The 72,089-nt window shown below is 44.3% G+C and overlaps 2 protein-coding genes across 3 annotated transcripts in view; both read right to left on the reverse strand.

The window, feature by feature from the left end:
• Window positions 1-13,892: 13,892 nt before the first annotated feature.
• Window positions 13,893-39,088, reverse strand: LOC119179968 (uncharacterized). The gene is made up of 9 exons (XM_075869351.1): window positions 38,983-39,088; window positions 35,880-35,929; window positions 31,283-31,321; window positions 26,397-26,432; window positions 24,475-24,568; window positions 20,165-20,334; window positions 16,518-16,565; window positions 14,807-14,842; window positions 13,893-14,530 (listed from the first exon to the last, which is right to left on the reverse strand). The coding sequence occupies exons 1-9, from the start codon at window positions 39,086-39,088 to the stop codon at window positions 14,354-14,356; spliced, it is 756 nt and encodes a 251-aa protein (XP_075725466.1). The 3' UTR covers window positions 13,893-14,353.
• Window positions 39,089-67,617: 28,529 nt separating this feature from the next.
• Window positions 67,618-72,089, reverse strand: part of LOC119180136 (uncharacterized) — a 19,133-nt gene continuing 14,661 nt past the window's right edge. For both annotated transcript variants that reach the window (XM_075869357.1, XM_075869358.1), the window contains exons 4-5: window positions 70,873-70,981; window positions 67,618-67,801 (exon numbers count right to left, since the gene is read on the reverse strand). In XM_075869357.1, the coding sequence (XP_075725472.1) occupies window positions 67,687-67,801; window positions 70,873-70,981 (224 nt within the window). In that variant the 3' untranslated portion in view covers window positions 67,618-67,686. The remainder of the gene's footprint in view (window positions 67,802-70,872; window positions 70,982-72,089) is intronic.

The raw sequence follows: 72,089 nt of genomic DNA on the forward strand, positions 1-72,089 counted from the left end.
ACGCAGTGCCTGGTTCCTAGCTAATGTCAACATCTGTTGCATCATTAAGGGATAGGGGTGCTTTCTTGCGTCGGTGGATAGTTCTGAAACACACATCGTCAAAAGCCTTCTTAGTAGGACTCGACTGCAGTCTTATGCCCTAAATTTGTGACATCATGAAGTGTCGAGTGTGGTTCATTGCCTTGGAAACATTTTGGCTGCCGACAACGTTCAAAGGCCCTCTGCACAGGTTTTATTTGCAATCCTATGATCGATATCTGTGACATCAAAAAGTTTTGGGTGTCGTTTTGTCACTTAAGAGAATATTTCGACGACTGAATGTTCAAAAGTCTTCCATAGAGGGTTCAATTGGAATGTTAGGATTGATATCTGCGATTTCATAAAGTGTTGGGTGTGATTTGTGTGCTTGGAAAATGTTCTGACATAGAGAAAGCCTGATGTCTTTCATACAGGATTCAGTTTCAGTACTTTGAGCAATATGTGTCACATGACGAAGTGTCAGGCACAGTTAGTTGCATTAGAGCATATTTCGACTAAAGACTATGCCCAAAAGCATTCTATGCAGTGCTTGGTTCCTGTCTTATGACCAATATCTGTTGCATCATTAGGAGCCAGGTATGCTTTCTTGCATTAGAAGATATTTTGATACACACATCACCAAAAGCCTTCCATACATGATTCACTTGTAATCTCATAAACCATATCTGTGACACCTTAAGTATTGGGTGCAGTTTGTTGCTTTAGAGAATATTTCAACTACAGAGAACGTCAAGTGTCCCATAAAAGATTCAGTTACAGTATTATGACTAATATTTGTCGTATCACGAAGTGTCGGGCACGAATAATTGTGTCAAAGTGTATTTCACATAGAAAATGCACAGAAGAATTCCACGCAGTTCCTGTCTTAAGACCAATATATGTTGCATCATTAAAAGCCAGGTGTGGAATCTTGCATTAGAGCAAACTTCCATCGCAGACAACATATGAAAGCCCACATAGGGCACTATTGTAGTCTTATTGCCTAAGTCTGACACATCACAAAGTCCTGGGTGTGATTATTAAGTTAATGAGTGCTGTAAGTAATGACGTGTAGATGTACTGAATGTACTAGACTATTCAAAATAATATTAATCAATTTGATAGTGTAGGTATAGTAACCTGTTGATTTTTACAGCTTGGTTTTTATAAACCTGAGTTCTAAAGATAATTAGGGGTGGCCGCCTATTACTCACCGAAGAGAGGGGAGTGCAATGTCCGCTCTATAGATTATTATAATAGCGAGAGGGGCGCTAAGGCAGCCCCTACATTCACATAATAAAAAGAGGCGGCGCACTGCGGTGATCATACCCCTCCCCTTAAGGAGAACCCTGTGCATGCTTATGATAGACGCACAGTATTCTAGACTTGACTTTTTGTTCACGGGAGCGGCGCACGCACCGATGTAGATTTTTGGTGCATACCGCTGTAGTTAATTTGCTCACTGCGATGTGAATTACTTTTAAAATAGTCAAAACTAAGGCGGGTGAAGCTCTATCAATAATTTAACGCGCTATCGTATCTTCGGCCATATACGAACTCGCTCCAGTTCAGAACGTGGCGTTCTGTGCTGAACTCGGGTAGTTTTAAGCCAAAGGATCAAGCAACACTGTGCATCGGCCTTGGACGCGTGAGCCTCACCGCGGCCGACGCGTGCCTGTGGTTGCGCGTCCTTTTCCTCCACAGGCGCAACTAGATGCTTTTGACGCGTAGGCGTGAGGATACGCGTGCCAGTGGTTGGCCCTCAATCCGAGCAAAGTACGCGTAGAAGATTGGGAGATGTTTTAGACTGCAACCAAAAGTTTTGAAGAAACCGACTTGGTTCCTTCCTCAGGGGTGACTGTGAAGGCTACGTAGCAGCGGCGTCTTCGAAGCACTCGCGGGGTGAAAAATGACCCCCCCCCCCCCCGTTTCTCCCTCTCGTTTTGCCGCGGATCACAGCCATTGTGAATACACTGGGGGAGGGTGCCGAGAGAGACACTCGAGTGGTTGGTGTTGGGGGCTGTCCTCTGTATGTGCCACGACTCGAGTAACAACCTTCTCCTCCAGTTCGGCTTGCTTTCAAGGATGGCCGTCACTTCGAAATTTATCTGGCGATCTAACGTCTCAGCATGTTCGGCGACTGCACTGCGTTCTTTGTAGAACTTCCGCACATTGTTGGCGTGTTGCTTCAGTCGCTGCGGTAGGTTTTTCGTCTCACCGATATATGACGAGGGGCACTCAGCGCACGGAATTTTTTAAACGACACCGGGGGCCCTGTCTATTGTTGGCTGGTCTTTCGGGCGGGGGAGGAGGCGGCCCAGCGTACACGAAGGCACGTGCGTGATCCTTCTTGAAGATCCGCGCCAACATCTCGCTTGTTCCCTGAACGTATGGAACCGTTACGCGTTTCGGGAACTGCCAATTAAGGTCGATTGGCGTTTTCGTATCCTCTGTTGCTCTGCGCGGCGGGTGGCTGCTTGAATGAAGTTTTTTGGGTATCCGTTTTTCTTAAGTCCGCAATTACGCGGGCCCAAGATTGGAGCGGGCACCGCTATGTGATGTGGCGACGTGCGCTCATTGCGCCATCTTCCTGGTAATACCAAAAACACCACAGCGGTTAGTAGCAGATACAAATAGCTTTCTGTTTAACCATGCGCTAACCACTGAGCCGGAATGGCTCAATGGTTAACGCCTCACTTTCATGACGCAGATATATGACATTTGATTCCGCGTGCCGGAGTGCTTTTTTTCTAGATTTTTTTCTTGCGTTGTCATGTATATGGATACGTATATATATACGGTGCATGACATTGACGCCGACGGCAAAACCCAGCCGAGAGTGTCCATATAATAAAAAAATCTTGAAGGGCAAAAAATACGGCTCATAGCAGGAAGACACTGAGCTGCCAGTACTTGATATCAATCATTTTGGTGGTTGCCACGACGCTGGAAGTGTTTCCAGCCATGAGGTTGACGGCCGGCCTTACACAGTTCAATACACTTTTCACTTAACATAGCCATGCTGAAGAATTCTTGTTTCATTAGCATTTTGCTTAAGGTTTGTTGGAATTCGTGAGCGTTATACTTATAATTTAATTCTGTATAGTGTGAGATTCATTAGCGATATTTTAACTAGACTCTTTGAAAAGCACGCGCAAATTTTGAAAAGCACGCGCAAACCATTTGCAGAATTGTTTGAACCTAGATTAGGCGTGGAATATTTGGACAGCCAGTTGACAGGAACATTCAGTGTGCCGCATAAATAAGTCGCCCAACTGCAGTGTGCTATGCACCTTTGATACGCTTTACTGGAGTGTGATGAGAAAATAAATTAGGCAAAGAGAAGTTTTTTTCCGACAAGTCACAGCAAAAGGTGCAGTGCTACTTGCGTTCGTTACGTTCTGAACTTCTTGTAAATGTTTCCTCCAAAGGAATCGGTACTAACGGCTACCTGTACTTGTGCGCTGATGAGTGGTGTTCGAGAAGTACCTGACAGAGAGAGCAACAGATTGTCAACTTCTAACAATGCACCGGAAATATCCGTCTGGGGTGAATTGAGGGCACTGGCATCACATATGGTCGATGCTCTCTGTTCTGCCGCAGACCGCTTGGTTCACCTAAAGGATCATTGTCCACACAAAAAACGTCGGACAAACAGGCACACGTGCCACTGCCGCTTACTGATGTTGAATGTCAGCGACGTTGTATTCATGCCCTATCAAGAGTAATCAGTGTATAGTTTCCAAGTTTCTGGCTTACGATTTTAACAACTGCAACCTCATAAATATTTCTGCCTGAAAAAAGCATTAGCGTACGCATGCCACTCGGCAGCCTGCACGATTCTTTCTTTTCGAAAGCTACTGCGTGAACACTCCAAGCGCCTTTTTGCCATCTATTATAGGGAGAATATCAATACTGTGAATTTTCACTCTTGAAGCGCGTACTATTCCTTCTAACCTCACTATGACATCTAAACTGCGTCACAGTTACACAGTGCCAATTTTATGTTTACAATGTATGAGAAGTCAAGCAAAAACGCGTTCTCATTCCTGGAGCGTGAGGAATTATGACCTTTTAAAAGTAGCTGCCTATACAGCGCGCCATGGAAACGTTACTCCCCTATTTCTCGCGGCGCAGGAAATGTCGTATAAAATGTTCTTCCAACCATTCCATTTCCTTTCAGTGCCAGCGAACTCACTTTCTGACAATGCTGCTACTATTGCAGCTATTTATTAGACTTAGGGTAATTTCTTTCAGTTTAGATGCCATTTTTAGTGTATATGTCGAAGTTTAAAGTACTCAGTGAAATTTGATATAAGATATAGCTTTATTATACGTGGTCATGTGCATACTTTTCATTGCAGTGCATAAATTTACAATGCTTTTACCGACGTCCTTCCCCCAGTAGAAAACTTCCAGAAACTCAACGATTAGGAAAATTTGTGATGTGAGAAAACTTTTTAATATATGAAAGTAGACTTGCTTGCACTGTGAGAAAAATGAGGAAATAAAATGCCTCTAAATAGTAACAAAACTTTTTAAAACAGCATAACACGCTCTTTAATTTTCTTCGAGTGCTCATAATTGAAATATTTGTACTGGATCAATTTAATGACTGCAGAGCAGAGACTGATTTGAGATAATATGATAGATTGTGACCTCCGTAAATCAAGACAGGTAAGTATGCCTTCAGGATTCAAATTTATTGAATAGCTTAGCCCTAGAAGTTGTCTAAAGAAACTACGATGCCCCCCTCTGAATCTTTGATGCTCTAGAAACATAAAAATATACGTCTTTTAGCGCGTTGTATACGTGAATATGAAGCAATGTGAAGGTACAACTATTGCAAAATGAAAGCAACACTTGTTTATTTACAAAGACAGCTTACAAGGTGACATATGTTAAGGACAAGACTGATTTGTTTAACATAATTTTAGCACCCCTAAAACGGTCCACTAGACATATACACAACTCCTCTCTTTCACCAACATTTGCCAAAACCAAATATCACACGAACAATTTTTTTTTCGCACACCTTGAGAGAATAAAATTCCTTTCCTCTTCATGTCACGCAATCTTGGAACTTTACAAAATAGTTAGAAAACTGTTTATGAAAATTCAGTGTATATTTTAGCAGTGTTTCACAGTTTTATTGATATTCTGTCTTGTCTTGATATTCTGCGCAGTGCCCTGCTATTGTGGGAACACTTTTTAATTTTTGCGTATGTTTTCATCTGTGTCAATAGTTGAGCAATGCAACCATTACGTACTTTTATGTCTTATAGTATTAGGCGTTTAGTGATGTCTTATACCATAAGCTGTATAACTTTCATATACAATTTGTTTTTGCATAGTAAGTGTCTTGGCAATACTTTTTCATTGTAATGCACTTCTGGCATTGGCCAGAGTTTTAGCCTGAAGTATCGACGAATAAAAAAATGGTTATAAATAACAAAAGCAGTGGTAATAAAGGTATTGGTGCTGCAAATATTCTGAAGTACTGTTTGTTTGCAGTCGTTGAAGGAATGTATTTGGTCGCCTTAATTTTTTATGCTCAATTTATATTGAAAGTAACATCACGTGACCACACAGTTTGAACGCCATAAAAAGTTCGCAATGGACAAGAGAGTTCTGCAACCTAATACAGCAACACTGTCGGACGTTCTGTTGTAACACATGTATGTACGAAGTAGCGCGACGGGTTGCACACGGGAAGCTGCTTATACGTAATTATACGTCCGGTAAAGGACCTGTTCGTCATGCAGAAAAACACACATTCCATTTTTTAAGCACAGCGCCAACGTTTTGTCTAGGACTCATCTCCGTGACCAGGGCATTTAGTGCGGAAGTAAAGACGGGCCAAGGTCTGGAAGCATGGTATCAAATATCTAGAATGTTGACAAGAAAAGTAATGACAAAACGACGGCAAACCCCACAAGAAGAATTAGGAGGAATTGAAACTGCGGAATCGTCCACGGGAACAGCATAACAAATGTTATCGAAGTTTTATTTAGATCGATTAGCTAAGTGATAATATGCTTGCGGGTGTTCAATAATTATGCATGCTTCAAGACAAATTCAAATGGTAAGGAAACTCATTACGAAAAATGAACGAAGTACAAAGACGAGTCGTGTGCTGACGTCGACGAAGACAGTGTGCGTGCTACCGTGCTATTTGCTCTTTTAACCAATCTCTGCATGCAGGAACAGCGCGACGAAAGATGGCGGGCGCGTTTCCTCTCCACTTCAGCAGCAATCGTTGACTGACCTCACACGCTTTCAGTAGCAGAAAGAACATACGACGCGTGAGGTGGATGCTATCACTTTGGACTTTATACGGAACATTACGGCTAGGACAGAAGCGCGTGCGCTGTTTTCGTGCTGTTTTCATATGAACGCGATAGGAATATTCCACATGGAGCGGCCATTGTTTTCGGCAATAAACATTTTCCGCAGTACTTGGGTTATACGGAACCAAAATGCGTGCTTTCTACCGCGCCCATAGTGTTTATGTTTGCTGAAAGTGTTGACTGTCTTGCTGAAATAAATAATTGTTTATTAATAATAGTGGCGGAAAGTCTTACGTACAATAGTTTTTGTTCTTTTTACCAGAATTCTTTCCTTTTGTTCCTGTTTTATAGGCAGCACCACCTTTTCAGCGCTGTTGTTATCAAAAGAAACATGACGTTCGTGATCTGAATGGGTTAGTGTATGGCCGTGAGAGCACTGTTTAGCTCTCCAAGAAAAACAAACTCGTATTAAGACCAAGGATAGTTTTAGGGGCGAAGCTTTTTATTGCGGCACCTGTTCATCCCTCATAGCCGTCGTAGTATGTAACAAGTATAACATTTTGACCTCCAAGGCGGTGCCGGTGAGGGATTTCTTCTGTGTGTTGTTAAACACTAAAAAATAGTGCTAAATGTACGTGCCAATGGCTGCTAATCGGAAATGAGAGACAGAAGCATTCGGCTTTTAGTTAGCGCACATGCTGCGATCCGCATTAGCAGCCATTGGCATGTACAATGAGCACTATCTGACAAGAAAGGGTTGCTACATTATACTCGCTGGGTGTAGCCTCCTTGGTTTTAGAAAGGTTTAGGGAGCGTTGAGCCGCAGTGCCATGAGTACAATGAACTAGTATATACCAAGAATGAACTCGAGGTGATTAAAGGTGTGAAGTAGATACAAAGCGCAAGCCGTAAGAAAGTAAAAGCCGAATTCTCCTGTCTCTCATTTCCCATTAGCAGCCATTGGCATGCACATTGAGCGCTATCTGACAGGAAAAGGCTGCTACGCTATACTCACTGGGCGTAACCTCCTTGGTTTTAGAAAGGTGGTTTAGCGAGCGTTGGGCTGCAGTGCCATAAATACAGTGAACTAGTATATACCATGAACTCGTGGTGGTTAAAGGTGGGAAGTAGACCCGAAGCGCAAGCCGTAAGAAAGTGTGTGTGTACCACTTCTCGTTTAGTGCTTGGAATGTCCGGTGGATGGCAGTGCTTCTATATGGGGAATATATGAGAAAAGATGCGAGATGGTGGTACTTATAGTGTTGAATAGTTGGACGAACGGACACACAGACAGACGCATGGATGGACGAATGAATGAACGCAGGGGTGGATGCATGGACGAACGCAGAGACGGACGTACGGACGGGCGGATGGACGCATGGACGTTCACACAGACGGACGCATAGACGGACGGAAGCAAGAACGAAAGGGCGGACGAATGCTTCGCCCTACTCTCCATCATGCACTCCGTGGCTATGCTGCCAATATTTTTTTAATCCCCTTTGGTAATGACCCTGAAATGTTCACTAAACAATGAAAACGTCTCGGCCATTCGCACTTTTTGTGTTTTCAATAGTTTTTAAAACTAGTTAACGATGCGAGTGAGCAAGCAAAACAAAAATTAGCTGCGAGCTGCTGTACTACTTGCGGAGCAACACGACAGTGGGGAAATCCCGCTTGTATAGCCATTGCTCCAACGTCGAGAAAAGTTGTCACCGAGCATAGTAACATCCTGATACCCCAAATGTGTCACCAAATGGCAACACAAGCATGGCGTGTCGTCAATCGCGTGCCATCAAAGGTGCAGCAGAATTTCGGTGGCGCTGCAAATAAACATTGTCACAGAATCCCAACACCAAGACGAGCTTGCAGCACTTTATTCTAGGCCTTTATTATCCCTACTGAAATAAATGTTACATAAAAACCTACTTCAATGCATGATTTTGGAATAGGTCGTTTCGTGGAAAAAGAAGAAAATCGGCACACTGATTAGAAGGCAATAATTTCAATATATGCTCGTTATTTAAGTTACAAGACGATTAGTTTTGAAAGAATACTTTGAAGTAGGAGTGTGCCCAATGCGATAAACGTTCTTTTCTCGCAAAGCACAATGTATGGAAATAAAGCATTGCATGCACTCGGAAATATATTTAGGAAGAAATATACAGAGAGCTACGCATAATACATATGAATGTGTACACCTGTTACTGACATATGGACACCTGCTACCCAAATTGATTAGGAAAACACGCCGTACCATTCAACTATTAGATGGAAAACATTAAGCTGAACCTTGTGGCCTAATGATCATAACGATGACTTTTGACATACCTAACGATAATTTTTGAATATTTTAAACATGTACACGATGGTTATGTAATTACCTTGTTATCGGGCGATTTCGCGTGTCAACACAATGATACTTCGTAGTTGCGGCCTTGTGACAGTCTAATGCAACATTGCTTACGTGATACTCTATTGGAAATTTTTATGTGGTTGCACTTGACAAGTTTATTAAGCTGAGGTTGAAGGTGAAGCAGCGCTGTATAAAAGCTTAAGAAAATATCGACTGCTTGGAGTGTGAGAACTTAAGACGTCCACAGGCATACCTAGGCACAAGAAACAGTGTAGTGAAGCATTAATTATAAAACATTTCTATAGACGAAAGCGTGCCATCAGGCCTTTTAGGCGTTATGAGAAGGAACTGAACTATCCTTCAATAAATGCGATTGTTATGCGCTATTTCAAAAATATTTATACACTGAGGTGTAGAACTGTTTATTTAAATTTTCTATAAAGTCCTTTTGTTTGGTGTTTGAGGATGTAATGTATTTTCCAGTAGCAAGACGACAAAAGATCGAAGCTTGCACTATACCTGGAAAGACTTAAAACCGCAAAACTGGATCATTCTAGAGACTACTGTGTTTCCCTCGATAGTTTTTCTAGATCTTATTTCTCTTTATCCTCTAGATCTTAACGCGTCGCCTTAGCTCTCTTAGCTTTCTAGATCTTAACGCGTCGCCTTGCGTTCAACAACTTATCACCTCCGAGACGGGCACGGAGGGCGCGCGCGCTACGTTCTCCAAGATAAAAGCCAGATAGCACTCAAGTCTCATATGTGACTTGACTTGATGCGCTCGTTCACCTCCGCTGCACGCTCGAGGCATTCTAACGCAGCGCCTCCAGAATGCTACTCACCGATTTTCTTGTGCAGAACATCAAATAAGCGTTTTGTTTACCCTCTCCAAAGTCAAGACTATCGCCTTTCGACGGCATTTGCAGTGTAACATACAGAGGGGGGCCAATTTTTTAAGTTTCATTTGCACAAGTACGAACGCTGAATTTTTAGCAACATTGGTGGGCGCTGTGAATGGGGTTGGCCGTTTGGGTTATCGGCTGGTGCCGTTTAGAGTACCAGGTACCAATAAGGGTGGACAAGCAGACAAATGCACCGATATATAGACATACATACATACATACATACATACATACATACTTACAGACAGACAGACAGACAGACAGACAGACAGACAGACAGACAGACAGAGAGACAGACAGACAGACAGACAGGTAAACAGACACACAACTTTATCGAGGTCCCGATGGACTGGCCAGAAAGGACCCACTGGGGCTCTCGGCTAGCCGGTGGCTGCGCCCATGTAAAAATCGGGAGGCCATCTATCTACGCTTTTTCACGGGCCCTCTGGACAGCCGTTGGCTGGAGTTTTAGTGCAGTGCTTGCGATGGCGTTTTGAAGTCCTGTTCACAGGTGCATGGCGTGTCCCGTAACTTGGAACGTTGCCAGAGCATATGCGCTAGAGTGCTAAATGCCTCTCCGCAATCTATTTTTATATATTTCATTCAGTGCGTTTTAGGCTACATTAACGAATTAATTTAAGCCCAAATGATCTGTTCTGATCTATAAGAGCCAAACGAAAATTTTATTCATGGCTTCTCTGGCAACTGATTGGATCATCAGAAAGCAGTTGCATATGGGAATGACGGAGGCGCCGAAGGGCCTTGACCTTGCACTCAGTACCTGCCTCTTAGGAAGGAAACTGTGACTGGAGGTAAGCTGTTGAGCTATTATTTAGGGGGGGGGGGTGTGGACAGGCATGTGTGCACCCCCCCCCCTTAATGATGCCCTTTTTACGGTGTCAGAAGTTAGGCCTGTTCTGTTTAATCTTAATGGTAGATCCCCTGCTGCTCCGGACAGGATCAGAAATAGGCTCCTATGTAACCTTGAAGATAAGGTCATTGAGTTTCGTACAACAGTGATTAATCACGTGTGGGTCACTGGGCAAGTCCCAATCGAGTGGCGCACTGCCACGGTTATCGTAACCCTAAGACAGGTAAGCTTCCTCATGTAGACAACCTGTGTCCGATTTCACTAACGTCGTGTCTGGCCAAGGTTGCAGAACATGCTATTCAGAATCGGGTCACAGAGTAAGTAGAATAACATGAGCTCTTGAGACACAATCTCGTATGGTTCTGGCGAGCGCTCTCCACCCAGGATACCCTTCTGCCCGTTCAGCGGGCTATTCTGGATAATTATTTATACGCGTGAAGTCAAGGGTATCTTGGCGTTGGGCCTTGCTAAAGCGTTTGATACGGTTGCTCATGAACACATTTTGAGAAAATCATATTGTATGAGTGCGCTTTATCAATTCTCGCAATATTCCTTTGCGGCGCGGAGAGCACGTCACAGGTTTGGCTCAGTTTTGAGTGATGATTATGATTTGGAGAGACTTGGCCACGCGGCAAGGATAGGTGTTGTCCCCGTGCTCTTCAATATTGCTCTACACAAGCTGTCGGAACTGCCAGCGGGAGTGCCTGGCTTTGGGCATGCTATTTATGCAGACGATAATACCGTGTGGTGTAAGGGTAGCTCTCTGGTCACGCTTGAAGAGTTCCTGCAGGAGGCACTGGATGTCACGAAACGCTTTCTTGAGGGTACGGGCCCCGCGCTTTCCCCGAAGAAGTCGCAGCTTTCACTCTTTCGGAAGGCGGGCCAGAGTATGCCTTTGGATTCCTCACTGGTGAAGCTGTGGTCTCGAAAAGGAGCAGTATATAGCTATAGGTACAAGAGTGGATTCCATGCAGATCCTGGGTCCGTGAACTGACGCACGAGGCTCTAACGGAGGCGCCATTGAGCGACTAGGGGGGGGGGGGAGGTCAGGCAAACAAGATCTTGCGGCTAATTTCTCGGATTATAAATAAGCGTGGTGGTTTGAGAGAGGATCTACTCCTACGAGTTTTTTGATGAGTTATTTATTGGTCAGATTAATTACACAAGTAGATATTTGCAATAGACTGGGACAGAAAAGAAAAGGGTTAATGAGCTCACCAGGGTTGGGTTCGAGAGGATTCTGGGAATTTCAGAGCAACAACACGGTTGATGAGTTAATTGAAGGGGACTTTGCGGCTCAGGTGGCACGTCTGTTCAACACTAAGGCTGGTTTGAGGATTTTGAATGACGCTGGCATTGCGGCTTCTAGGGTAGCGGTGTTTAAAGGAGTGAAGTTAACACGCGACGAGTGGGATGATATCTCGGTGAATCCTATTCCGCGCAACGTTTAACCGGTTCACCTTGCAGGCCACGATGTGGCTCGAGCTCTGGTTATTCTTCGAAAAGTACGTAGTGATACTAAAGCGGTGCTTTTTGTGGACGCTGCGCTGTACAATACGTGGTGGGACATTATGGTGTCAGTCTTCGACGGTAAAAGGCAGCTGGCGTTCCGAGCCTCGGTCGGTACAGACCAGGTGACAGTTGTGAAGGAGGTCGCCATTGCGTTAGCTCTTCAGGCAGCAGTGGAGCCTTGTAGAATTTACTCGGAGTCAAGATCGGCCGTTCGGACCTCCTCAGGAGGTTTGATTTAGCAGCAGGCGGCTAGACTCATTTGGAGTGGTCGCAGACAGGCGAGATGGGTTGGTGGTCATAATGTTTTTTTTTTCGTTTCCAGCGCACGTTGAGGGCATTATTTGGGTCAATTCGAATGCTAGCGCTCACACCCATGCACGTAAACACACGGACTGTGTTGGGGATGGTGACGCGTCTGGAGGGGGTGCGGGCATCGACCTCAAAAAAGATCTTTTCACGATGTTGCATGAGATTACGTCTAGCTACAAGCTGAGTCGAAGATGTTTCCTCTTCCTTATTCTAGGCTGAATAAAGCCTAAAGAATCAATTCTCGATGCCTACAGACGGATACATATCTGTGCCCACGAACGTATCGTAGGATAGAGCGGCCCTTTCATGAAGGATTTCCTTGTTGTGGCCTCGAGAGTTGCTCGCTAGCTCACATGCTCCGGCAGGGCCTTGCGAATGTGGGCGCTGATTTGTGGGACGAACACTTGTAGCGGCAAAGGTGACATAGCCTGGACTTGAATCCACAACTACTGGTTGTCCGGAGGGCCCTGGTCATCGCGGAAGGTCTTCAGCTTCCTGTGCCTACCTGGGTGGAGCCGCCAACTGGTTGAAAAGGGTCCAAGAATTCGTTTTAATAGTACCTGTGATGTTTAAATGAAGTTGTAGTGGAGTATGTATGTATTGGACTACGTAGATTTTGGCCACATCACCACATTACGATTCGACGTATTTTGGTGACAGACTGAGAAAGTGTGTTTGTCAAAGATGCTTAGATTTTCGCAAGTAGGATCATAAAATTCGAACACTGCAACGCCGATATTTTGTTTCTATTGATGAAAAACTTATAATACTTAGAGTATGTGCAAAAATAATCATTCACGTGGCCACACAAAAAGGTAAAAAATACCAGGGTTCTATAAAAGTATGCTAGGCTTCGAAGCGCTTTATCTATGAATAATTTATTCTGAGAGCTGCAGGGTAAGCGCTCAAGTTTCAGTTCTTCGAGCAGTTTGAGACATAGATGTCCACTTCTCGTGTTTGTAAATCAGCTTTGTAAAGTTGAATGCAAATGAATCATTTGCGCATTGCTTGCTTATCGTCAGAAGCTTCATTACTAAGAGTAAAAAAATAATAAACATAACGTATAGGTGGCTCGGGGGGGGGGGGGGTAGGAGCAGCCTCTTGTTCAGAGCCCTGTGTTTACCAGTCTGGCCTTATAGACGGGCTGAGTCAGCCATGTGTTTTGGTAATGCGACCGTACAACCCGCAACACACAAAGAACGTAAGAACATTGACAAAGGGTGCACCTTTTATAATGTCATTTATTTCACACGTCCTCCTTGATGTAGATGTAAGATGAATCGAAATGCGCGCTCAGTGGAAGAAAAAATAACAAAACTTGTTGCATCTTTCGTCGATAACTTGTAAAAGAAACCGAAGAGATTTTAAAGCTAGCTCTCGATGTCCCCTAACTGAAAAGAATGCAAATACTGAAGCAGGGTTTTCTCTTATTTCTCGGGGGGTGTCAAATGCAAGCCGTATATCTTAACAAATAGCTTTTCATTTTTGGGGCTACAGATAAAGGCCTGTCATATAGAGTTCAAAATGCTTACGGTAATTAAAAATATTCTTAACAGAGAGCAGTTAGAACTCATTGCTGTGACTTGTGAATGCGAGTGGACCGCAATAAATACAGTTTGCATCCGAGAAAACAGATCATGAAGAAGGAAAGTCGGGTAAATTAACCAATCCTGGATGACCGGTTTGCTAATCTACACGTGGTAACGAGATGAAGAAGAATGAAAGAGGGATATGAAAAGGAGAAAAACATAGCGGATAATACAGTATACATACAAACAAGCTTTGAGTCACAGCGCACCACTATAGTGTGGCACGTGACATCCCTGTCAAAGTCGCTAGTCGTAGCTGACGCAATAAATTTCGCAATTATTGAGCATAAGACCTGTTCTGACCTTCGCCGACGACAAAAATGTTCTTTCGTACAAAAAACTTACCAGGGTTGCAGTAACATACATCACCAAAATATAAGAAACACAACGCAGCCCAATGACTAATTTCGGTAATTGTCACCTAATTCTGCGAAGTTTGCACGGCTATAGGCGCTGCATATACAGCTTCAAATATACAAATAGGTGCATTAATCAAGCGCTGTCTTCTAACAGCTTACAACAGAGCATTCGATGCGTAGCAGTCCTTGTACAGAGCAGATCAAGGGCGTAAGAGTGGAGACACCTCGGCTGCCGAGGAGAGAATGTAATGAGCCCACAAAGCCGCAGCCTAGCTGTTCTATGACTTCTGTTGGTGCGGTGTTGAGAGTGTAGCGAACGAGGCACTGAAATATACGAATGCGGTTAGATAAGCAATAAATCAAAACTATTCACGCGAAGCAGAACTTGTAGAAAGCATAAAAGTCATAGACGTACGCTACCAAAGAGGCAGTGTTTAAGAACTTGTCAGTTAAACGTATAGAGCTCTAGAGCATAGGGCTCACTATCGCTGTCTCAACAATTCTACTGCAAAGAGAACGCTGTACATCGAGCTGTAAATTACACACTGACTGTTGGACTGTCAAAAACACAACTTGCATGCTGTATTTATTTATACTTACAGCCAAAACTCTCAGGAATCCGGTGGCGGCCGGTTCCTGTAAGAAAGGTAAGCCAAGTTGCAGCCAGTCACCTTGTCAAAATATGGATTTATCAAACCATAATAAAGAACACCTCTTGTGCAGAGAGCCGAAAACAATTGGTCCTTTTGCAACTTATACCACCCTGGCTTCACAAGGTGAAGCCCAATGTGAGTACACAGGTGTTTTTTAAAGTTTTCATATTCGAGCCCTGTAAAAATATGGTTGCAGTGGCTGAGAAACAAGTCGGCACCTTCTTGTTTGACGGTGGAACTTAAAAGGGAAATAAACGAGTTCGCACTCATTGTACCAGCGCAACTTGACACTAAAAATAGTCGTGATCTATAGCTACTTAACATTCACATTTTGATGGGCAAAGATAAGCGTTTAAGTAGAACTTTCCAGTTCAATATCTATTCGTGATGCTTGCGTCCAACGCAATGAAAATACTTTAGCACTTGTTCATTTCATGAAGAAGATTTATTAGAAAAATGCGCTGGTGGCTTCACCGGTATGTTAAGAAAAAAAAAGAAAATGTCGAATGGTTGAAAACAGAGCTACGCATCGATTTGGTCGTATGGTGCAGTGTTTATATCTATTGAAATATTTTTGTGTTACGCGTACATATATAGATATTTGATTGAGGTGTCATTTGATGTGAGAAAACACAATACAAAAGAGTGCATAATTTTGGGAGGTGACCTTGAGTTTTACTATAACGCGATGTTATATCAAGTAGTTGGGTTGAGCTGAATTTTTTTCATTCTACTTTCCGTAATAATACCAAAATATAGAATAGAACTCTTTATGAAATGAATGGTGACGTTCAGCATGGGCTTTTAGTCCTGGGGCTTCGTTACAGGGAGCGTCGGCCACTAATATCACGAGAAACGGATACCTGTATTGGATTGAATGACTATGCTGTTAACCTAAATTTCGAGTATTTACTTTACCGCACATGTTGCAACGTAGGAACTGCAGATTGTCAACTTGGAAGCCGCTTTTAATTAGGCAGACACCTGAAGGGGACGCGGAGTTTAGTGTTAAATAAGCAGACACCTGAAGGGGACGCAAAGAGTAGTGTTAACAATGCGCAGGTTTTTCACGTACTTATAAGAAATGTCGCTATGTACACCTAAGCCAAAATTGACTAGACCACACACATATGTGGTGGTAGAGAGTGGGAGTGAGTATCTGAAACATTGCGTCACCCTCTGTATTCGTTCTGTGACATTTCTACTGAACTGACTACCCGAAGTTTGGAAAATATATCGCATACAGAGCTATTTCTAGCCAGCCAAGTAGCCACCATTTAAGGAAGAAATGACCAATATATATTAAAATTTTTTACCGCAAGAAAACTGCGACCAGTACGTAGCTGTATAATAGACAAATGGTATGCCTGATATTGCTCCTATGTTCTATATTTCAAAAGAATCGCACTATATGTAAGTGTTTAGAATCAGACAGTTATTTGAATGTCACCGGGATCTCGGAATGACCCCTGTCACACGTGGCGTATTCCTCTATTCGATTACATGTAGAGGAGGCCCTAAAACAGCAACATTGGACCTGGTATTGATAATAGTAAATATGTACAAAATCTACATTTTAAGCAAGCGTGGCACACATGGGACTGGAGTAAGACATGAACGCTTCTGTGCCGATGACACAATAAACGGACGGTACTCACGTCTACCGGTGCTGTCGCAGCGCATGTGAGGCCGGTTGTATTCAGGCACTGTGAGACAAGAACAGCGGAAAGCGCTATTTAGGCAGGCGCAACGCTAGCTGCATCGTAAACATCGCCGCAAGTCTAACACCTAAACATATGCATTAGCTGGAACTGCAAAAAAAAAAATAACATGATTGGTCCTTCTGTAAAGAGAATCGGCATAACAAGAAAGGGAACCACGTCTTCATAGGTGTAGTTGATCGTTTATTGCACACTAACACACGAGAGCTGGCATGAAGTGAATTGGTGTTTGGCTGCTAAAGCACCGTTTTATGTGGATGCGAACATGCTGACGCATAGTGGCACATTTTCATTCTGAAGGCTAACGTTGGTGGTCATTATTCTAGCCTTGTAATAGCAGAAGTAGTTAACATGCACCTGGACATGATATATGGTAGATCCTGCGCAAGTGTGACATCTACAAGGGTATAATATACACCGGTAGGTGCTTCAAGTGCATTGATATTATGTTGCCATACTACACGAACGAAACGAGAAGGCTGCTTTTTCCAATAACAAGGTGACTTACTGCTGTGCGCCCACATATTAAAGCCAATAGGCACCCGACAGTAGACAAGAGGGCGCGACGAAGTTTTTTGGGCCGCCTCAGCATTTTTGGTAGCGACCGCCAGGGATACCAAGAAAACGAAATGCTTGCGGAACACATCGAGACGCTGAAGTGTCAATGCCCTTTTTGGCGCGTTTTCAAAGAACGCTTCCTGAGCGCTTACATAATAAGCCGTAACCCCTCTGTTCACAACTAAGAAAAGAAAATAATATGCACGGGCTACTCCGGTTTTGCTGCGTCTACTCGCTAAGCTACGTGTTGGAAGACTCGGTTTTGCTGCGCCTACTCGATAGGCTGTATGTTCTGGCGCTATCACCAGATCTCGTAAACTGCAGTGCCGGATGCCTATAAGTCTTTCCCGAGAAGAAATTTTGGTCTGTCTGTGCGTCGGTCCCTGACACAATTCATCAATGCGACCAAAGCTTAAGTGCTTGCTGAAAGCCCATGGCCACCTTGAACTGGTCACTGCATTCATACTTGTGAGCATTGTCTATCAAAAAGTGAATAGTTGCATATCTGAGGTGCAACATCAATGTGTAGGTTTTAGGTGGTGCTATCCTTTACTGGAAAATACTTTGGCACGCCACTCATCCTAGTTCTCTTAGGCTGCGCGGAAAATGTGGCGCTATGCACGAAAGGAGCCTGGCACAAGACAATCGTCTTTTCACGACATTTGCCGCGAAGCACGCAATTACACGGCCAGTTTTTCTCACACAGAGCTGCAGTAGTGCAAGAGGCGCTCTGCTTCTCGCTGGCTCGTCTATCACTTCATCGAAGCATTAACTACACGACATTCGCCCGTCGACATCATTGCCTTTCTATGCCTATGTAGCACCACATTTATCAGTCGGTCCTCTCACACTCGAAGCAGTAGGTGGTGAAGTACAACATTGGCGCATGTGGAAGCTGCACTAAATCGGCAACGAGGTGTCACATGTCAACATAGCATAAAAGAAAGCACGTATGTGTTGTCATCAAATGTAGTCACAACATACGGCGCACTGAACCGAATAAATAACTTAAAAAATGCACCGAAGGCTTTCGTTGCTCTAAGACTATCGTAGCGCTCCCTGTCGGCTCTAGTTAGAGTCGTCATACGATTACATCTCGCCACTACTATGAAATGGCGACTCCGAAACCTCTCACCTAAATTACTCTGCGAGAGAGAAGGTGTGAAAGATATGCAAAGGCCGTTTTTAACGCTTCGTTGCTGGCCGTTGGTAGTCCATTGGGAAGAGGATGGTACCCTTCATCACGGACCGAGAAGTTGTTGTTTCGACTACCTGGCCATCCAAATCAGCTGGAAAGTGGACTATTTGTTTTGGTTTTTCTTTGCCATCTTATTGCGTGCATTTTAGTAACATGACTCCCATGACGCTAATGACGTCCTGAAGTCTTGGCGGACACCTGTATGAAACGCGTTCGTAGTAAAAATGGAGCTTTAGAGCTAATACTACGCATTAAAGGGCCACTCACCAGGCCCCATACCGAATTTTAGTTAGACGGTGGAATTTGTTGGGTGTCGGATGAAGAACGTTTTGTCACAAAATTTTTTTGAATCGGTTCTTTACGAGCGGAGAAGACAGGTTTTTTGAAAGGGCGCGAAATCAGGGTGAGAGGAGGTGAGCTCAGAACCCTTGTCGCTCCTCCGCGTAGCCTTCGCAAGCCAAATATCTTCCCCACCCTTTCCAGCATCCGAGCATGAGGTGACGTGCGCATGACGTGCCCAAACAAGTCCAACCCCCGAGCACGCAAGTAGCGTTGCTTTGTTGACCATCGTTATTTTGTGGTATTCTGCCTGTTTCGGCGGGATGGTTTAGAAACGCTGGCTCAGACGCGGTTGGGTAGATGAGCACAATGAATGCGCGAACGCGTAGGAGCGTTCCACTGCGGTTGTCTGCTCAATGCGCTGACCGTGGGGACACGAACGCATGTGAAACGCTGGCACATTAGCCCCGCATCCCGTAGAATTTCACGGAAAAAAATGAAAGAAAAATGCGCACAATATTTATTGCGTCTCATTATTCATTTCAAGTTTTATTAAACTCCTAAAGCAACAAATACATAAACTACGCCTGTTGGGGTAAATAATTTTTGCCATGTCACGTAGTATACTGTTGACAACGTCAAAGCAGACTCGTGTACGTAGAGGATCAACGTCACTGTTTTGCCGTGTACGTAGGGCCATTCCTACGCCTATACGTCATGCCCTCATTCTCTACGCGTGCGGTGGCAGAGGGGAGGGGTAGCAGCTTTTATCTTGAAATTTCACCCCTTTCCGCGGCGCGTAGCGTTGCATAGTTTGGCAGACGTGATCATGAACACCTCATCTACGCATTACGATTGTCAGCTCAAAATTGTCAAACCTGGTGATTGATTGATATGTGGGGTTTAACGTCCCAAAACCACTCTATGATTATGAGAGACGCCGTAGTGGAGGGCTCCGGAAATTTAGACCACCTGGGGTTCTTTAACGTGCACCCAAATCTGAGCACACGGGCCTACAACATTTCCGCCTCCATCGGAAATGCAGCCGCCGCAGCCGGGATTTGAACCCGCGCCCTGCGGGTCAGCAGCCGAGTACCTTAGCCACTAGACCACCGCGGCGGGGCAGTCAAACCTGGTGAGTGGCCCTTTAAAAGCGTAAGAAAAGCTTAGCGCAGCACTCTTACCCACCGCACTATGTTTAAACAAAGCGTATCTGATAATTGTATGGCGACTTTGAGTCGTTAAACCCTAAATGTCTATAAGTTAAATTTAAACAAAACACTCGTGTAACATGATGAGGTTCAGCGCGCACGACATTTGTTGCTGCACAGCGTTGTAACAGCGCTACCAGCGGTAGTAAGCTTGTCGGTAACTAGGACGACAACTCGGCAATTAAAGCCATCGTCTGTTTTTGATTTTCTGAAATGAAACTCAGGGTGAACAACTTGCTAGTGTCAGCGGGAAATCAAATTATTATAGTGGCTTAGCAGGACGCCCGCTCTCTGCTGCACTCGAACCAATGTATTCTATGAGGCCGAGAAGATCTTACCGTTGCGAACGGGGTGGTGGCCTGCAGGCTTATGAGGATGGGTTCACCGCACACCACACTTTTATCGAAATATAGCTCGTCACAGGAGAGGGTTACGATTCCACCAGTAAGCAGGCCAAGAATACCGCCGACACCTTTGCAGGCACCAGTCAGAATTGGCAACAGTATATCTTGTGGAATGAACATGCAGGATAAAAGTTCAATTAGCCACTGTGTACATTGTACGGATATGCAATATTAAGGAAAATACAAAAACAGTATCGGCTGTTTTTCCACCACAACCATGATATAATTAGAGGCTGCAACGTTAGCGGCGTTTTGAGGCCCTTCATGCTGCAGTGAAGGGCCCCAAAAATGGTGAACATCTGGTTTTCTTTAACTGGCAAGAGAAATATCTCGGTGCGTTCTATCTATAGTACAAAACTCAGCGATTGAAAAGCAATGCTCAGAGCGACGGGTTGTTGGAGGTGAGCGTGGAAGCGTTTGTTTCTCATCCGGTAAACAGTTGCTCGGCCTATTTGTTCATGGTGGATCCGGAAAAAACCTTGCCATTCTTTCTAAACAACGCCCGTCATCTCAAGTCACTTCACGCGGCACACCGCGGGAGCGTAGCGGGTAGAAGTCATGACAAGCTAAGTTCCCAAGACGCCACACCGAATCATAGACCGATTAGTATTTTATCTAACGCAGTCTAAATGTCAGCACCAACACACTCAGTTTCATTGTCAACCTCACACTGAGCAGCCACTCGTTCCAAATATTGCGGCTGAAGTGCCAAGCACTGTATAGGAGACGAAATAACATGGTGGCGTTCGCTTCGCGCAGCTGCTCAACATGGAAATTGTTTTCGTCACTCTGGTTAACCTTGACAGTTATTTAGGCTGAGTAGGTTTTGTCAGGTAAAAAGTGAGTAGGACTAAATGATAGGGAACAAAGTGAGGCCGAAGAGCGCTAACTTTCGAACTTGCGACTTTATATATATATATATATATATATATATATATATATATATATATATATATATATATATATATATATATATATATATATATATATATATATATATATATATATATATATATATATATATATATATATATATATTTAGACAGTCACAAGTTCGGCAAGCACTCTCAAATTATGACAGGTAGATTGCCACTATCCCTCAAAAGGAAGGTATATAACAGCTGTATCTTGCCGGTACTTAGCTACGGAGCAGAAACCTGGAGACTTACAAAGAGGGTTCAGCTTAAATTGAGGACAATGCAGCGAGCAACGGAAAGAAAAATGGTAGGTGTAACCTTAAGAGACAAGAAGAGAGCAGAGTGGATTAGGGGACAAACGGGGGTTAAGGATATCATAGTGGAAATAAAGAAGAGGAAATGGACATGGGCCGGGCATGTAGCGCGTAGACAGGATAACCGCTGGTCATTAAGGGTAATTAACTGGCATCCCAGAGAAGGGAAGCGGGTTAGGGGGAGACAGAAGGTTAGGTGGGCAGATGAGATTAAGAAGTTAGCGGGTATAAATTGGCGGCAGCAAGCACAGGACCGGGTTAACTGGCGGAACATGGGAGAGGCCTTTGTCCTGCAGTGGACGTAGTCAGGCTGATTATGATGATATATATATATATATATATATATATATATATATATATATATATATATATATATATACATACATGAGATATAACAGACAGTAATGCCAAGGAATGTACAGGGGAAGTTATTATAACCAATGGAATGTAAATAAGAAGAAAGAAAAGTGGATGAAAAAATTACCAACTGTGAGCAGGAATCGAGCCTACGACCTTCGAATTACGCGTTCGATGCTCTATCCACTGAGCTATCACAGCGGCCCTCCCTCCATCCACTTTTTTGCGTTTATCTGTGAATTTAGAAGTAGGAGCGACAGTCAGCGCCATCTATAAGCCAAGCAACGAGTGTGAAAATACTCTTATGCGCATGTTTGGCGTCACGTAGCACGTGAACTTATTATGAGCGGGCAGCTGATTAATTGTCTTTCTTATACAACCTAAACACACCAAGTCTGCCAGTACGAGACCCTCGTTCAATGAAATAAGGGAAAGAAGTGTATACCTAAGGGCTCGTTTTTTCCGTGTCTTAACACAATATTAATGAGATATAACAGACAGTAATGCCAAGGAATGTACAGGGGAAGTTATTATAACCAATGGAATGTAAATAAGAAGAAAGAAAAGTGGATGAAAAAATTACCAACTGTGAGCAGGAATCGAACCTACGACCTTCGAATTACGCGTTCGATGCTCTATCCACTGAGCTATCACAGCGGCCCCCCCTCCATCCACTTTTTTGCGTTTATCTGTGAATTTAGAAGTAGGAGCGACAGTCAGCGCCATCTATAAGCCAAACAACGAGTGTGAAAACACTCTTATGCGCATGTTTGGCGTCACGTAGCACGTGAACTTATTATGAGTGGGCAGCTGATTAATTGACCCTCTTATACAACCTAAACACACCAAGTCTGCCAGTACGAGACCCTCGTTCAATGAAATAAGGGAAAGAAGTGTATACCTAAGGGCTCGTTTTTTCCGTGTCTTAACACAATATTAATGAGATATAACAGACAGTAATGCCAAGGAATGTACAGGGGAAGTTATTATAACCAATGGAATGTAAATAAGAAGAAAGAAAAGTGGATGAAAAAATTACCAACTGTGAGCAGTAATATATTTGTAAGACAAACCGTGCTAAAGAACCATGCTCTTTTATTTTGAACACAGGGATGAGAAAAAAACGCGCACAAGAAATTAGTTTATTGCATTACTTTTAGTATTAATTGATTTAGCTGCTTTCGCAGGTATTCAAGTTGTGTTCTCGCAAAGTGGGATGTATCGTCTGAGTTCCCGCCTCTTCACATTTGGATCAAGGCTACTTGAATCACAAGAACGCGTGCTAGAAGAATTTATGCTAATGTTAGTCTTGCGGAAAAATAACAGTGAAATGTCATGATCGCAGATTGGACAGCCATGAGATAGTAAGCTAAATCATTCCCACTTAGGTGAACATTCATGAACCGCTTAGTGTGGTGCAACTGTTGTGACTAACAGTTCCTTATATAACCCGCACATATAAGAACTAAATGCTAGTTCACAGAGTGGCGACAGTAATGACTTGCGGTTGAAGAGTAACTGCGTGAAAACCAATGTAGAAAATAATTTCGCTGTGGGAATGGTTACATCAGCTTTCTTTGTCCAGCTTGTGATGACGTGCGCATCACTTTGAAAGGATCCTAATGTCAACTATTAAGCCGACGTTGGTTGTTTTAATGACGGTCCAGAAACATTGTAGTGGTATTTTTGTGCCAAGAAATGGGCTATCTTGAAATAAATTCACGTTTCAGTAGTCCAAATTGGGTTAGCCTCAATGCTGACTCAAGAATCTGACGGACCGGACCTACTCACGTTACTGTTGCCATGCACAACGTTGCCCGGCTTTACTGTGCTAGTATTGCAGCAGCCCGAAAGCAGCGGGATTCACAGGAGCAACAACGGCCTTTGATCAATTTACTTCTATTGGCTCCGAGATTGCACACGCTTTTGTTTTAACTGCGCCCCACTAGACGGCACCAGATGTCTCGAGTAACCACACGAAAATTGAATTTCCGAATCACTCGCGCAATACCCCATAGTAATGTCCAGCGGTTCTTTTTTCCATGAATCAAACATAAACGAACAAGCAGCATTTTATTGCGTCTCTTGATGCATGAAATGGTCTTTATTTAGTGCAGTAAGATCAATTACTAGTGATTCATTTCTGGCGGTCCGTCTGATATCAACGGGATCATTTTGAATATGCCCTACGGCGGCGCCTATTTTGGGGTACATTTCTCGGTAAGCAGGGCACTGTTGTTGATAATATTGTCGTTTTATTGTTGTCACACATTGAGCTTTTACTCAGACATAAATTGTTAAGTGACTTTAGTGTGCCTTTAAGTCCATTTTTCGATAAAGTGTACTCACTAATATGTTGTAAGATTTTGCATGTTTCCATTGAAGGCTTGATGCATTCAATGGAAATTAATACTCAATGAAAACGCTGCTCTGTGGCACTTCAGAGAAGTCTGTATACACTGGAAATGCAATAAATATTGTTCTACGAATTCTATTATCTTTCAATGCGAGACAGCTCCAATTTTTGTGAACATTGTGACAATTGCGATCTTGGCCGTTGAATTGTTTTTTAGCTTGAAATATAGAGCTAAACATGCTGGGGAGACTTTAAGTAACTTCCTCCAGAGCGCAATACGTCAATTGATATTCCGCTTACCGAAGTCATTCCTATCAAGGAGGTACTTGAGAAATTCAATTATCAAGTAAATCTGCGACCGCAGATCAAGAGTGCCGAGACCTTGAAATGAGCACTGGAATGATAAAGAATCGAGCATTTATATTTGTTCTTAAATAGGAGCTGTCATATTACAGATATACCTAGAGTGTGCTTTATTTATTTTGCAATGGAGCGTGGACAACATACGCCTATAAACTTAGGCGTGTCTCCATAGTGGTGAACAATGAGGTTGTTGATTTTTAGGTTCACCATGTATCATGTTTGTAATAATGCAAGGGAAATTTTTTATGAGCGTGCACATTACGGCCATGTTAAAAGACCCGCCATTTCAGTACTTCTAATGTGCCTCACGCTGCGACAGGACGCTACTTTATGACAAGACACAGAGGAAATCATCAAGAGTTTTATAAACACAGTCAGGACACTGTCTTGGTATCATAGCACAACATGGGAACCATTGTTTTAAAGGAGAAGCTTTCTAAAATTATAGGTTAAAAATGTTAACTTGTCATCTTGCATAATCCGAGAGCATGTGAGATATACGCAATCATCACTTTGAAAGCAACGCTGAAGAAGTCAAATATAAGATGCGACCATCCCTGCATTTGGAATAGAGTTCTTATCGGGAAACCACAACTGTAAGCGAAAAACAAACCAGTTTATCGATTCACATTTCTCTTGTAATTTAGGGGAAAATTGCACTGAGGAAGACAAGAGGAATTGTTTTCACGTTCTCACGAAAACAGGCGTTATTTTTGTAGCGCTGGGTAAAGCTAACATATATGATCGTTTGTTAAGCTTCAACCCTAATTCTTCTAAGCATTGTTCTCGTTGACACATCCGCGTGTTCGCGAAATACTCCTATCTGCCTATATCAAGAAGAATAGCTAGGAAGTGCTCTAAAAGTACCCATTTTGCACTTATCACGGCCTGCACTTCCCCTGAATATTTGAGCATTACTCTGCGTATTGAAGGAGACATTTGAGTATGCCACGGAGGAATAGGTATACTGCCGCTTGAATAATTACGAACTTGATAACATAAGTTATCAAGTTCGTAATTCGGTGACGCCTACATTGTTATAACCCTGATTCGTTTAGTACTGTGTAATGAAATGATACTCATGTGGCAAATTGATCTTTGCTATTTGCCTTTTATCAGTTGTATTCAGTGATAGTTGGCAGATTTCATAAGGTAGCAGTGTTGAAAAAGGACGCGACAGACAGCTTGATCTTTAAGATCTAAAATATTTCTTCACTTTTAGAAGCCTGGTGAAATGTACTCAGGGGATCGCTGCTGCGAAATAAACCACGTACGTTGCCGAGGTACGTTTCAAAAGGTAGAAATGGTGAATGATACAACTATTTTAGAAGAAGTACAGTGTTCATAAAGACCACCGATTCGGAAAAATTGGCATTTCGTCTTAGTGAGGCTATCTTCATAATGAAATATGCAAGTACTAAGTTTTGTGCTGCATAGCAGTTTAACAGTAGTAAGTCACGGTAGTGTGAAAGCCCGAGTGGCAACTTTAATATATATCTTCCGTAAGATAATGTTCCAATGAGCTTGTTACATCCTACATATCATGTCTAGTCATCATGAGCAATGCTTCGAATTCGCGACTAATTGTGAAAAGCTCAAGGTTGACTTCCCCGCCCAGTGAAGTAAATGAGAAAAAGAAATGATAAGAAAATAAGAAATAAAAATTATCAGTTTTTAAAACAGCTCGACACAGTGGTCTTTCCGCTGTTTTGTAGGTCGTCAAATTTGTATAGGTATCAGGATTTTCTATTTATCGCAGAGCGAAGTAAGATTTGAGACATCATATTACATTGTGAACATTGTTAAGTAAAACTGAATTCCGTATATTCACGCAGATGCATATTCAATGAATGGCTTACCTCGAGAAGTTTCCCAAGAAAAACTCCAATGCCTTCCTGTATGCTCAAGAAATAGAAAAAAAGGTGCATTTTAGTGCTTGGTTACTGTGCAGAGAAAGGAATGGGAACGTAGAAGGTTTGCGAAATGAAAGCAATGATGACTTGTTTAACAAAGACGGAGTAGAAAACAAAAGAATTACTGGTGAAATGGAATTTTTCATCAAAAACAGAAGCAGTGGTATCGTTGATGTTGTACAGCGACTTAAGAATGATTAGTTTTCTGAGCAATATATTCAGTTTCCTTTATTTGCTCCATGTTCCATACATATTGACCGAATCGTCAAATGTTGCACGTTCTTAATACGTGAATAAATTGGAAATTGAGTGTAGTGCTGCACCCTATCACGGAATTAGTGCTACGACATATTCATGTACGAACTAGCCCGACAGGTTGAAGCTAATGTGACATTAGAAGCTGTTCGAATGTATGTGATTCATACATCCGGTATACCACCTGTTTGTAATACAGCGATAAATTAGCCCAGCTTGCATTGAAGGCTGAATGCCAAAAACATTCGAGGATATGAACACCTGTGCAGTTCTGGCTTTGGCTGTGTTGCTAAGCTTTGCAAATTGTGTCTTTGTTTTTCTCTCTTTTTGAGTTTTTCTATCTCTTCGGTTTATATTGTTTTTCTATGTCTTTCTGCTTTCCTTTCGTTATTGCTCTTTCAAGTTTTTTTCCGCTACCTTCTCTTTACTTATTTCTTTATTTTTCTCTTGTTTGCTCCCTTTATTGCGATATCAATAATACGGACACTCTATGGGCACAATTTCATGGACGACGCGTCAGCGAGTCGGCGTCGCCGTCATTCACTGTATGTGTATACGTATCTATATAAAAGAAAACGCAAGGAGGAAAAATAATGCAGGAAAAGACCCCATCATGCGGATTAGAACTTGAGACCTTTGAAGCGTGAGTGTGAGGCGTTAACCACGGAGCCAGGGAGAGGCCCGTCCTTCTAAGTTCAAACGGCAAGTTATTCATATCTACTACTTACAGCTGTTTATGGGCATCTAGGAGGGAACTATCGTGTTTTCAGCATTGCCAGCAAGATGGCACGACGAGCGCGCGTCGACACATCGTCGCGACGCGGCGGCGCATGCTCTCATCACCCACGCGTACTTTGCCCCGCGGAGAAGGGAGTGGACGCTAGCTTGCGCGGCCTTATCTCGTGATGGGGAGGATCGTACGTCTTCACTGGCCTTGAAATTTCACCGAAACAATTTTGTTGTAGTTACCGAATGCACAAATGTCACTGCAATTGTTGCACAGTCTTTGTTCGCGAAAAGGGCGTGCTTTTCAGACACGACAAAGTAACAGGTGAAACCATTATTCGCGTTTATCTGTACCTGTGAGTATGTTTACCGCGTCATTTGTTCGTGAGAAACGTGGGGCACGTTTTGATCTGCTTGCTATTCTGCGCGTGACATTCCAGTTTGTTGCTATCGCAATCATTGTTCGCCTTTGCGGCAAAGTTGTGACTTTTACATAATTTACCGTTATGCATCTCGCACTATTTCCTATCCTAACAATGATGATCTTGGTGCACCGACCGTGGCTGATATGCTCTCAGAGTGAATATATTGGTTACAGGCTAAGAATCAGCTATAAAAATTTTTAGGCTTCAAGGCCTTTAATTTTTTGTTCTTTTTCTATTTGTGAATTTACTAAGCGTTAGCGTTAGGGAGACCGTGTCGCAGAAATTCCACCGTCGGCGCCGTTGTGCGAAAAATTTAGAAAAAAGCTAATTAAATAAAGAATACAATTTTCGGTCCCATTGAGGATCGAACCCGGACCCGTTCGCGTGGCAAGCAGGTGCCCTACCACATAGACATTATGTTACCTGCAGCTGCTTCTTGAAAACCACTACATAACTGCCATGTAGTGGAAGTAGTCTCCTTAACGCATTTTATTCAACAGGTGTCACGACGAAAACGAGCTCAGTCGGCGATTTGTAGGCGAATTGGAGAGGCCGTCAAAATAGATCGAAAGAGGCCGGGTTAGTGCAGCTATCGCCGCTAGGAACTCAAAGGAACTTTCAAAAAGTTATAAAAATGAACTATGTCAATCTAGAGGAAAACATATAATTCCTTTTCAGAGGCGTTGATCAAGCAAACAGCAAACGCTAGGTAATATGCTACCATCTGTGAGGCATTGTGAGACTCTTCATGGCCTCCGAAGCAGCAAGCGCGTGGTGTGTAATTTGGAGGCCATGCGACTCTTGCTTTAGATAAAAAACCTGCATGTACCATTCGCGCGCGCGCGCACGTGTGTGTGTGCGTGTGTTTGTGTGGCATCTGTGAGACATTGTGAAAAACTTGTATCGACCACAGCAGAGTGCCGTGCTAGGAAGTGGTGGCTAAGGTACATTGCTGCTGACCCGCAGGTCAAGGGATCAAATCACGGCGGCGGGGGCTGCATTTCCGATGGAGGTGTAACTGTTGTAGGCCCGTGTGCGGAGATTGGGGTGCACGTTGAAGAACCTTAGGTAGTCGAAATTTCCGGAGCCCTCCACTACTGCGTCTCTCATATTCATATGCTGGCTTTGGCAGGTTAAACCCCACAAATCAATCAATCAGAGGGGAGTGACCACACTGCACAGTCTTCCTCGTCATGAGAAAGCTATGCAGCCCTGCGTAGGGTCTGAAGCCTTACTTGTCGGAGATTACAAGCAAAATGTTCAGATTTCCAGAAAATTTGCGTTCATCCTACAAACGCTGGCTGATTTCAAGATGAAATTTTCATCAAATGCCATTTCAACAAACCACAACGCTTGCATAGATTTAGCTTTTAATTCTCACGACACCAATAAAAAAAGGGACGTACTGCAGTTGCCATTTCACCGACCATAAGGCTGTGCTTGTTGTGGTTGGCCGGAGGAGGTCTCCAGAAGAATAAGTCGAACAATTGCCAGATAACTAACGCGAGATGGATGACAGAATGTGACCATTTACGAATACAAGTGTCACGCCTACGCGCAGTTCATAATAAAGGACCATGTGACTATATCAATGTACAATATCTTCATGAAGTTCTTATAAATGTGCTGTTAAATATATCAAAAACCTGTACCAATACTATAGATACGTCGCGCTTGCGCGCGTGCGCGTTCATGTGTTTGTGTGTGTGTGCACCAAAACACATTATTAGGTATGCATTTAGCAAATTAAGACAGCACCGTGTTTCTCTATAGGCGCACTAGGGGCCCGATTTTGCTATCGCGTTCCACTATCAAAGGCGAAGCTTAAAGGTTCTCCAAATTTTTTTCTCACTTTGTCATTCTTTTTGTGTCATGCTTTACTATTTTCCCACCTCCTTTACCTGTGTCACCATCACACCTCATTTCCTCACGCGCACCTTATTTTTGAACCCCTTGGCTACACTTTACCACAGAAGTCTACGCTATGCTCTGCTAGCGCCCCTGTGGTGCCGAGTGGTTACGACGCTCGTCTTCACATGAAGGGTACGTGGTGGTGAATCCCATCTTCCTCGCGAAACTTTTTTTGCGAACAATTTCTGTCTTTCTCTTTTTAAAATTTTTGTTTACGTTTCTTTCTCCGTCTCTCTCTCTGTACTCGACCTCTACCAACTATAGTTATTAGATACTTAGCCGAAAAACTCGGCTGCACGCGTCTAGGAATGGAGAAGAAGAGAATGAAGACGAAAAAGTGGAACTTGAGAACGCGTGTGGGCTTATGACGAAAATCATATCTATTTATAACAGTCAAATTATGGCGAGTTCAAAGTTTTTCGCTCTTGAAAATTGTTTCATTTCCACATAGAACGCTAGCTTTTACTTGTACTTTTGCCGTGTGATTAGGGCCTTAAGTGTGAAAGCCGAAGCAAGCCATGGTCAGCAAGTATGGAATCGATTGCCATATTTGATGACAAGAAAAAGAATCATGAAATCTGGCCGACACCGTTAGAGAAGCTGTTAATGAACGAATGACACATAGAGTTTCTACTGGCCTACCTAAATCAAGTAAAAGACGAATACCACCCAACAATAACTTCGTAGCAATTAATGAGAGGACAATGTGCTTTGCAAGTGTGCAATATTCAGTCACCTTGGCGCAGTTTTCGACATTGACAATATTTTTCGATGCTTTCATTGCCTGGAGTCAATTGTTTACCTATGCCTTAAGAATTAGATTGTATCTTTTCCTGATAAATAGCAGGACAACACGGCTGCTGACCCGTACTTGGCTACTGACCTGCGACCTGCGGGTCAGCAGCCGAATACCTTAGCCACTGGACTACCGCGGCGGGACATACATGCGGGACTGCGTTATGGATTTAATCTCCATAGGGAAACATAACGCGACGATGAACGGGCAGCAGGTGGGTCTATATAAATGTGTTGACAATATTACGGAGGGCGAGCTCATTGCTTACAACTCTCCCGCTAAACTGTGGGACCTAGTGGTGGCCCAATGATGCCGTACTGTCATGAGCACCATGCCACAGGTGCTGCAGAATTCTGGTCACCTTTCGATTCAGAATGCTCGTTAAATCCCACCCGAGGGAAGAGGCTGCAAGTTTTTCTATATTAAGGTATATTAGGATGTACTCAATTTTAATATAATGTTTTAACAAGCTTCAATATGCTTTCCAGGATATTTTCGATAAGTACTATAGAAGGGCATTGTTCTTGCGACAGAATGAAAGAACCGTGACAGTCTACAATAATTGACCGGTGGCTATTTGACGCAGAATGTTGTTTTGCGATATACCTTCATAAATATTTGTTCAACTGTGTTGCAATGAAAATCACCCATTTTAGTTCCAAAGGCGAAGTCGCACTGTACAAAAACTTCATGAAAGATTGATCGATAAATTCACTTACGGTGTCAGCACTGCATAGGTTTCCAGAGTCACCTAGGCACTAAAGAGGATACGAGACACAAAATATCAAGAAAAGAACTTCAAACAAAACGGTGTCATCAGTTTTCCAAGCTTCAACAAAACGAACAAAATGAACCTTCTGCGCGTGTGAGTGCGGCGGTACATTTATTATTGTTCTAGGCTTTGGTCCTCCCATTTATTGTGCTAAAATTTATTGAGTCGTAGAACGCGTAATGTGGTCTACAATAAAAGAAAGTCCATCAAGGCATGCACACTGAGATCTGTATTTATTAGGTGTTTCAAAAAATGATGAGCCCATCGAGAACTTGAGCCAACGTATGCTGTGCAGACTGCGGGTACTTTGATTCTAGACCAGGAGCTGTCTGTCAGTGCGGTGGCTTTGGCTAAAAGGGCGAGGAGGCGTTTTTTTGTCGTTACCCTGGAGAGGATGAGTCGCATAGTTTGGCATGTTACAAACAGGCATATTAACAGAAAGCCTGCTTTTGAAAAGATTGTGTTTCATGATATTGACAGCCAGCTTCAGTAGTAATTTGGTGGCGCATGGGTCAGCATGCTTATTGACTGAGAAACTCGCGACCCCTATGAAAAGAGACGTCTGACTACAAACGAGGACTTTAGGGCAATTCTTACTTCAAAAGCAATGCATTATAAAAATGTGCGTTGATCGGTTCTTCTGAATCAATGTTCGGTTGTCTATTAGCCCGTTGCTACCGTCGTCGCTCATGCAATCGTGAAGGCCAAAAATACCATTTGTGCAGACTTGCACGCTTTAATTGCATTTTATTTTACCACTTCACTCTTACGACGGAAAGTATTTGACATCAGATCAGCATTGTGCGCATTCATTGAGGATGCAGTAAGGCTGCTTATGTTCATTGATCAAGTGCTTTACACGCTATGCGGCATACCTCGTAGTGATGGACAACTTTACATTATCAATAGCCTATTCAATGACGTTGTGTCTGGCGCAGTTCGAATAACCAATATATCGATAATGAATAGTACTGGCAATAAAACGCGTCTTACTCGTAAGACGCGCGTGCACTTTGAACTCTTGCAGACACCTTTGAAGCTAAGATATAGTGCAAATACTGTACTTGCAACTGATAACTAAATTAGGAATGTGCTGTTCTACTGCCGTGACATAAGGCCTCTTTTGTAGGAAGTTGTAAATAATGATTCCTAAATATGTCATTGTTCCGTTATTGTTAATGTGATGATGACCACTATACTCAATATTAATTGTAGCCTGTCATATGTCCACAGAAAAGTCAATGCCTCTCTGTGAGATGTTAAGTAACAAACGTCATGTGCTTCCCTTGAGGCTTCTTTTGCTGTTTTATTGGGCCTTTCATTACCACGCTGAATGAACCCTAAAGGTCACTGTTGATTCGACGTTGATTGTTGAAATTGCAGTCCAGAAATATTGTAGTGTTACTCTTGTGCTAAGGAAGTGCTTATTTTGAAATCAAATGCACTTTAATGGTCTGAATAAAGTTAGCAGGCTTCAAATTACCTGCCTCAAGCGGGACGTGTCACTTCACTGTTGCCGTGCACAACGTTACCCGGCTTTACTGCACGGCCACCGACACTAGAAGCAGCAAAACAAAAGTACCGGGAACCAGAGCAGCAACAACGGCCAATCAACAATTTTATGCCATGGCGTGCGAGATAGCAGGTGTGCTTGGTTCAACTGGGCCTCTCTTATGGCACGACCTGTCCGTTGTAGCCTGGCGAAAATTGAACTTTCCAACAACTCCCGTCATTCCCCTTAGTAACGTCCGGTGGTTCTATTTAAAGATGATAGTCTTTCATGGGGACCTTCGACACAAAAATTTTTGTCTGTCTGTCTGTCTGTCTGTCTGTACGTTTGTCTGTTTGTTCACTCCTAACGGCACCAGGTATTTGAAACGGACGACCCCATCCGCAGCGCCCACTAATGTTGCTCAAGATTTAGCGTTCATACTAGTGCAGTTGTCAATTAAAAAATTGGCCCCTTATCTGCATGTTAGTCTGCAAATGTCGTCGAAAGGCGATAGCCTTGCATGTGGAGCGAGTGAACAAAACAATTATTTCATGTTCTGCGCTAGAATATTGGTGAATGGTGTTCTGGACGCACTGCGTTAGATTGCCTCGAGCGTGCAGTGGAGGCGTACGAGCACATCAAGTCACGCCACACGCGAGACATGAGCGCCATCTGGCAGTTTTCTTGGAAGACGAAGCGTGTGGCTCTGAGATGGGCGTGCGCGCCCGTCTCAGATGTGATAAAGTGTAGAACGCAAGGCGACGGGTAGGTGCCACCACCGTCTCGTCTTAGCAAAGCGTTGGAAATACTCGCCTTTTCGTGCAAGCATTGCATGGTCAGTGCAGCGTGATAAGCGCTACGGTCCTTCAAATTACCTATATATGCCTTTTCTAGTAAAAGACGCACATGCAGAATATTTACGCGTTGTTACGGTGCTCCAGACCTGCACAATAATTGCTTTTTAATTGACAATTGCACAAGTATGAACGCTAAACCTTCAGCAACATTGGTGGGCGCCGCGGATGGGGTCGGGTGTCAAGTACTTGGTTCCGTTAAGGGCGCACAAACAGACAAGTGTACAGACAGACAAATAGACAGACCAAAATTGTTGCGTCGAAGGTCCCTAAGAAAGACTATCGCCTTTAAAAGCAATTATTGCGCATGCCTGGGGCACCACAACAACACATATACATTTTACATGTGCGTCTTTTACTAGAAAAGACATACAAAAGTAATTTTAAGGACCGTAGCGCTAATCACGCTGCGCTGACCATTCAACGCTTGCACGAAAAGGCGAGTATTTCCAACGCTTAGCTAAGACGAGATGGTGGTGGCACCCACCCGTCGCCTTGCGTTCTACACCTTATCACCTTGAGACGGGCGCGCACACCCGTCTCAGAGCCACGCGCTTGGTTTTCCAAGAAAACTGCCAGATGACGCTCATGTCGCACGTGTGACTTGACTCGATGCGTTCATTCGCTTCCGCTGCACGCTCGAAGCACTCTAAAGCAGCGCCTCCAAAATACCATTCGCCGATTTTCTCGCACAGAACATCAAATTAATGTTTTGTTCACTCTCTCCACACGCAAGACTATTGTCTTTTGACGACATTTGCAGATTAACGTGCAGATACGGGGCCAATTTTTTTCCATGAACCAAATGAGGACCAGCAAGCTGCCTTATATTACATCTCTTGATTCATGAAAGACTGTTTATTCATTGCAGCTAGTTTGGCTGTTAGTGTATATATCGTAGGTGGTAGTTCCACGTCATCGCGATGACTTTGCAAATGTACTACGCATAGCGCACGTGTTCTCGTGCATTCATCCTAATTGCTCGGTAAGTACGGCACTGTTGTTCATGATATTGTCGTTTCAGACGTTGTCATGCATTGAGATTTCTTTATGACGTCAATTCGTATTTGACTTTAGCGCGCTTTTCAGGCCATAAAAAAGTCTGACAGTCTTTCAACCTTTATTGAGCGCATAGTGTTTAAGGTTCATAATCGCGACGTTTCTTCGGTTTAGCTGAGGCATCGGTAACTGCTTTCCTCATTTCTGAACTACCCGGTTGTTTTCCTATCTCACGATTTTATACAACACATTTCTTGCTCACTAAGTCACTGCTTCGTTTGAAACGACCCCGTTCTCAGGGTTGCGATAAAGAGGTGCCATTTCTGATAAATCCGTAGCTTCATGACAAATCAAAATCGTCAAATAATAATATTGATACATTTTGAGGCTCCCTTTCGGTTACTTGTCCAGATTTAGTAACACTTCCAACTTACCATCGAAACGATTTCACTGGCCCTTACTACATATTAGACCCCCGATCATTGAGAACATTAGGCCTCATTCAGTGCACCCTTGCACATAGCCTAGAGGCTGACGACCAATCACAAGTGATCACGCTCCTGCCTTACTTTTCAGTGCACTTTTCTGCTGCGTATTACGTATTTTAGAATATCACTGCCTCACATCCTGAACTGAAGCTTTTAATCACAGGTAGCAAAGAAATATCAAGTGTCGGTGAATATGCGACGCCAGTTGAAAATCCTAGGTTCAGAGATGTGCGTTTGCTGCTCAACAAACTTGATTTTTCAAATAGTTTAATAAAGGAACAGAAAGAAAAGGAAATCAAGAAGTGTCAACCAGTCTAAGAGGACTAGTATGAGAGGACTAGTCTAAGAGGGCTTACGCAGAGGAAAGACGTGGGGGATGTTTTAAAGACGAATAAAAAAAAAGTGGAGGGAGCGCGCACTAAAGTCGAGCTTCATAGTAACCAAAGCACAGCAAGTTTAAATGACATTCGTAGTAAGCCTGACTAAAGCACACCTAATAAAGTAGTGTGGTCGTACAGTTGTGCAGTAGGCAGAACATTAGTAGCTCGATTGAATGCGAAATAGGCGATATAACACAAGAACGAGATAGTGACAAGATGAATATAAATCAAAGCTATTAAAATAGAGTTATTCACTTTTAGGCAAAGGCAATTGAAATATTACCTCTACACTATTTAACTTTGAGAGGACTAATGCCACTCTTGTACATACCTCGCCAATGTCTAGAAAATTCGGTAGGCTGAAACTTGCACAATCGGGGGCTGCAAGCAAAAAAAATGACGAAAGATTTTCAACACAGGGAACGATGAAAGAACGCTTTCTTGATACGAAAATGAGAGGGGTAATAGCAGACCCCTAATTTTATATCGATGCAATATTACCACTCCACGTAACATAGCTTTTTACACAGTACCTTTTAAAGTGTAACAGTGAAACCATAACTATTCCTAATTATCGCCCAAGGTCTGTGTAGTGGTTTGGTGTCAAATGCTCAGCTTACTACTGGCTATTAGGAAGGCAGTGTGTTGTACTGTTCGTCGCTGCCGTTGAGGGTTATATTCTAGGCAAGCATAGAAAAACGAGTTAAATATCTGATAAAATCTCCAGAGTTTGGTCCACTCAATTGTTTACGGAAGCTTTGACGTTATCGTGGTTTATTCTCGAAGCGTAACTATCGCTGCTTACACTGGCCTCAACTTTCTGAAGAATACCTTCTCCGTACCAAATCAATGGTCGAGCGAATAATTTATTTACATTTCAATGAGAAGAATTAACTTCTCAGTCATCGTGGTGATCAAAAAAGCTGTCCTTTCCCAGCATTCACACAGCTGAGCGCTGCAAAAAAATTATGCCGGCTTCAGGCCAGTTGTTCGAAGCCTGAAGAAAGAGGGGGGGGGGGAGACTTGTTTGTATCACGTTATTATTTTTCTCCCACTTTTCTTCTTTGTGTTTCCAGCAGGCCTATGTGTTTTCGCATGGAATCCTTTTATTTACTTTTCTCGGCCTTTCTGTGTATTTTTTTGTCTTCCCTCCCTTTTTCTTTTTATTTGCTTTCTTCTCCTTCTTTCGTTTTTACCTCCGTTTCCTTTTTTTATTTCTCTGTTTTTTCATTTTTTGTATATAATAATTTTCACACTTTTCTGCGTCTTTACATGCTTTTTCCTGCATTTCTGTCTTTTTTGTTTTTTCTCGCTATATGCCTAGTTAGTTGTTTCTTCTCATCCCTCCCTTTTTTTCTTACTTCCTTTCTTTCTAGGCATTTCTCCGTCTCTCTGTTCATGTGTTTAGTCCCTTTATTCTCTTTATTTCGTTTCCTCCTCTTCTTTTTCCTCTTTTTTTCTTGCACGTGTCGTTCCTGCTTCAATTCACAGAGAAGAGGTTAATTTTAACACTCGCAGTTGCTTTACTGCGTAATGAAGCTTGTCCAATTCCTGTGACGCATACGCACCTGTGAAGTTTTGCATGACAGAGAACAAATTACCCGTAATTTAAATAGCTGCACACTGAAGTCTTTTCAGTGTCAGTTTCATTGATTAGAATTAAAAAAAAAAACATGAGTGTTTGGTGAGGCGGTGCTCGTGCATACTGCCTTGTCTAGGTGTTGTCGTCCAACTTAGTGATACGAATTATTTGAATTGCATAATCAGAGTAATCACAATGTGATGACAAAGTCACTCGAACATGGGTTTGGTAGCTTCGTGACTGCTTTCGCAAAATTAATTTTCATAGGTAGCTTGTTAGCCGAAACTCAGATCAGCCAAAACATTACGTTTATTTATTCATTAGCAAGAATAAGTGCACGGTATATAATGCAGTCATCAGCCTTAAGGCGCGGCTGGGATTTACATTGAACAAGGAGCTATAGCGCTGATTTACGCAAGAAACTACAGATATGTCCACACAAAGTATGAACAACAGTTTCCTTGTTCGTCAACAGAGGCTGTAACTAAAAAAAACAAACCAATAAGAAAACATCATTTCAGAAACCAGACAGCTGATAAGCAGAACCCACTACTGCCATAAAACAAGAAAATTTTATGTGATACAAAACATAATCAGTATTTGGAAGATTTAGCAAAAATTCAATGATTTTTCTGATGAAGAGCTGCGCCATACATTTGACAAGCTTCGTATTGTCTATTATGAGTGAATGACCCTGAGGTAAGAATACGGAATTTGACGTTAAAATTTTGGCAACGCGAAAAATTACCGATTGCGACATTCTACTAAGTTACAACATCAACCTTGTTACATAGCGATGCAGCTTTAGTTGCTGAAAAATCTCAGTTTCTTCTGATTGCCCTCTACTTTGGGTCTCTACAAAGTGTGGCACAATAAACACGCATGACAGTTTTTCGAACATTGTCCCTCACGTTGTCAGCGCTGTCAATTAACACGTAATCATACCGCTATCTACATTTGGCTGCTTGGTTACAGTAAGTATGATGTTCTCACAGCTTCTTGCTAATTCGCCGAACAACGGTTACTTCCCATACCATATATTTTAGATCAGCTGCGAATCCTGGCATTTCAAAAGCTTTCAAGTGCACTTACAAAGTTCAGGAAATCAGACATCACAAGTAAGTGGCTCATTTTAGCTACCTTTCAGTAGTAAATCAAAGTTAGAATCTTATTGTTCACTGAATGGTTTTCAAGTCACTCATGTTTCATTTTCGTATAAAAATAACAAAATCATATGGTCAAAATTTATACTGCTTAGGCATTTCGGTCCTATTTTTGCAAGCAAAAAAAAATATTGCTTTTGAGGATGATCAAGAACTGCTCTTCGTTAGCACAAACATCAGCACAGCCATGAATTATGAGGCTAAAGCAGAACAGAAGGCATGGATAAACGATGCAGACATATTTATGACTGACGCTCTCTCAGGTCTCGAATAGAGATATTCATTCACTAAGCGTTGCCAACAAAGTGGCCTGCAAGGAAAACAAAATCTTGCAGCCCCGCAACACATGGGAGGGCGGCCAACTATGGAGAATGACGGCAATGCAGGATCGCATTGACGGGAAAGTATACCTACAGACACATCTTCGAGCAGTTTTTCAGCACTTATATACCGTACAATAAATGGTGCTAATATCATGGCCAGCAAACAGAAAAAAAAGGAGATCTCAGTGGCTGCACCTGGTGTACGGCAGTGCTACTGTCCGTTGCCTAGGGATGACAAAGAAGCGGTACATTCATGGCGAAATTAATACCTACATATTTGCGAGACGTTGTACTCGGCACCCCTATCAAAACTTTATGCCATGAAAGCTACTCAAAAAGCGTTCACCAGAGAACGGTAAGTCTTACCAGCTGCACCGAATACGAGACTCGGAAATGCGGCGACTCCTGCGATAAGCAACACGTAGGAGCTCATCTTGACTGCCTTCATGAGCGGTGCAATTATCTGCCTCATCCGCTGATCTTCGCAACTGTATTTTATATTAGCTCGAGCGCACGTGTCTACGTGAATACGCCAATTAAGCGGCTATGTTTGTGTGTCACTGAAGCACCGTATGTTTCAGGTAAATGAAACGCTTGAAAAATATTTTGCCGACGCGTCCAGCCAACTTCCGTTAAAACACTTGTGGCCCCCCAAGCACGAACGTAGTATCGACACCATTGTAAAAACCTTGCCCAGATGATTTGTTTTTTTACTCATTATTGCAACAGTGGCGTTGATTGGTTGCTCTGCTATTCTTATCAGACCTATCACTGCACTCGCCTTTTGTGCTGTGCTAAACGGTGTTTTGGATCCATGAACACACGTCAAGGACAGGGTTTTTTACAGAGATGTTGCTTCTCTACGCTTCATGTATACCTTATTAGTATTTTCTGCACGCTGGAATGTGATACCTTTGGAAGCTCTGTTGCGACTATGATTAGCCATATTTATTACTCACACGCCCACTTATTAGGACGCGAAATATTCTCCCGCTGCCCCGCTGCGGTGGTCTAGTGGCTAAGGTACTCGGCTGCTGACCCGCAGGTCGCGGGACTGAATCCCGGCTGCGGTGGCTGCATTCCCGATAGAGGCGCGAATGTTGTAGGCCTGTGTGCTCAAATTTGGGTGCATGTTAAAGAACCCCAGGTGGTCGGAATTTCCGCACCCCTCTACTACGGCGTCTCTTATAATGAAATGGTGCTTTTGGTACGTCAAACCCCACATATCAATCAAATATTTCATCCCTGCTTGTATCAAAGATTCATGCTGAAAGATGATGTTATATAGGGATGGTAGATGTCAAGACGGTGCAGGTAATTGCAGTGGGACACGTGACATGTAGACGTCGTGAGTCATGGCACCAAGTAGTCGTTGGGATGATCTACTCGGAAGTGATCACCCTTGCGCTTGTGCTCTTGTGTCATTATTGATTCAGGAAATGCAGCAAAAGAGCGTGTTGGGACCGCAGTAGCAATATAGAAGCAATCATACTGATTCACCGCATTGGGAGCGCAGGAATAGACAAGACGAGGAAAAACCGAGCGGCACGAGCGTTTCCGTTGTTGGTTTCTCATTAACCAGCTGTTAGCATACAATTTGTGTCGCTGTCAGTTCCCGTGTGACTAGTTCGCCAAAAAATATGAATTACCAGATATAGCTCACCTATCACTTCTTTTTCTAGGAAAAATTGAATGTGCTCTCTGACGCATTCCTGTCTTTTCCTAATGGCGGCGTTGACTCAAAACAGTCACAGAGTGGCCACCTAAGCTTTCGACACACCGAAAGTCAATCGAGGCTGATCGAGTGATGCTTCGGAAGCCTCACAACAATCATTGACGTTGTAAGCAAGAACTCGCAAAAGAATTCAACGGCACCCACGATCTTTTTAAAAATATGGCGCACAAAAGTTCGCCGGTCGCATGCGCAGTAGTTTGCACTGTTTTGAAATAATTGACGCTCTCTCAATCATGAACTTATCTGTGATAAGCGTTTCAATATATCAGGGATGACGATGATGAAATACACGTTGCCCAAAAACAGTGTTCCTCAGATTGTTAGCTCAGGGTAACCGTTGGTCGGAGTATCCAACGTTCCAGGAATCCTCTGGCAGTAATCACGTCCAGCATAGAGTTTTCTAAAGGTAACTAGAGGGGACTCTGGCACTTCGATCGTTCAGTGACCGTGGGAACGATGGGTAGTGCATGAATTTGCCTAGTCTTTGTACTTGCGGGTGGTGAATCGCACTTGTGGCTTCATTTATTTCTGTGTTATGGTTTTGCTTCAAAATGAACAACGAATCCTTATGAACTTCGTGAGCCGACTTGAAAAGGTAAGCCTTAAAAATAAAGTGATACACAACCACTGAACATTTGTTGATTTTTGTTTAAAACAACTCCATGCCATACGAACACACACTGAGGCAGAAGCAGGCCAGAAGTACGAAGATTAGACAAGTCTCTGTACTACCCATCATTCCCATGCTCGCTAAAGCACCGTGCGTTGCAGCTCCCATACACACTAGCGCCAGAGTTCTCTCTAGTGTATATTAAGAAACTCTGTGGCCTCCGAGTCTCTGGTGACGAGTCCTTATTTGTCGTCAAGGTTTCTCGCAGCGGGGAGGCAACGAAGTGATTCTGTCAAGAAAACTGTTGTCAGTATCTGCAATTTCTGTAAGTTTTTTTGTGACTTTGTGGAGACACCATTCCAGTGACTATGGTGATGGACGCCGATTCACCTGGGCTTCGACCCGAACCATTGACGTCGTCTGCAGCTGCTACGAGAAAGCGTACGGGCCACCCGAGTGATGCTGAGAGCGAACCCACGCTGATTTATTCTACGACCAGCGGCGAAAACTTCAACAAAGGCGGCTTCGTGCCTGTGACAAGGCGTAAGCCAAAAAGAAGACTAGTTATGCCGTCTCAATCAACAAGTAAGAATGCTACGAAGAGGCGAGAGCCTCCAATTTACACAATTTTGCTTGTGCTGGTCGATGTGGCTCATATTCTTAACTTAATCAATCGTCAAGCCACGTCTAGGTCTCTTGAGGTACTCACCCAGGGACAGATTGCGGACGTGCGGATCAATGACCATAAGAATATCGTCACCGTAGACGTCTCTCAATGAAGCACATTGGAAGTGTTGAGCAATGTGAATATGATGGAGAACATCAACGTTCGCACATACATACCTGAAGGCCACGATTCTACTGCAGGCGTCATTTATAATGTCAACATTTCCATCATCGAAAGTGACTTTGCTGCTCTCATTAAACCAGTGTCTGCAGAACTTACCATACTGCAAGCCCGCCAACTTGGGAAATCAGGCTACGTGAAGCTCGTATTCAAGGGAGGCAATCTTCCATCGCAAGTCAATGTCGGCCATTTTTGACACGCAGTGCGTCACATCGCACTGATGCCCCTAAAATGCCGGAACTGTTATAGGTTGAGACACGTCAGTGCTGTTTGTACAAACCTACCTGTGTGCATGCTATGCTCAGAATCACATAGCACAGACGCTTGCCAGGCAGAAGTTCGTGTCGAATCTGCCACGGCCCTCACGATGCATGGACGAAGGATTGCTCAAGCAGGAAACAGGAAATGCAAGTGTTGAGGCAAATGGTCCGGAACGGCTCAACTCGCAGGGAGGGCGCTGCCAAAGTACGACGCCGGTGGTCTCGTCACCGGAAGCCCCTGAGGAGGCGCAGTGCCGAAGCAAGGACTGCACTTCACCAAATGATCGCCGGCACACCATGTCAAGCGTGCAGACACGCTGACGACAAATCATCCAAGCAAGACAAGAGCAACACCGGCTCGCCTGACGCATGGCCAGCGCTGCCGGCGATAGAACCGCCTTCTGAGCCACCGCATGGATTGTCTACAATCACTTCGAAATTAGAATGCGGTGATAGTCGAGATAAGGAAATCGTTGATTATATGATTTCTGGGGTTTAACGTCCCAAACCACAGATTGTTCCTAAAAAAAACTACAATAGCTATAGGCACTTGTCGTCTTCGCAGCCGATTTCCTGGCCGAGACAGAAAAAATAAGCCTCTAATTAGAACAATTCAGAATGATTCATTTATAAAAATATTTGAATTAACTTTTTCAACAATTTTTGGGGTGGTTGTTTATACGGCAAAGTTGTTCTACGGCACAAATTATGGCGAATCTAGTTTTTAAAATTGAAAATATCACGCATTGTTTCTAGATCCATCCTCCAATTTTCAAATCGCCGTGCTCAAGAAACTGAATCTAACGGGCCGCGGGCAAAGCCAGGCAAGTGCGTAAAAACTGACGCACTCAGTGCGTTAGTTTCGGGAGTTTTAATAAACGTAGCGCGTCCAATGTTTGGTGGTGCTGACGCCAGTCTAAACGACGAGAGGCCACGCGTCGCATGGTTCGAGTTAACAGTGCTGACGGCTGTACGTCTAAAAAAGCGCCATAACGTCCTTAAGGCACGGCGTAGATATATATTGTTTTGTATTCTAAATGTTGTAGCAAATATCGCCGCTTTTTAAGGCGGCTCAAGTCTTATTTGTGTACAAGCATCATAAAACAAGGGAAATGGCTTAAGATACGCCGATAAAACAAGAAAATGACACGTGTGAGTCACCCATTCATACATTTATTAGAAACTAAGTAGGCATACCTTGAACTATTTGTGGGGTTTAACGCTCCAAAAGCGTCATATGATCACGAGAGACGCCGTAGTGGAAGGCTTCGGAAATTTCGATCACCTGGGGTTTTTTAACGTGCGCCCAAATCTGAGCGCACGGGCCTACAACCTTTTCACCTCCATCGAAAATGCAGGCGCCGCAGCCGGGATTCAATTCCACGACCTGTGGGTTAGCAGCCGAGTATCTTAGCCTCTAGACCACCGCGGCGGGGATAGGCATACCTTCAGTGTTACCTTTGGTTTGCAGCTTCGTAGAAACGCCTGTTTTAGGGGCAAAGCTCCTTATGCCGTGGGTCATGCGTCCACAATGTATGTAGTAGTATTTTAAAATTTTATTTGAACATATTGCAGGCATTTCACGGCCCATGCAGTTGTGGAGACAAGAAAATACATACTAAGCATCGAAAAAAATAACGAGAAAGAAGACACAATGTCAAACTGCTCATACTTCGAATAGGACACACTGTATTATGTTCATAAATAATTGAATGTTATTACAGCACACAATATTGTTATTTAGTCTCTTCCCATGGTGAATAGCTGACGGAAAAGGGGAATATTTGTGAGTGTTAACATGATAGAAAGATTGTAAGGGCTACAGCGCGAGTACGAATGTGCTAGAAGAAACAGACGAAAGTCGAGGCACGGAAAGCAAAGAGGACAACACGAGCGCTCGTCTTGTCCTCTTTGCTTTCCGTGCCTCGACTTTCGTCTGTTTCTTCTAGCACATTCGTGCTCGCGCTGCAGCCCTTATTACCATGAATTCAAACCAACTAGCCCAAATTGCCATTCTTCTTCAATTGAAAGGTTGGTGGATAGTTTTGGAATGGTTCAGTAGCGATGAGTGCTTGGGCGGGTCTACCAGATAATGAGATCGTGATATGCGGGATCAACCATGATATAATTGGTAAAAAAAATTTAGTGGCAGATAGTTCTGCGTTGCGAAAGAGCTTATAAGTTTGCCCTTGCGAGCAAGCCTGCAGAACTGGATTGCCTTGAGAAGTCCGAATATACAAATATAACTGCCACATTTTGTAAATCCTATTTTATTTATTTATTTTATTTTATTTATAATACCCCCTATTACTGAGGTGCTTTGGATGGGGACTCCAGATGAGATCGGCGTACTCTAAACAAGGTATAATTAGTGTTATGTATGCATTAAGTTTAAGGTATGGTGGTGCAGTGTGTGATTTTTGCCTCAGAAAGGATAGCTTCCACTCCGCTTTACGACATTTGGTTAAATTATGTCGTTCCCTGTTGAGGTTCAGTAAGAAAGTAACGCCTAACTATTTTACTTGGTCGCTGTTGTCGATAGTTGTGTTTTTTATAGTATATGTAAAGTCTCATTTGTGAATAAAATGAAGTGAGTTTTGGTTGTGTTTTATTTCATGCCCCAAGTATTGCACCAGGAATAGATCATTTGCAATGAATTTTTCAGTTTAACTTCATCGTTTGAATTGTGTACGACTGTGTACACAACACAGTCATCTGCGGAAAGTTGTATTTGAACAGGATTACTAACAGAAAATTTAATGTCGTGAATAAACAAAAAACAAAAGTGGAGCAAGTACCTATCCCTGAGGTACTCCAGAGTAAACATCAAGCGGTTGCAATAGATGGTTGTCGACTGTTACTCTCTGTTTTCGCTTGGTTAAAAACTGTTCAATAGATACTGACATAAAATTTTGGGTCCTAGATAGCCTGTGGGGCTGAATCTTGTGAACAATTGTATAACATCTGCAAGATATCAACAGCGAATATAGCTTGGAAGCTACTTTAAATTCATTTTGAAGTTTGCGTAAGCGACTAACTCCACAGCGCTATAGATACCACCGGAAATGACCCTCTGCTTCTCTCACATCACCACGCTATGATCAACAAAACTGCCCCGCCGCGGTGGTCTAGTGGCTAAGGTACTCGGCTGCTGACCCGCAGGGCGCGGGTTCGAATCCCGGCTGCGGCGGCTCCATTTCCGATGAAGGCGGAAATGTTGTAGGCCCGTGTGCTCAGATTTGGGTGCACGTTAAAGAACCCCAGGTGGTCTAAATTTCCAGAGCCCTCCACTACGGCGTCTCTCATAATCACATAGTGGTTTCGGGACGATAAACCCCACATATCACCATCATCATGATCAACAAAACAAGTTATGATGATGTCATAGACGCCATTTTTCTTTTGCCACGTTTGTTCCCGCAGTCTATATTTCTCAGCAGCTGGTTGCGAGTGCGTGGCCATGGCGCACGCTCAGAAAGTTATGTGTTTGGTGAAATTCCCGTCTTTTTTACTGTTCCAAAGTAATTCTTTATGCAGACCTTGCGGAAGTGCGTCACATTTTTGTGTGTTGACGTGGTCAAGAGCTGCACGCGCTAGGTGGCAACAAATGCACCCGATTTTTGGAACTTTTTCAGACCGACACTGAAACTGATTGATAATGAGTGGCCTGTAATTAATTATCTGTTGCAAGCTGCAGCAAACGATGTGTCGTGTCATGACTAACACGCCTCCAGTCAAGCATTGCAGCAAAAAACGCGAGTTCAAGGTTTTCGTGTCAGTACCCCTTTAAAGCACGCTACTATTTTATCACGAATACCAAAGGCCGACACTTTTGTTGTTTAATCGTTGTGAGGAACAACGTCGAACACTTCAGAAAAGTTAAAAAAAAACACATCAAATTTACTGTTCTCGTTAATTGCATTGATTATTTCGAGAGATAATTCAGCTAATTGGGTTGTAGTTGAGAGACCTGATCTGAAGCCATGTTGATGTTTGTGAAGGGGCTCATTTCTTTCTAGGTGAGTTAATATGGCCTTGGAAATTGTATGTTCGAATATTTTGCAGCACGTGCTTGTAAGCGAGACTGGGCGATAGTTGCTCATTTTTAGCTTTGAGCCTGATTTGTGTATTGGCACTAGTGTAGCGTTGCACCAGTCATTAGGTAATTCCGAAGTGTGTAAGACAACGCGTATAGTTCAAAGAGATATTTAGATGTGAATTGTGCATATCGGCATAAAATAAGTTAGTAATTTTATCGGGACCAGTTGATTTTTTAGATGAAGCTTAAGTAAAAGAGCAAGTATGCCTTCTTCATGTACAATTAATTCTTCCATGGGTAACTTCACAGCATAGGGGGGTAGTACCAGGTTAGTAGCATGTTTCGTAAAAAGTGATTGAAAAAACTTATTCATCTCAATAGCGATTTGGTCTGGTTCCCCAATAACTTGTTCTCAACACTTAATTTGTGAGATTAAATCTAGTTCATCTGACAAGTATTGCCAAAATTTGCGGGGAGTGTGGGTCATGAATCAAGGTAACGTACTGTTATATAAATGAGCTATTGCTTCGAACATTTTATGTTTCAAGGCTCCAATAAGATTGAATGTGTTGCTCTCATTTCCCTTTTTTGCCGTTGTTTTATTTTTATTTCCAGTTGAATTATTTCACGAGTTATCCAAGGGTACTCCTGGTTGATGCGTTTCTTTTTATTCGGAATGAAGGTATGTTCGCAATAGCTGACAATATTTTCATAACGTGTCCAGATTTCTTCCATATCTGTTAGCTCGGTGAATTCATGAAGCTATGTTTCTTCATCGTTTGCACGGGTGTAATTTTTAAAGTAAGTAGGTAGTGGGTTTTTGTAATTCCGCGTGTAAGTAATGCGAGAAGTTAAAGAAATCACTTTGTGGTCCGAAATGCCATTCTCGATGGACACAGAAGAGCTTTCTTGTGTGCTACTTACAAGCGCTAGATCAAGTAAAAACGATAATGTTGAAGTGATCCGAGCGTTATCAGTCACTAATTGATTCAGTGATAACGTGAACAGTAGTAGTTGTTGTTGTGGTAGTAGTGGTTGTCGTCATCGTAGTAGTAGGAAGCCACCTCTCGTTGAGTCCTTGGAATGTCCGCTGGATGGCGGTACTTCTACATGATGAATATATGATGAAAAGATGCGAGATGGTGGTACTTGGTGTGTTCACTAGATGCATGGTGGGACGAACAGATGGACGCACGGGCGGACGAATGGATGAACGGACGATTGCATGAACGGACGAATGGATGAACGGACGATTGCATGAACGGACGAATTGATGCAGGGACCGATGCACGGACGGAAAGAGGCCGAACAAAGGGGCACACGGACGCAAGCAACGAACGGTTGCACGCACGGCCGCATGAATGGACGCACGAACGAGCGGAAGGAACATCAAACGGACAGAATGTAGCGCTGACAAATGCTTCACCACACTCATCAAAATTCAGTCCGTGTATATGCTGTACGTGCGTCGGCGATGTATGTAGTAGTAGTAGTGCGTCGTATTAGTAGGTAGCCACCTCCACTATCGGATAAGAGCGGCACACGCGCACTCATTTTAATTGAGGAGGAAAAACGTGCACGTATTCATACTTAAAAAGATTGTTGTTTCTGATGAAATAACTAACAGAGACCAGTATTGGTGACTACATCTCTAATAAACTTTGCCTTGAGTTTGATGCCTATTAAGCAAAGTAGTATCAGAAGGGCGTACTTTGAGCACTGTCTGACCAGGAACGGTTGCCACGTTAAACTCGCTGGGTGCGACCTTCTTAGTTTTAGCACTGAGCTTCAGCGAGGGTTGAGCGGTAGTGCCATGAACTAACTAGAGGCTGTGAAAGGAGGGAACTAGACACGAAGCGCAGGTCGTAAGAAAGTGCGCGTGTGCCGCTCCTCTAGTGCGGTCATGCCACCTCTTGTTTAGTCCTTGGAACGTTTGCTGATTGATGGTACTTCTTTACAATAAAAAGATCATGAAAAGATGTGAGATGGTGGTACTTCGAGTGTTCACTAGATGAACGGACAGATGGACAGATTGAGATGCACGGATGGAGAGACCGACATATGCAGGGATGTACGGAGGACTGGATTAACGGACGGACGGATGAACGCACGGGTGAAAACACGGGCGGATGCAGGGTGGACGCATGGATGAATGAATGGACGCAGAGATGGACGGACGCACGGATGGACGCACGGACGGTTGCACAGACGGACACACGAACGAACGGAAGCGCGGACGAACTGACGGATATTTCGCCCCGCTCATGATCATGCACTCCGGGGATATGCAGTAATTTTCGCTGGCTTAACGCAATTTACTTCAGTCTGTTTGATTATATTCAGCTTTTTTCGCATCTTTGGGTTGCAAAGGATGTTCACGTAGCGTCTTATTAGTGCTGTGTTGGCCAACTGTAATGAAACGCGGGTTTTCATTCCAATAAGCTTAGGTTCCAGTTAATACCTGTCTCGCGTGCTCTTTCCTGTGTGCTGTTATCCTCGCGCTGTGCTTCGACATGACCGATCTTTGTCTCAGTCACCAACATCACACCCAGCTTCATCTACCCGCTGTTGAACTTCTCCATGACGCCTCTAGCTGCCCCCGAAGCAACTTTTGTGATCACATCGAACTGTGAAGGCCGTCAGTGAAGTGCATTCCACATAGTTGATGTGTTTGTTGATAGTGTTCACGCGTCACACTGTTTACATTGGACCCATGGTATATTTCATGGACGCACAACTTATAAATTTCTTTCAAAAAGCGAAGAAGCCACTTTTCAAACTGTTGCTCCGTTGAGATAATGCCAAAAACATCTATGCTGAATCAGTGTATGCAGAGCCCAACTGGTCACTTGGGATGCTGTGCGCCATGGTATTTATAATTTCTTTATGTGTACAACACACCACATTGGAAATACATGTTCTCTCACACGATGTGGTTGATCATTGCACACCTTACGGAATAGCAATCTCGCCGCTTGTGCCGGACGACATACCATTGGCTTTGAAAAGCTGCTCCTCGGGGATTTGAAAGTACCTACATGCTAATCCGCGGCTATGTCAGTCTGCTGTGCTGGTATCTCCTACACCGTTTTTAAGTGGCATATACTTCCTTGTTTGGCTTTGCTAGCCCAATTGTTAACGCGTCTGCAGAAAGAAAACACTGTAACTTCGAATGTTCTGAGCATCATTGGGCAAACTGGGCCCTCAATGACAAGACAAATGTGATTCTTGTGAGGCGTGAAGTTTTTGCGAAAAAACGGGATGAAGCGCCTTAAGCCAGACATGCTGCCAAAAAAACCTACAACGCACGCATTGCAGCACCGCAATGTTTTGTGTAAAGTCGTAGGTAAGCCAATTACTGTCTGACCTTTTCTGTTGAAACTCGCGCTGTTTCGCTTGTAGATGAAATCTGCCAGCGTTCTTGTAGAGGACGAAACCCATAAAATTCAAATCGCAACTTTCTTTCGCATAGCTAAATAATATGAAGGCTGTTATAAAAAAGAGATACATTCAAATATACGTTGTATATTTAGTCAGAATACAACTGCTTGAATCGTGCGTGCGAACAATCAGTTAGTGGGGGCTGCACCTGCTTCACGGCTATTGCGAACTACGAAGTACAAACTGCTTTGGAGGCTCATTTTATTGCCAAAAAGAATAAACGCAATGAATTAATGAAAGATTAGTATGCTTACGTCAGTCGACACCAGCTGGCCTATTGTTTCAGTGCCGTTATGAACATCATCCTTAGCTTGTATGCTGTGGACACAGCGTTGTTTGCTTAATTTGTACATGGTGAGTGGAAGAGAAGTGTGCACTGACTGACACCGGTATCACCGTTCTTTTTTTTAATTAAACTTCACTGTTATCATGTCGACGACGCAGTTCGTGAGCAATTATTCGATGTTGCAACAACATCCTCGTGCATTCATTTCGAGGTGCTCATCAAACCTGCTATATCCGAAGGAAGTGGACTGTGGACTTCAAGGTGCTGACCGAGCAGATAATGATAACATCACTGCGTGTTTAGAAGCCATCATCAGACACATGCGACCCTGTGCAGCAACGATGGCGTTAGTTGCTAGTGACCTATTACTATAACAAGTGCGTCAGGTGGGCTTAACATGTACACTTTGCGTGCCTTTAGCAGACGCGATGTTTGTCGCATGCGGATTACTTCGGAAAACATCGCTGACACATGTTAACGGAGCTAACATACCAGCATTCACATCACAGTATACAGTGATGTGGCCAGAATTTAGCGTGAGGTAGACAAAGTTCATGAGAACTACCGCTCATCAGTTAAACAATGTGCTTGTTCGTTAAAGCTCACCGCTAGCCATGAAGACATTATTTCGTAGGTGGATCAAGAAAGAAAACATAGCTTAGCTTTGCTTCGCTTCCCAAATTTAGAATGCACGAAGTCATCCTCTCTGCACGGACGCGGGGTATACCAAGACTTTGCTAACATTGCAGATTGAAGTTCTACTTCGTAGTGAGCACAGGTCTGTGGAAATCTGTTGCAGGCTGTCTGCAGGAAAGTGATCAACCGCAATCATTCAATGTATGCATGCCATTTCACACAATGGGAAAAATATTTCTGAATGAGCAAACGTTTGCGTTTCGTTTTCTTCACCTAAGGGATGCACGCTTGTTCACAGAAGCCGCAAAAAAGATGCCTCACATGTACTACGAGCCCAATAGTCATTGTGTCCTGTGCTCAGAAGAACTTGTGTTGTGTGTTATCTAGCGGTAAACTTTACATTGGCCTAACAGAACGGCGCCTCAATTCTAGATTATCTCAGCACAACTGCAATGTCCAGAAACAGAAGGATAGCGACATGTATCTTTCGCTGCAGATGCATTCCTGCATAAATGAAATTATGTGGCGTCTCCATCAGAAGCGAGGAACAGACTATAGGGGATAATTAAAAAAGTCCCAGCTTTATCGCAAAAGCGAAGCAATCAAAGTGACAGCAACAAACTGGAAAGTCACGTGCAAAATGGCAAGTAGATAAAAACGTGCCCCGCCTTTCCCACGCACAAATGACGCACAAAACATGCTCACAGGTAAAGATAAATGCAATAAGCGTCTCAGTTGCGCACTGTTTTCGCATATGGAGGCTGTGCAACGATTGCAGTGATCTTTGTGCGCCCCGTACCTACAACAGATTCGTGCCACTGGAATTCGAACAGCAGCCGAGATGTAAGATCCTAATCACTGGGAGATAAGGGCGCTCAAGAGATGGTCCACTACCCTCCTCTCCACGGGCCAAATTACGCGTCAGATACAAAAGCCGCCACACGCTCATGAAACCCTCTTGCTGATAATGTTGAAAATACAATGGCTCCTCCCCCCCCCCTTCTGAAATGCCCGCCAAAAGCGGTACGTGGTAGATATAAATACCTTGCTGTTTGAACGTTGAAGGAGGTAGCCCTCGGTAGCTTAGTGGTTAACGTCGCGCATTCACGACGTGGAGGTCCCACGTTTGATTCTGCATGCCGGCGCCTTCTTTCTGGATTCCTTACTTTTCAATGCGAAGCATTTCTTAGCGAACTTCGGTGACTTTGAGCGTATTAATATATATATATATATATATATAAATATATATATATATATATATATATATATATATATATATATATATATATATATATATATATAAATATATATATATATATATACATATATATATATATATATATATATATATATATATATATATATATATATATATATATATATATATATATATATATATATATATATATATATATATATATGAAAATATATATATATATATATATATATATATATATATATATATATATCACTGAAAATTGTAATAGGCTCAAAAGTTCTCTAGTAAAAAGAAAATACCCGGAAAAACTAATAGACGATGCCATAACTCGAGCTGACCAACTCAACCGCACCGAGATTCTGAAAGGAAAGGACGGGAACGATAGCTCTGCTCAAACTAACCTTGTTCTGACATTTTCATCATCAGCTCCTAAGGTATCTGCTATATTGAAACGGCACCACAACATCTTAACCGAAAGTGATAATCTCAAAAAAATTTTTTCTGTTCCGCCTCGTGTTGTTTACCGACGGTCAAAAAACCTTCACGACATGTTAACGTCATCTAAAATTGGTACCCGTAAAGAGAGTGGCTGTGCACCTTGTAACAAACCACGGTGCAAAGTGTGTGTGCACATGCAAACCACGCAAAACGCCGCGAGCACGTCTTCGGACTTTAAATTAAAGATTCGTGGTAGCTTCGACTGCGACACTTATAATGCCGTATACATGTTGGAATGTAGTGCCTGTTTGAAACAATATATTGGTCATACTGAAACTCCATTCAGAATACGCTTTAATAACCACAAATCCCATGTAAATATATTCCCTCATCTACCGTTATCACGACACGTTCGCATGCCGGGCCACTCTTTCGATCAAATGAAAGCGACCATTCTTGAATCTGGTTTCCGCTCAAACCATGATCGTGAACTCCGGGAATCATACCTGATATTCAAGTTCAATACTGTAGCAGATGGTATCAATGAGGATGCAGGCACATTGACGTGTCTTCCTTCCACGTAAGCTTATTGGTCAACAATATAACAAGTGTACGCTAGTCTGCTTCTTTATCAGAGAGTGCGCTGTGCTGATAATGTATACAGAAACAGCGATTCTTATATATATATAATAGAATTATTTATCATCGGCAACGCGTATATTTTACACGCGAACCATTATTGTAAGAAAAGAGCTTTGACATCCGTAATGTCGCGATGCACACATGTATCCCGCAAAGCCGTATCAGCTGCCAATGACTTACAAATGGTGACATCACACAGTGCTGTATAGATATATATTTTTGATCACTGAAAACCGTTTTTGTGCTGATACAGATGAGCCTTGTTCGTTACACAAGAGCATGTGTGTTTTTTTGGGGGGGTCTCGAATATTGACATATATAAGCGCGCGAATTTTATGCCCTGTATTCCCAGACGAAGACCGGTCCCACGGTCGAAACGTCGGACTAAACTGTGCTGAAACGTTCGTTGTGTGTGAATTACTCCTTTTTCTATATATATATATATATATATATATATATATATATATATATATATATATATATATATATAAGGGAGAGAAGTGTATACCGAAGGGCTCGTTTTTCCGTGTTTTGACACAATAATAAGGAGATCTAACAGACAATAATGCCAAGGAATGTGTAGGCGAAGCTTTTAGATCGAATGTAATGTAAATAAGAAGAAAGTGGGTGCAAAAATAACCTACCGTGAGCAGTAATGGAACCTACAAACTTCGAAGTACGCGTTCGATGCACTGACCACTGAGTTATCACGGCGGCCTGAGCTATCATGGCGGCCGCCGTGATAACTCAGTGGTCACTGCATCGAACGCGTACTTCGAAGTTCGTGAGTTCGATTCCTGCTCACGATAAGTTATTTTTGCACCCGTTTTCTTCTTATTCACAGTACATTCGTTCTAAACACTTTCCCTACACATTCCTTGGCATTATTTTTTTGTTAGATCTCTCTCTATATATATAGTATGAATAAACTATTTGACTAGTCATAACATGAAAATCGTGACAACTATGTCATCAATGTTGCCCCTCCGTGGTGGTCTAGTGGCTAAGGTACTCGGCTGCTGACCCACAGGGCGCGGGTTCGAATCCCGGCTGCGGCGGTTGCATTTCCGATGGAGGCGGAAATGTTGTAGGCCCGTGTGCTCAGATTTGGGTGCACGTTAAAGAACCGCAGGTGGTCTAAATTTCCGGAGCCCTCCACTACGGCGTCTCTCATAATCATATAGCGGTTTTGGGACATTAAAACCCCACATATCAATCAATCATTATGTCATCAATGTTTTACATTTCATGGTCCTGCAGCTCTTGAGTTGGTTTCGTTCTCATGGCATGTTCCAAAACTGGTATCGTATTGCATAAATGCATCGCGAACACGAGCGAAAGACCCTGACACTAAAATCATGACATGCGTGTCACCTAACAACATGACTACGTGCCACGCTCATGATGCGCTCGCGGCCATTTGGTTAGCGTAAAATATACCAAATTTGATATTACAGTACGTGAAAGAATGACGAAGGTAGGCGACTGGTGCAAACATGATAATCTTGAGATGCCTGTCATGTAACAACATGACTACATTACACGCTCATGATGCGCTGGCAGCCGTTTCGCTAGTGTCACAGAACGAGCGCTAAAAAAAGAGCGCGCCGCCAAATCCTTGCGACAACGGGCGGCAGAAACGCCGCGAGGTAAAAAGAGAAAAAAAAAAAGAAAGCAAACATCGAGGGCTCCCGGGCGCGCGCTCTCCCCGCAGAAGCACGGCTTCGCAGACGAACCTCCTCACCCCACATCGGCGGCCCAGCAAGCCCGCGATTTTTCCAGAAAGAAGTGGGCGGGGCCATACCGAGTTGACTCACCGGCCGGAGAGGGCATTCCAACTGTCTCGCCCTCTTCCCAGCTTTCGCCGCGTATCGCGCCGACGAAATGACCAGAAATTTCTGGAAGGTGGCGCGGAAGGTATTTAATCGAGCGGCCGAGACGACAGAAGAGGAGGAGACGGAAAGTTAGCGCCGGAGCGCGTAGGAATTCCGCCGTGTAGTCGGCGAAGGTTCTGCCCGTAGTGACAGAACAGGAGGAGACGGAAGTGAGCGCCAGAGTGCGTAGAGAGTCCGCCGTGTAGTCGGCGAAGTTTTTGGTCCGTAGGGACGGCTCGAGCTACAGGCAAGAGCGTGGGTTTACCGCTATCGAGCGAAGACGCGGGCAACAGCTGCGTGTGTGAAGCCGACGGGTTCCGGCGAAGAAGTTGAAGTTTGAAGAGTGGCCAATTGAAGACGGGAGGTCTCCTGGAAGAGAAACTTCAGAGAGCTGCGGAACGACAACAACGCTGGACTTTGAGTGAGTGATTCTCGGAAGAGTATCATTCAGACTTTTGTTCCAAGGACTTTGGACTGAATAGGTTTTCTATCTCTTTAGTCCTTAAGTGTCTTGGTTGTTCAATGCATGTGACTGCATCGTAGTGCGTATTGTTGTCTGTGTCCGTTGTTTCAAGTGTGGTTGATTGTACTGTGTAGTACATTGTCTGTTTGGTGACGTATTGTATGTAACTATTGTGGAGTGTGCATACGTGTGTATTGTTTTTGATCTGCCGTTAATGAGAATATAATTTTGTTTGTTTATCATCTCTCGGCTCTGTCTTGTTCTTTGGGCCACAGCCGGCGTCCGCTGGCGCACCAATAAGGACCACTTCTAAATTGTCCACGCTTTCGTGGTGCGGTTCGGGGGGCCGATACCTCGACCCTTGGAATTAGCCCGGCGATTGCCTCCCTAATAAACGGGACAGGTGTGACAATTAATCTGGCGTCCGCGATACAGGACCTTTTGGTGCACATTGTGTCCAAGGTAGTGAGAAAGAGCCTCGAGTTGTTGATAGTGCTATCGGAAGGATTTTGTGTGTTGTTCAGTGTTCTCGTTAACGAGTGCAGGGGAGTGCTCCGATAGACTGATCTAGGCAGATACTTTTTGCACGCGGCAAGGTTTATTTGCGAGACACCATGGATCTCGAAAAGTTAGTTGCTCTTGGTGAAAAGATGGGTCTTTCTGGCGCCGAACTACGGAAGTGGGTCACCCAGAAGGAAAAAGAAGAAAAAGAGAGAGCCAAAGAAGAAAAAGCAGCCGAGCTGGAAAAAGAGAGGTTGGCGGCAGAGAGGGCGAAGGAAGAAAGAGAGCAGCAGTTGAAGTTGGAGTTGGAGAGAGAAAAGCTTGCAGCTGAAAGGGCGAGAGAAGAAAGAGAAGCAAAGGAGCGACAGCTGAAAGAAGAAAGAGAGGCAAAAGAGCGACAGCTGAAGGAAGAAAGAGAGCAGCAATTGAAGTTGGAGCTGGAGAGAGAGAAGTTGGCAGCCGAAAGGGCGAGAGAAGAAAGAGAAGCGAGGGAGCGCCAGCTGAAAGAAGAAAGAGAAGCGGAGATGGCTGAAAGGGAACGGCAGCGGCAGCACGAAATTGAACTCGAGCGGCTCCGTTTGCAACAGCGAAACGAAACTCCCGTCCAAGCTAGAGTTGAAAGCAGCGAACGGGAAGATCACGGCTTCCGCTTGAACCCAAGCAAGCTGCTCGTAGCGTTTGATGAAAGGAAGGATGACCTAGACGCGTACCTCCACAGATTTGAGACGATTGCGAGGAGCCAGAATTGGCCGGAACAGCAATGGGCAACTGCTTTGAGTACCTGCTTGAGTGGTGAAGCGCTCAGTGTGTACGGTAGGCTGACGCCGACCGATGCGGCCAACTATGCAAAGGTGAAAGCTGCTTTGTTGAAGCGATTTAGATTCACTGTGGAAGGATTCCGGGACAGATTTCGGACAGGAAAACCAGCTGATGGTGAGACGGCTACGCAGTATGCCGCCCGACTTTGCCATTATTTCGACAGATGGATTGAACTTTCAGGGACAGCACAGGAGTACGATGAGCTTAGAGAGCTGCTAATTAGAGAACAATTTCTTACTAGTTGCCACCCAAGCCTGTCGCTGTACTTAAAAGAGAGGAAGGCTGACTCACTTGAAGACATGCTTGAATTGGCTGATCAATTCTTGGAAGCGCAAGGTGGCACTAATTTGGCCAAGGTAAAGAAGGAGTGCCCCGACGATTCGAAGAAATTGGCTCCCGAAGAAAAGAAGCGTGCACCAGAGAGCATTCCGCGATGTTTTCTGTGTAACCGAGTGGGTCATCGCGCGAAAAACTGTCGAACGATCTTTACGAGCCCTACGGTAGTGAAATGTTTTAAGTGTGGTCAGACTGGGCACAAAGCAGATGCATGTCGAAACGGAGCGAGTCAAACTCACCAGGTATCCTGTGTGCAAGCGGCACCGAAATCCGGTGATAATGCCGTCACCGATGGATTCGTAGAGTTGAAGAATGGGGAGAAAATTCCTATTGTGGGTGCTGTAATGTCAAAACCGCCAACCGGTGTTACGAAAGGAATGCCAACGCTGCCTGGAAAAGTTGCGGGCAAAAAGATTACGGTGTTAAGAGATACCGGCAGCTCCACTGTTATCGTGCGGAGAAATTTGGTACGGGAAAGAGAGTTGACAGGCAGAACGAAACCGGTTTGCCTAATTGACCGTACGGTCCGAATGCTTCCCGAAGCAGAAATTGAGGTTGAAACCCCGTACTTCAGCGGGAAGGTTACTGCGTTATGCATGACGACCCCCCTGTATGACCTTGTCATCGGAAACATCGACGGGGCGCGAGGGCCAAGTGATCCAGAATGTTTGGGAGAAGACCCGAAGATAGAGCCCTCGCCAACACAGCGGCCGCGAGATACAGTGGAGGAACATCCCGTGACGAGTCTCACTAGAGCCCAAGGAGAAGCTGCGGCGCAAGAGACAGCGAAGGAGAAGACGATCGTGTCGAATAAGTTCACAGGCCGAGCAACTGGACGTACGTCGGCACGACCTCAACCGACTGACAGTGTAAAGGAGAAGGAGCTGGCCAGCCGGGCAAAATGTAGAGGCATGATCGAGCGGGTAAATAAACAGACAGGACCCGTCGAAGGTAATGACGCGTTAACGGTGTCGGAAGTGACAACGATGGCTGAGACGCCACCTCAGATACCGTCGTTGGAAGGGGCTCGCCGAAAAGGAACGTGGAAACACAAGAAGAGATCGAGCGAGCACCGCAAAAAGGGGCGCAAGCGCTGTTCGAAGTATTCAGGATAAGTGCTGAGGTCGAATCAGAATGTGTTTGGCAGTGTTGAGTGCCATATGTTGTGTTAATGTTCTTGGTATCCTGTGTCTCAAGTGTATGTCGAGTGAGTCAGTGTTCTGTGCGATGGTGTGATGTATAGTGTTGTATAATTGTTGGATAGACAGAACTTTGTACGTTTGTATTGTTTAGAATGTGTGATGAAGTGTTGTAGGCATGTACCTGTGGTTATATTTCATGTGTTGTGGAATTGAACTACAATATACGATTGTATTGAGTGATATATTGTGAATGTGACGTGTCACGAGCGACGGATTGTGTTACAGTCTGTGAGAATGTGTGGTGACTGTTCGCGCTCGTTTGTGTGGTTTTGAATATTATGAGATAATATTCTTAAAGTGGGGGGCAGTGTCACAGAACGAGCGCTAAAAAAAGAGCGCGCCGCCAAATCCTTGCGACAACGGGCGGCAGAAACGCCGCGAGGTAAAAAGAGAAAAAAAAAAAGAAAGCAAACATCGAGGGCTCCCGGGCGCGCGCTCTCCCCGCAGAAGCACGGCTTCGCAGACGAACCTCCTCACCCCACATCGGCGGCCCAGCAAGCCCGCGATTTTTCCAGAAAGAAGTGGGCGGGGCCATACCGAGTTGACTCACCGGCCGGAGAGGGCATTCCAACTGTCTCGCCCTCTTCCCAGCTTTCGCCGCGTATCGCGCCGACGAAATGACCAGAAATTTCTGGAAGGTGGCGCGGAAGGTATTTAATCGAGCGGCCGAGACGACAGAAGAGGAGGAGACGGAAAGTTAGCGCCGGAGCGCGTAGGAATTCCGCCGTGTAGTCGGCGAAGGTTCTGCCCGTAGTGACAGAACAGGAGGAGACGGAAGTGAGCGCCAGAGTGCGTAGAGAGTCCGCCGTGTAGTCGGCGAAGTTTTTGGTCCGTAGGGACGGCTCGAGCTACAGGCAAGAGCGTGGGTTTACCGCTATCGAGCGAAGACGCGGGCAACAGCTGCGTGTGTGAAGCCGACGGGTTCCGGCGAAGAAGTTGAAGTTTGAAGAGTGGCCAATTGAAGACGGGAGGTCTCCTGGAAGAGAAACTTCAGAGAGCTGCGGAACGACAACAACGCTGGACTTTGAGTGAGTGATTCTCGGAAGAGTATCATTCAGACTTTTGTTCCAAGGACTTTGGACTGAATAGGTTTTCTATCTCTTTAGTCCTTAAGTGTCTTGGTTGTTCAATGCATGTGACTGCATCGTAGTGCGTATTGTTGTCTGTGTCCGTTGTTTCAAGTGTGGTTGATTGTACTGTGTAGTACATTGTCTGTTTGGTGGTGGTGGTGAAAAACATTTATTTACAAAAGAGAGGTGTAGGACCTCTTTAGAGGCCCCTACAGACTAGGTGGAGTCTCTATTCCGGGACCCCATTGGTTAAAGCCGCCGTCTTGGCTCTCTGGACCAAGGCCTGCTGGGCCTGAAGGTCTGAGCAGCCGAGCAGGGCCGCCTCCCAGTCCTCTCGCCTAGGGTTTGGGTTAGGAGTAATGGCTGCGTTAGCTTGGCAGGCCCACACCATGTGGTAGGTGTCTGCCACCTCCCCACAGTGCTGGCACTGTCCTGTGACCGTAGGGTCGAAATGTTTGACTATGGCAGGACATAGCAATGTATTCGTCTGGAGGCGAAGCAAAATGCGCTCCTCTGCTTTCTTCAACCCCCGTGCGGGGGGAGGGTAGCGGCGATGACTTTCCCGATAATAATAAAGAATTTCCTTATATCGGAGGAGAGGGTAACCCTCCTCATCGGTCTCCATCGGCATTGACGAAGGTAGCCCGGAAATGAGCGCTCGGGCAGCCGCATCTGCAGCCTCATTTCCCCGCAATCCCTGATGGCCCGGTGTCCATATAATGCGTTTCGGATGAGGGTCCGTGTCTCTTATGCAGTTGCGCAGTATTGTCTCGGCTAACGGTGATATGTACCCGGCTGTATAATTACGACACGCTCGGCGCGAATCCGTGATAATATACCGGGAATTACTGTGAGAGGCCGCAAGGGCAATGGCGACCTCCTCGGCCTGTGTTGCAGAATACGCCCTAAAGGTTAGCCCATCCACCTGTGTGCCCTCGTGAATAGCAGCCGCCGTGTACCACCCCTTGGAGGTGGGGCCAGCAACGTCCACGTAGTACACACCTGGCTTCTGTCCAAATTGTCGTTCCAGCGCCCGAGCGCGTGCGTCACGTCGCGCTGTGTGTTCATCTCTGTCCATTTTAGTGGGTAGAGGTCGGACCAGAAGGGCTGTGCGCCACAGTTCTGGCACTTTGACCCGTTCCTGTTGTTCGAAATCATGTCTTATGTGCAGACGTGCAAGCAGGCGTTGGCCAGAGTTGGTTTGGGCTAGCCGTGTGTACTGGTTTAAAAGATGGGCTTCCCTCAGCTCTTGGTATGAATTAATCACACCCAATGCCTTGAGACGGCTGTTGGATGTAGAGATCGGAAGATCAAGAGCCCGCTTTATTGTCTTTTTAATGATTGCCTCGATTCGTTCTTCCTCATGTTTGCGGAGGGAGAGGTAAGGGACGGAGTACATGACCCTGCTGGTGACAAAAGCGTGCGCTAGCCGCAACGCATCTGTGCACCGAAGTCCCCCCCTCTTGTTGGAGACCCTGCGGATCATGCGACCCACCTGGTCTCCTATCTTCCTTAATTTCGTCAATGTTGTGTCAATCCGGAGCTGCTGGTGAATGTATAGGCCCAGGACCCTGATCTCCTCCGCTCGTCTGATTGGGCCCGCAGGAAGAGTGATGGAGATATCTGTGTTGTCTTTAGGCATGCCTCTAATGTGAAGGAATTCGGATTTGTTGGGTGCGCATTCGAGTCCGCAGCGCGCCGCGTAGGTGTGTACAATTTCGGCAGCCTGTTGCAGACTGGTCTCAATGGCACCTAAGTTCCCTTGAGTTGCCCATACCGTAATGTCATCGGCATAGAGGGCATGATGAATGCCCTCTATGGCCGCCAGCTGACGTGGCAGGTGCATCATTGCGACGTTAAATAGAATGGGGGAGAGAACAGCCCCTTGCGGTGTCCCTCTGGTACCCATTTGATACGGCCCGAATTCGGAGTCTTCAATGCGGAGCAGGGCGGCTCTGTCCGATAAAAAGTCCTTGACGTAATTAAATGTGTTCTGACCACAGTTAGTGAGGCTTAGGTGTTCGAGTATGACGCTGTGTTTAACATTGTCAAAGGCCCCCTTCAGATCTAAGGCGAGGATGACCCTGTCGTTATGTTTCATCGCCACCGGTTGGATGACCTCTCGGTGTAGTTGCAGGAGTACATCCTGTGCCGATTTGTGAGGACGGAATCCGAACATGGTAGGGGCGAAAGCCCCTTTCTGTTCAAGATATTCCGAAAGTCTGTCCCGCACCATCGTCTCCATCAACTTGCCAACGCAAGACGTTAGAGAGATGGGGCGAAGGTTGTCTATGTTTACTGGCTTCCCCGGTTTGGGAATGAATGTGACCAGTGATGTCTTCCACTCTGAAGGGACCGATATCCGACCACTCCAGATGGCGTTGATGTATTCCAAGAGGTGTGCCAGCGCAGGATCGGCCAAATTTGCCAGCGTCTTGACCGTGATTTTATCCTTACCAGGGGCTGTTCCTCTACGCATTTTAGCCATTGCCGCCTTCATATCATGTAGAAGAAAAGGGGCATCTAGGGTCTCGTTTTCTTTTCCCGAATATATATACTCCGAACCTCTCGGATCGTGCACCTGGCAGAGATACCTGTCGCGAAGAGTTTCCGCGAGTTGCGTTGAAGTACCCTGAAATCCGTGAAGGGCTCTTCGCAGGTGTCGTTGTGTTTCTCCTCGCGTTTGCGTGGGGTCAATGAGGCTGCGAAACAGCCCCCATGTGCTTTTGCTTGACATCTGATGAGCGATATCATTACATTTGTCTGTCCAGTTTGCATCTGCTAAGTGCGTAGCGTATTCAGCTGCCTGTGTAGTTAGCTCCTGAATACGTTTTCGAAGGGGTCTATTATGCTTCTGACGTTTCCAGCGTCGCGTGAGGCTCCGACGGGCCTCCCACAAATGCAGAAGGTGGTTGTCAACGGCTGGGTGTTCATCCGATGTTCGCACTACGGTTTCGTATTTCTTCTGAGTAAGCATGATGTGTGCAGCCCAGTCTGCGTAATTGCCGGAACGGAGGATAGGCGGTATAGTTTCCGTGCGCATTTTGTCCCAGTTAACTAGTCGCGCTTGTGTGTCCTTCCGTTTGAAAGGATGTGTGGAGAGTGTGACGTTTAGGAGGCAGTGGTCACTGCCCAGGGTCTCCTCTAGGTTAGTCCATGTAACGTGTCGTGTGTTCTTAACCAAAGTGAGGTCAGGACAGGTGTCCCTGGTCACCGAGTTGCCAAGGCGCGTGGGGGTGGCCGGGTCGGTGAGAAGGGTGAGGCTTAAGGTGGAGATAAGCTCCGCAAGCCGCCTTCCCCTGGCCTCCTCGCGTGTGTACCCCCAGAGTCGGCAAGGGGCATTGAAGTCCCCAAGAATTATCAGAGGTGCTCTGTCGGCACATTTCAGTGCACGGCAGAAGATCTCTGCATAGGTGACGTGGAGTGTTTTAGGCGGAGTGTAAATGTTCAGTATATAAACCGCGTGATTTATCCTACGGAGAGGCAGTATCTGCACCATTGTGTAGGAATGCTCCGATTTAAGCTCGAGATCAATCTCCTGCGCAGTGTAAGATTTATGCACCAGAACACAGGTGGATGGGTCCCTTTGAAACGTGTTATAGCCTGAAAGTTTAGCCTGCAAACCTGGCTCTTGAAGGGCCAGCACTGCGGGCATCACGTCCAAATTTTGAATATAGAGGTGTAAATGAGACCTTTTGCGCCGGTCTCGGAAACCTCTGCAATTCCACTGTATTATCGAGAGCGATTCTCCTTTTATCCGTGCTCTGGAAGGAGTACCTGCCATATTTATTGTATTTGTTGAGGTGGGCTAGTGAGCGGTTCAGCGACGAGAGCTGCACCGCCACTTTGCGCATTCTCTATGGAGTCGGTAGATTCCTGCTGTTTTTCGCCCTCCGCTGCACGGAGGATTTTACTGGGGCGCCCTACCTCACGGATAGGCCCTGCACGCCGTGCAGATCTTGGGTTACTGCTGAGCCATGTCTGAATGGATTGCGTTACTTGCTGCGTTACGGTGGCTATAATGAGCTGCGTCTGCATCTGGATAGCCGTCTGCACAGCTTGACTAATCATATTCGGGAGCTGGGCCATCTGTTCAGGGAAATGTACTAGCTGTTCTTCGATATTAGAGACCCGGGACTCCAGATTTTCAATCAAGGCCGAGTGAGACGTTACTGTATTGCCCGAGCACACAGAGGCCGAGTCACACTCGTCATCCATGTGCGGTAGAGGTTTCTCCGCCCTAGCTTTTTCAAGTGCCTGAATTTTGGATGCAAGCTGCGCATTTTGCTTCTTTAAGGACTCCAACTGATTACTCATCTCGAGCGTGAGAGGGTTTGAGGAAGGAGATGACTGTGAGGCGGCCACTGCCCAGCCACTCACCTGTTGGTTTGGAGCACTGCTGAGTGGAGGGAAAACCCCGGCCGGGAGTGTCGGGGCCTGTTTCCCTAGTCCTGGCTTGACTTCTTGAGACACGTGCTTGTTTCCGGCTTTCTGTTGCGGTGGTTGCCGCTGTTGCTGGCCTTGCTTCCCCTTCTTCGAAGGTCGGGGCGACCGCTTGTGCCGTGTTGTGGCGGGTCCTGCCTTGTTCGTTGCCTCCGGGCGTTGCAGCTTACGGAACTTTCCAGTGCAGTCCGCGGACCCTGTGAGGTGGGCCCCATCGCAGATTATGCAGGAAGGCTGACACTCGTGTTCTCTTAGGCCGTCTGTAGTGGCCCCAACTTGTTTGCCGCAGTATCCGCAGCGCCCGTCTTCGGGGTGAGGGCAGTTGTCCACCCGGTGGCCAACCGTACCACATCTGTAGCACGCCGGGATTGTTTTCTTATAGGTGTGTACTGGGACACATTCATAGTTGTACTGAATGTAACGGGGAAGTCTTCGGCCCACGAAAGTCACCACCGCTATATTTGAGGAGCCAAGTTTTCGGATGAAAGCGATGTCGCCCTCCCTCCAGCGAAGTTTCGGCTTGAGTGAAGCAGAGGTTTCGTCCTCGCGGACACGGATGACCCCTTTGCAACAGTCGCCATTGAGTTTGAGATGGCCACGGAAGGGATATGTCTGTTCCCCAACCTTGAGGTCGAATTCCTTGATAAGCTTGTCCACCACGGATGGGGTCTGAGTGCCACAGACAATGACGTTCTGTTCCCAGACGGGCCAGACGCTGAGGTCGTCGGCTGCCAGGTCACCAACGTAGCGAGCTACTGCAGAACCCACTTCTCCGTGCTTGAAAACCATCTTCAAATCGAGGGTTCCTCGAGGTTTCAGGACCACGATGAGGTCTTCCGAGCGTAAGCGTGGCGTCTGTTTCGGGCGCCACTGCTGTGCTGTCTTCTTACTTCCTTTTGGCGAAGCAGCGCGAGCACCGCCGGGAGTCACTGAGCGGGGAATCCCCGCCTGGGTCAGCGACGCTGTGCTGGCGTCTCCCTTGGTTGTCGGATTTGCCTGTGTCCTGCGTTGCCGTAGACGCATCAGGGCTTGCAAACACTCATCTTCGGTGGGTGGAACATCTTCATCTTCATCTCGTTTTGTGGCGTCGATTTCAGTCCATTGCATGGTTACCGGGTCATACCCGGTGATCTTAGTTGCCGCCATACCCGGGAATCCGAGACGCCAGCTGCGTCGAGCCTAGCCCTTGAAAGGGCCAGCTCAACCGCGGCGTTGCAGGACGCGGTCGGCGTGAAAGTCTCGAAAATTGGCCCACCTGTGGAGAATCGGTGTCCACAGACTCCTTGTGGTGTTAGGCGTCCAATGGCATCAGTTTCGTTGAGGTTCAGCTTAGAAACCGACGGTTCCAGCCGAAAAACGACGGAGCCGATGCGCTGCACGTCCGATCACTTCGCGCGCTTGCAGCGCCCCGTCTGTTTGGTGACGTATTGTATGTAACTATTGTGGAGTGTGCATACGTGTGTATTGTTTTTGATCTGCCGTTAATGAGAATATAATTTTGTTTGTTTATCATCTCTCGGCTCTGTCTTGTTCTTTGGGCCACAGCCGGCGTCCGCTGGCGCACCAATAAGGACCACTTCTAAATTGTCCACGCTTTCGTGGTGCGGTTCGGGGGGCCGATACCTCGACCCTTGGAATTAGCCCGGCGATTGCCTCCCTAATAAACGGGACAGGTGTGACAGCTAGCTTCACTTAAAACAAATTTGGTGTTACGGGACGAGAAGGGATGACAAAGGTATGATATTGGTGCATACATGATAAACATGAGATGCGTGTCATGTAACAACATGACTACACGCTACGCTCATGATGGGCTCATTGCCGTTTCGCTAGCTTCACATGTACCAAATTCATTATTACGTGACGCGAACGGACGACAAAGGTATATGACACATCCAAACATGACAGTCACGGCATGCGCGTCATGTAACAACATGACTACATGCCACAGTGATGATGCGCTCACGGCCGTTTAGTTAGCTTCACATAATCCAAATTTTGTATTACGTGACGCCAATGAATGACGAAGGTATGTGACTGGTGCAAACTTAATAATCATGGGATGCGTGTCATGTGAGAACTTAACTACATGCCACAGTCAAGGCGCCAATACATTTCGACGTGACGTGGTGGGCGTGCTCACCGGCGTCCATTTCGCCGTGTAACGCTGGCCTTGCCACGACAGGTGCTGGTCCTGCCATATACTCGCAGGCGCATGCCGTGCTGCGTTGCGTTGACGCATGCGCGTTTGAGCACGTCCGGCGTCCCTCCGTCACGTGTAGAGAGAGACGCAGTTTTGTAAAGGTAACACGTCGGCGCGAAATGCAACATGTCGCATTTCGCACCGGCTGCCGTCAGGTCGCGCCAACGGATGCTGGTTGCGCGAGGCGACAGACTATAGAGTGCTCGTGTTTTGCTAACGTAGTGCTGCAGTGCTCAGCCTGCGTGCGCGTCAACGCTAATTGGGCTCGCGGCCGTTTTTCTAGCTCCACATATACCAAATTTGGTCTTACGTGACGTCAATAGACGACGAAATGTAAGACTGGCGCAAACATGGTAATGCTGACACGCGTGTCATATCAGAACATGACAATATACCACGCTCATGGCGTGCTCACCGCTGTTTCGCCTGCTCCACATATACTAAAGTTGGTATCACGCGACGTGAATAGATGACGAAGATAAACGACACATTCTTACATAGTAATCATGACGCGGAAGTCATATACATTATTTACCTCCAGCTCGTAATATTGTGCTGATTTTAAAGTGACATATGAAAAGTTCTAATTCATGCTTCGCCTATCATTTGTTTCCGCTGCACGTGGGATCAGCCAATTTTAGCTTTTTTATATATGTAGATACGTATACATATACGATGCATGACATCGACGTCGATGCCCAAGCTGACCGTGGCGGCGAAATACAGCCAACATTGTCCATATAAATGCTATCGTAATAAAAAATTGCCATTATTGAAAAACTTGAAGACAAGGGCGTGTGTACCCCGTAAATCACTCGTTTTCACAGAAAAAAGAATTTTTTTTTCGCGTGGTCTAATCATCTGTTTGTTCCAAGTCAGAGGTATGATTTGTGTGTTGATGAAAGAATAAACGGGTTTGAAGTCAACACTCGTTGGTCCTTTGATGTTCGCTTGCTCCACATGTTTTTCTGTGATGATCCATACCTAACTAGCCCTACTAAATGCCCTTTCACATTAATATATAATCAAATAAATAGAAAAACCATAACTCAGAAAGTGTGTTTACAAGGAAAAAAGTAATAAGTATGATTAAAACACTGACTTTCACTGTACATGCAGCACCCACTGATCGAGGTGCTACAAATAACACACAATACTTGTCTTCACGCCAATTGCTAAGCGTGTTTTATTACTGCAATTTTGACTGTTACACTGTGATTACAGTCAACCTAACCATATGTAATCATATTTGTAGCGACATGAAGTAGCTACATCTGGAAAGTGCAAATTTGAATCTTTAGTTTAAAAATTTTGATGCCTCCCTACACTCTTTCAGCAACAGACAAACATCTATCTTAAAACATTTGAAACAATACAGTACCACATAACAAAGTTGTGCAGATACACTCACGATGTGTATTATGGAGTATAGTAATCAATGGTCTTTTTTTTTATTCTGTCAAGATTATCTTCAAGTCCCTTGAAGGGACGTATGCACCTACAGAACATGCGACCACCGGTGTGTGCTCCAATCTTATAACGTGACTCATTCACGAAGAGGAAATGTGCGTGAAAGATGCGGTGAATAAAACTTACAGTGATCGACAACCATTCACGTCGCTAGCGCTTCAGCATGAGTGCTACTCGCAGTGGTTTGCCAGGTAACACTTGCAGAATAATTCCCTTTTGAGTGAAAAGTTTTGCCTCCGATTTTTTCAACGTAAGATAACGTGAGAATATACTAAAGTGGAAACCTGTAAAATTTATTATTTGCTTCAATTACGTGCTCCTTTTGAGGCACTGCATATCTAGACTTATCTTGTTAATCCAACCTTATATTTTCAATTCTCAAGATGCACCTAATGAACGTGGCCTTCAGAACCACCAAATGTACTATTTATGAGAGAAAGAAAGAAATGAAGCAGAAGCTGGGAAGATATTTTGTAGCATGCATGGTATTTATTTTTTGCCGTTACGATTAACGTACACCAACCAAGCGTATTTCTTCACTTCCACTTGTACAAGTCGCATTCACGCCTATAATAACAGCACAGAGGCCATGATTCATTGTTAGGAACGAGAGGGAACGCATCACTTTGAACAGGCTTTGGTAACGGACATCTGAAACATAAAAAGCCAAAGTTTAAAAGAGTTTTTATAGAAATCATTTCAGCGAATGCTTATATTTATATTGGTGCGACTAATAATGGCTGATCCTACGTATATTGAGTGTCGAAGCTGTGGTAATTAACAAGAAAGAAGCGTGGTAGAGCAAACTGATTAACATGAAGTCAACGTTAAGTGAAACTCACAAACTTTCGCTGTGCAGTTCCTCAGTTAAATTAATAGCTTCATAAATCTAGATTTTCTTTAACTAACCTTCGTGCAGTTTGAAATGAACCGAAAACAATTGATCACTTCTTTCTCACATGCCACCGCTTAGCCTCACTCCGCCCAATATTTCTTGAGGGGCCGATTGATATGATTGAATTTGCAGTTAATACAACCGCCATTTTATCGTGTGGAGCGAGTCAGTTGGGTGCGGACCACAGTGCTATTCTGTCAGTGCTACATCAATTCATGCAGGTAACTGAAAGGATACTCTGCTACTGAGACCACCAGATGAATTCAAATCTTTGAACCACTTCTTCTTTTTAGAGTCTTTTGAAATGTGGTTTGTCGTATCATCTTCCTTTTTTTGCTTTCTTTAATGTACGTAACATTCATTTTGCTCTTATTTGATTTCTTCCTCTATTAACAAGCATTGTAATAAAATTCACGTTATCAAGTATGTTCACTATGGCCCTTGTGAAAATGCGCCTAAATCTTCAAGGTGACAAAACGAAAGAAAAACTTAGAGCGAAGAAAGTCCTGGGAGGCGCATGCACCCATTGTGTAAATGGAGTGGTTATGCAGGTGAGACGCTCCAACAACAATACCTTTGCACTTTATTGTTACCTTCAAGGACGCCGTATACTGTCGGAAATTGTACTTGCACAGGCGTTGTTTATTTTGCGTCGACCAACAGTTTGGTGCACTGATCTACAGGACATTTTTAAAAGCAATTCTTTTGGAGAAAGGAAAGGTTGCTGCGAAATCACTTGCAATCTAGCGGGAACCTTTTGCTTTCCCGTTCAAGCAACCGAGGCATTGCTTCGATTTCTAAGGGCAACTTACTTGCATTAGTGGCTGTAAATGTCAGTCGCGCCACAATGTGACATTATGTGAGTGCGTGTGTGCTCCATCGCTTTCCTCTCTTTCTCAACTCTTTTTAAAATCCCTCCTTCTTCTCCCATTGTGCAGGATAGAATACGAGGTATGTTAAACTGGTGTAAATCTCTATATTTTTCTGACTCGTTTTGCTTCCTTTCCCGTTTTCTAACCGTACATAGGTATACGTACATCTGAAGTACTGCATACAGATCCTCCATCGAACTGAAACGAGTAGTCACGTTGCTTAACACTGTGCTAATCCCAGTGGTTTATTAAAGCTTTTCTCTATGTATGGTTACATCTGCCTAGGAACCTTAAGCGGTGTTTGCCATTCGTATGTTGTCTTCATCATTTTTAGTGGACCAGAGGTGGCAGGTCACATTAATCCCATTGCTGTGGAACGCACTCGTTTATGTAGACGATAGTTTTTTTACCACACTTGCAAACGCCAAATGTTCAAGTATTTTGTAACCGGCTTAAAGAGCCTAAATTTCTGCAATGTGTACTTGTCGTTCATGTGTTTAAGCACATTTAAGAAATAACGTGAGAAGTGCGTATTTTAGGAAATGTTATGCAATTACTGCCATTAGTTGCCGCAAAACACGCCCAGTGGTACGCTTACGAAAGCAACACTATCTGACCGGTGGCCAACTTAGTCTAGGTGTGTAAGCACGGTAAACGTTCAAGTATGAGCGTCACGTCACTTGTTGTTCCTCATGGCCATTGAGGAATTCCACCAGAAGGAATGGCTGAGGTGCATGCAAGGCATAAATTTTATTTCATTCGTGACCTACCATTGTGTTCACGTATTGAGTTACGGAGATTTCTACATCTCGATCTCATCTCTCGCATGTTTGCCGTAGAATACAGACACATTCAGCTCGATATCACATAATTTGGATAGAAAAAGCTTCACGACTGATGTATTACGTCAACAGCGCCTTTCTTATGAGGATACACATTAGAATAATGTAATGCCTATACTGTAAATGCTTTATAGCACTGCTTTTCAGGAAAATGTATCATGCGACCAATATTTGGGTACAGTAATGAATAAACCCCGCAGCATCACGATGCCATTTTGTCGCCTATGCCGTGGCGTACATTATCTGTGTAGCGAAATTCTCATCAATACTGACCATAGCTCATTCGATTTACCAATACAGTAATGTAATACTATGTTTACGACAACAGAGGCACCATGTTACATCTTGATAAATTAAGTAAAGGTTCTTTCTGATGATACCGCTATTGCAAACACTAAGTGTAAGAGCAGTTCCTCATGTGAAACACATACAGCCAAATGTTTTAAGGAGGAGCCTGTATAATGGCAGTAAATAAAGTATGCAGTGACTGCGAGCTGTGCATATATCTGAGATTTATTCAGTACAGGTTCAAGAAAGCGTCTAGTCGCAGTCACTGATAAAAAATGAACCAAATCTGTGCAAATACGTTGCAAAGACACACAGTATTATGGAATACTATTGTGCCACAAGTACGAGTAGACCTGCTTTGGGCTGGTTATCTTATAAGCTAAACACGGGCAGCATCAGTTGAATACGCACGCAATATGTTAAACACATTGTGTAATAGAATGTCTAACACATAAGGTGTACTTCACTAGGAATGACGAAGCAGTTACACTGTAGGAAGCACAGATCTTCTTGAACTTGTCATAAAAATTTTATGACACTTGGTTCATAATTGAAAATTTCAAAGACATCTTATGAGTAGTGGAACGTCCCCACGTTCGATAAATTTGGTCAGGAGCGGGTTATTCACTGCACGCTCGGTAATGCTTCACAACAGATATTCTTTGTCAAAGAACTGATCGCCATCTATCTTACATTGGCATATTTCAGAAAGTAATTTTGAATATTGAGTGACTGGCCCACTGCAGTTTCAAAATATTCGGCTAGATCTATTTATTTGGCAGTGATTACTACTATTAGCTAACAGCCAGAACAAAACATTCTTACCCGATCGGTGTCAAGGTTCCATTCCAACAATAGAGCCCTTGACAAACCGGCGGTGGCGTGCCTTCAATCCTTCCGTGCTGTACTGTTATGCTTCCATTGGTGCAGTTAACTACGAAGGATCAAACAAATGTCCCCAGTTGCTACAAAAGTGTACCACTGTTTACTGGATGCATATTGAACAGCTCCCCTTTAGCCACAAATCAGAAATTTTGTCGAGTAGTTATTTCTGGTAAAATCATCTGCGACACATGCGTGGCGAAAAATTACGTTATCTCGTATATTCTAGGGCCATTCATAAGGCGCTGCCTGGAAAGCTCTAGCTATCTTACCGATTAATTCGCTCTCCAACCAAACATCTACCTTTATCGTCATTTGATGTCCCTATTAACAACCCTGGTAATAGTTATTATGAAATTCGTAATCGTCACGCTATTTGGTGTTCAAATCAGCACCAAAACTTCTCCCAATCATATTCACTGTACCTTATCCAGTGAGAGCTAATAAGTGTTTTGCGACGACATCTTTCTTTGATTGATAACCCTATATGACCTTCTGTATTTCCCGGGTCTCCTTCGAAGCTCTCCGTTGCCATTCCGTCGCTCTAAACGATGATCGTCCAAATGTTGCGTGACCAGCACATGTCTAGCTTTCTCTTCAAATTTTAAATAAAATGCCAGCTGCCCCTCTTTAATGTTTGATCAACATTGCAGGATTCTTGTGTCTATTATTGTCGTGCCCAAAACTATGTCCTTTGTAACACTCCACATACCCTTCAAATCCATAACTTTCTTTGGTGTTCTCCAAGTCTTTCCCTAGAATTTAGTACTCGAAAATGCAATCATTTCTATGGCCTGCATCATTGAAGCCGGTAAGTTTTCGCCAAGAGGGGAAATACCTACCCTATCGGCGACAGCCCACTGATAATAATGCCTCTATATAATAATGACTGGGCAGTTAGGCTACGAGACTGAAGCGTGTGATGTATCTTACAACAACAAAAAAAAAACGCGCAGCTTTCATGGAAAGCGCAGTGCAGTCACAGTGAAAAGCCGAAGAGCGGCATTTCAGAGCCATTTTTAAACACATTTCGAGTAACTGCTACAAGCACACTCGCAGGGCGCCCACTGCGCCGTAAGTATTTGTAAATTTTGTTTATTACACAAGCACTCGCTATGCTATACTTTTCAATTATTTGGGGAAGCTTGCTACCCGCTGCA

Source organism: Rhipicephalus microplus, chromosome 7, assembly GCF_043290135.1.
Source record: "Rhipicephalus microplus isolate Deutch F79 chromosome 7, USDA_Rmic, whole genome shotgun sequence".
In the NCBI taxonomy this organism is placed as follows: Eukaryota; Metazoa; Arthropoda; class Arachnida; order Ixodida; family Ixodidae; genus Rhipicephalus; species Rhipicephalus microplus.

Bases quoted from the DNA above. Each gene is read 5' to 3' on its own strand.
- LOC119179968 (XM_075869351.1), bottom strand. From the start codon at position 39,088: ATGAGGCAGATAATTGCACCGCTCATGAAGGCAGTCAAGATGAGCTCC. The intron at 16,566-20,164 runs GTAAGATCTTCT...CTTGTCTCACAG, and splicing joins CCACCACCCCGTTCGCAACG to TGCCTGAATACAACCGGCCT. The intron at 14,531-14,806 runs GTAAGTATAAAT...CGTATATTTCAG, and splicing joins GATTCCTGAGAGTTTTGGCT to TGCCTCGTTCGCTACACTCT.